At 44.5% G+C, this 71907-nt stretch overlaps 2 protein-coding genes across 3 annotated transcripts in view; one reads left to right on the top strand and one right to left on the bottom strand.

Moving 5' to 3' along the window:
* The window catches only part of ENDOD1 (endonuclease domain containing 1), a 7865-nt gene extending 3779 nt beyond the window's left edge, over positions 1 to 4086 (top strand). Inside the window, exon 2 of the mRNA XM_054807957.1 lies at positions 2661 to 4086. Coding sequence (XP_054663932.1) covers positions 2661 to 3794 — 1134 coding nt within the window. The 3' untranslated portion in view covers positions 3795 to 4086. The remainder of the gene's footprint in view (positions 1 to 2660) is intronic.
* Positions 4087 to 15001: 10915 nt separating this feature from the next.
* On the bottom strand, positions 15002 to 60768 carry SESN3 (sestrin 3). Of its 2 annotated transcripts, none has more exons than XM_054842045.1 (10): positions 60535 to 60768; positions 35806 to 35871; positions 32519 to 32716; positions 31620 to 31802; positions 30992 to 31228; positions 29284 to 29452; positions 26938 to 27053; positions 24325 to 24515; positions 23762 to 23906; positions 15002 to 22952 (listed from the first exon to the last, which is right to left on the bottom strand). In XM_054842045.1, exons 1-10 carry the CDS (start codon positions 60631 to 60633, stop codon positions 22866 to 22868), a joined length of 1491 nt encoding a protein of 496 aa, XP_054698020.1. In that variant the 5' UTR covers positions 60634 to 60768; the 3' UTR covers positions 15002 to 22865. The 2 variants fall into 2 exon arrangements, with proteins under 2 accessions (XP_054698020.1, XP_054698028.1); XM_054842053.1 differs by having other exon boundaries at positions 29284 to 29431; positions 60535 to 60762.
* Positions 60769 to 71907: the final 11139 nt, after the last annotated feature.

Genomic DNA, 71907 nt, shown 5'->3' with positions numbered 1-71907 from the left:
AGGTGTTCAGATGCATAATTTATTTTTAAATCCCCATCCCATGAATGAGGTGTTTACCTGTCTGCTTGGATCTTGCCCTTAGCTATTCCAGGTTGCTTGGGCAGGTGGCTTCATGGCTGACTCCACGAATGCAGATATGCTCTGGCAGTGACACAAACCAAAAACTTTTTTGAAGCAGTGAGGAAAGGTAGCTTGCAATGCAGATTAGATGCAGTGCTGGAGACAGCATGCCTTTGGGGCTGAGCTGGAGGAGACGTGAAAACCTTAGTTACGCATGAGTTATTACAAATCATAATATGAGTTATTATGTGATGTCAGAGCTGTACACATGAACAGCACACGGCTGCATTTTTATCATGTTCTTTTTTAATTGCACCTAAACAATCCCGATGGTATGTGCAAAAGCCTGCAGCTGAATGGGTAACCGGAGACATATTTTCTTGATAGGCACCTCAAGGTTTGCATGCATCAGCTCATAAGCAGAGAAAATTAAGTTTATACCATCTACTTCATGTAGGCTGGGAATCTCTGCCAGGAGGCAGAGCTGACACATCACGGGTCTACATGTCCTTGTGGTACGGCACCACAGGCCCCCCCCCCTGCTGTTTCCCTTCATTTGTCAAGAAGGTGGTAGGGTCCTGGAGTAGGAAAGGGGCTGCAGAGCTGCTGTGGAGCGAGAAGAGATGAGTGTCTCTGCTCAACAGGGCCATAGCATGGGGGGCAGTTCCCAGGCACAGTCTTGCACCCATGATCTGTCCTCCATCACCGTGAGATTAAACACACTGGGTGCACCCCTTGTCCCATGGGAAGCACCATCATCTCATCAGAATGGGGAGAATGGGTTTGGGGAGGCAGGAAGGGACGGTGATTTTGTGGAACGCAAGATGTCTGGCCTCGTCAGCCAGCTGCAGCCTGTGAATTTGGGGTGTCTGAGCAAGAGGAGCAGAATAAGGCAGAAGAAGCACAGAGTAAGTCTTTTTTTCTTAAGTGGTGTATTTAGAAAAAGCTACGACTTGTGCATCAGCATGTAGGACTTGCTGTGATCCTTCCAGTCCTGAAGCAATAAGCATCAGATACATCAAAATGAAGTGCAAGAAACCTCCTAGCAGGAGATGGGGGTAATGCAGCCCTCTGCAATGGCTAGTGTTGGCACTGTGACCAGCCTTGGTGCAGAAGGAGCCCTGGACAGGGGGGGCTTGGCTGATGGAGGAGGCCAGCCAGAGCTCAGTCCTCTTGTGAGGGTGATGGATCCTGCTGGCGCTGGCCCTTTTGCCCTCACTCTCAGCACAGGCTGGCGCAGAGCTGCGAGGAGGTGATGCAGCACTAGGAGGATGCAAACTCTGGGTAAGGTTGCAAGGATGTAATTGGACATCTGTCCAAGTGCATTGCAGGATGGTCAGGGGACAAGGAAGGATGACTGCAGAGTGATTCAAGGTAGAAAATTAGTTGTCTGCCATAGATGGCTCCAAAATGCGTGTTAAATAGTGCAGTAAACAATCTGTAGGCCAGGAGCAAAGACAGCATGTTTAACTGGGCCAGCGCAATGCTGGGACCTGAGGGCCATGGCCTCTGAAACAGTGACCACAGGGGCCGTGACTGCAAGAGACCGTCTGCCACCCCTGAGCTTCCACCAACATGCTCACCCTCTAATTTGGGGAAGACAATGACAATCTGTCTGGCACACCTCCCTGGAGCAGCTGCAGGCAGTGTCACTAGAAGTGACTAAGGAGCAGACAGAGCTGTGGCCGCCCCAGAAAGACCTGAGCACTCCCTGGCATTCAGTGCTCCTGCTCCCACTGCTCGTTACCTTCCCGCACACGGCTCTGGGAGGGATGCCCGCTGCGGCAATTGCTGCCTCTGGCTCTGCGGCGTGGGAATGGCAGGCATGAGCAGGTAGCACAGATTCCATCGAGGACCTGTGGTGATGCCATCCTCACCCATGTTATGCTAGGAGCTGTGTGGTCATTAAGGATGAGATTCAGACTATTAATGATGTGAGGTTCAGATTATTAATGACATGAGGTTCAGACTACTAATGACAAGCCCTGAGAGAACCCTAGGAGCTCACTGCTGTGTCTGTGTTCAAGACAGGGAAGTTCAGGTTACCTGTCATGGCGCCTGCCTGCATTCGGGCTCCTTACACAATCAGTGGTGAGAGGTAGATGCCTTCTCTAGGCGTCTTATATGCCATATTTTTTTTTTCTTCATGGCTTGGATTTGATAGCTCAGAGGGACTGAATTGAAGTGTCATGGCAGGTGCTTAAAGGAACTGGAGATACCACCACTGTAGGAGGTAAGAACATGGCCATCAAGCCAGCTATTGGCCTTAAAAAAATCTCTTCTAGAAAAAAAAGAAACACAAGTTAGAGGCTTGGTGCAGGGTGGCTGGTGAGATTCTGGAGGCTGCGTTGTGCTGCAGACCAGACTGGAGAGCTGCAAGCATCCCTTGCAGCCTGAACTGATAGGTTTGGCAGGGCAGCTAAGTAGAGCATACACTCCTCTGAAGTGCTGCAAGGAAAATAAGGAGGGAGCACAGGATGTGATCTGAAGCACAGCGTGTAGTAGCAGTTGTAACGGAAAATATACTTCAAGGACCATTTTACATGTTGCTTTCTAGAAAGGCAAATTGCATCCGGTAACTCTCCTCTCTACTATTTCAGATAGACGATCCAGAAAATGACCTGCATGAGATGGTGCACGAAGCTGATATCATTGGCACTGTGACCAACCTTGGTGAAAATCAAGCCTTGACCTCAGACTACGTGGGCTCTGATTATGAGAGAGGGCTGCTCAATCCCAGCTTGCTCAATGAGGAGGATTTCCAGATGGCCACTTACACGCTCACGAATGCCGTCCCTCTGAGTCCATCTCTGAGCAAAAGCTGGCACAGAGATGTCGGGAGGGTAGTGGAGCAAGCTCTGGTCCCTCACTGCTCCAAGAAGGATCATCTGTATCTCCTTGCAGGTGCAATTCCTTCCAATATCCGAGTTAAAGGCAAGGTGTCAGTGCCAGAGACCCTCTGGCTGGCAGCCTGCTGTGATGCTCCGGAGGGATGGTCCCTGGGACTAGTGAAAAAAACGAATGATGAAAACAGCTTGGAGGACCTCACGGTGGGAGAGCTGGAGAAGCAGCTTCTAGCAGGAGTTCACTTGTTCAAGGGCAGCTGTGGGGAAGACAACAAAAGCCAGGAGAAAACAGAAGCAATACTGCAAGCTGTCAGTCAGATCCGCTCTGGAGAGCAAGTAGGAACAAGTGACAACCAGGAGGCCAAAGGCAGCGGCTTGGTGAGAAGAGTGGCTGGCATCATTGCTACTCCTTTCATCAAACTTCTGGAACTCCTCATCTACGTGTTTGTGGAGCTGGTGAAATTTGTGTTTTATATTCTGTGGCTTGTTATCAAGCAGGTTGGTGGTACAGTTCTGGATGGAGTCTACAGCCTATGGACTGGGGTGGTGTCCTACCTTAAAGCCATCAGCATGGTGCTCATCAGAATCCCCTATGATGTGGGGAGGGTCATCATCAACATCTTCCTGGGCTTTGTGCAGATTGTTCAAGATGTGGCATTCCTCACCTACAGGATCCTGCGCATCCCCGTGGGATTTGTCCTTCATCTTGCTGCTTTCCCTTACCACGCCATCTGTGCCATTCCCTCTGTCCTCAAAGACGTGGCCACCGGGATTGGGGGCACCTTCTCGCTGGTCATCGATGCCACAGCTGCCCTTCTGCATGGCTTTTATTACCTGGCTGGTCACATAGTCAAACGGTTTGTCCCTAAAGGCTCCTCTGATGACTGATAGGGATGGAAACAAAGGCTGAAAAGACACGGAGTGAAGGAGGAGTGGGACAGTGCTTTAAGATATGTGGCCAAACGCTGTCAATTTTGTTCTGGTATTTATTGTAGTGACGTTAATAATAATGAACTGAGTGGGGAGTAACAGGGAGGGCTGAGGTAATGTCACTGGGGGATGCCACCATTGTAACTCAAGTTCTGTCTATTATAAAGTATTCGGGTTTTATCGGTGCGGGCCACAACGTTTCTGTGATTTGCAGATGTCAAGATGCTTCCTCTGGGAGATGCGTGCTAAATGTGGTATGAGGTTATTTCTTTCCGGCTATGACAGCACTGACACTTATGCACTGGCAGTGGGCTCTGCAGAATTCCATCCCTACCAGGGAGGAGGTGGTGGTCAGGGGAGGATTTTAGTTATGGAGGGTTTTCTGGGACCTGGAGAAAGGAGGAGGCGAAGAGTGCAAGGATTTGGGGCTGGGAAACAGCGGGGAGCAGGGTGGAATGGGGACAAAGTCCTGCTCTTGGTTGCACTGCTCATTGCACTGGATTCCCACTGGTGGAGGGGATGTGACCGGGTGTATCTCATAGTCCTCAGGCTGTTCCAGGCAGCTGAAATCCCATGGATCTTGCTGTGAGGAAAGACCCGCTGCCTGTCCTTTCGCATGGTGGGAAAACATTTTCCCTTAGCCATACCAAGGTCATCTTCCCCCAACCCTTCCTTGCTCGCTGGTGGCCACTGAAGGTCTAAGCCCTGAAGCTTCAAGGCGTGGCGTTCCCTGAAGGTCTAAGCCCCTGAATGTCTCAGGCCTCTATGCTCCAAAGCCCAGCAGCACTCAGGAGTCACACTTTTGGCTTTGAATCAGTTGCCACCTGCCCTGCCTCCCTTGAGAGCTGACAGCTCCCCTAGCACGCAGCGGTATTTATGTGCCTGAGGTCTCTGTGACACAATGCCCAGGCTGGCGATGGGTAAGACCACAGCTGTCCTTCTGAGGCTTGTTTTGAAAGCACACCTCACTGGGGAAAAATGATCCTGCTGGATTTTCCTCTAGGGCAAAAGAAAAGCAGCTCTGCCCTTCCCACCAGTCTGGGTTGTTGGCAGGGGCATCCTTAGAGAAAGGGGACATGGGAGAGGTGGTCCATGGGGGGCACGGTGGGGGGCAATTGCTGCTTTTGTGAGGGGTCATTTGCTGTTTTCATAGCCCCTACCCAGAAGCAGAGTCAGAGCGGGGCAGGAGCCAGCCCCGGGCAGGGCAGGTGGGTCCCCTGGGTGCTGTGCTGGGAGTGAAGCTGGCCTGAGGGACGTCAAGGAAGGTAGTCCTACAATCGGGAGAGAAAAGGCACAGGGATTAGGATACTCGTGGTGAGTTGCTTGCACTTGGATGTCCTGGCAGCACTCATGGAAGAGGCCTCTGCCACCCACCAGAGGAAGAGAGGTCTGCGTGGCTGTGGCAGCTGCAGGAACCAGCATGGCCAAGCTCAACCTGAGCCCTAACACCAAAGCTTTTTGCTGGGCATTTCCCCTCCTTAGCCGATTTTGGAAACCTGGAGGAGGGAAGAAGAGGTTATGTTGCCTCTGTCTCCCGTGGGGACTATGGATTGCCAGGTGGGAGGAGAGGCAGGAGGGGGATCTGGGGTGCAGTGCTCGTTTTGCTGTGTAAATACCCACCTGGTGAGCTCATGCACAAGCAGACATGTTTATGCCTCAGGGGGACCTGACCTCTCTTCTGCACTGCTCATCCTCTCTGCTTGCTCTTCACCCCTTCTTCCCCCCCAGCCTGAGCCAGGACCCCCCGCATCTGGGACACCGGAGCCAGGGCACATGTGGGGGGCTTTGCAAGGGACCATCAGAGGTATGCAGCTGGACGAGGGGCACAGGGACACCCACTGCTGCTGGAGGAGGGCACAGGGGTGCTGCCCCACCCCAGGGCTTGGCTCAGTGAGGGGCTTTGGATGTCTTGGTGCAGCTGCCTGCAGGAGGGAGGCTCTCGGTCTCAGCAGTGTTTGCTCTGGCTGGACTCCCAGAGGCATTTGGAAGTCCTACATGCACAGACCCTGCCCTTCCCCCCAACTCTGTCCCTCCCTCCAGCTCCAGGTTGATTGTGGACCTCTGATGTGCCGTAGCTTCCCGTCAGGAGTCCCAGGGGTGTGCAAGCCAGTGCTGCCGTCCCCATGGTGCTGTGTTGGTGGTGGCCAGTCCTGAGTTGAAGAAAGCCTGATTACTCAACAGCAGCTTTGCTTCTCTGTCTCACGCTGCCTGTGGCAAGGCTGAGCTGGGGGAGGGATGGATTCAGAGGGTAAAGGAGGTTTGGCTGGTTCATGGCGGCAACAGAGGGTTGTTTCCTTTGCTCGGGGGCTGCGTTCAATGCAACCAGCTGATGATGCTTATGGTGTCGTTGGGGATGTCATCGATGGGGATGAAGTGGGAAGGCAGTGGGATGAGGGGGGAGAGAGGGTGACTCCTTGTCTCACCTTTTGCGGGCCAGGCTGGTTTGTGGAGAGAGGCCGCCTGCAAGCAACGCTGGCTTTGTTCAAAAGGAAAGGCAGCTTTTGGTTGCGAATGTGGGTATAGTTGGGTGAAGTCAGCAGTGTTTTATGAGTCCCTCCTTTGCCTTGGAGCTGTTGGTTCAGGGATTTTGGGTGCAAGGGGCAAGGTCCAGATTGCTGCTCCTAGCAGGCAGACAGCAGCCTGCAGATGCTCTCCAAACCAAACTTTACATCTCTGCCTACTTGAACGTGCCTTCCCTGCTGCAGAGCCAGATGTGGGGCTGGTTTCCCACTCCTTCACGAGACTCTGTCCCAACCCCAGCACTCCTCTCGAGCTACATGGTAGCCGTCAAGGCAGGAAAGCAGTCAGCTCAGGTCCCAGGAGATGCCGGGGTGAGGTGAGAGTGGCACCAGCCTGGGAGACCTGAGGTCCCCAGCATCCCCTGAAGGCAGCATCTCTCAAGTGCAGCCCAAGTATTGGGGAGGAGGTATCTGCCCCCCACAGCTGCCTGTCTCATGCCTTCTGTGCAGCCTTATCTCTGACCCACCTTAGCTCTGCGGTGCTGCACAATGGCTGGTGAGGCACTTCTTGGGGGTCCTGCACCCAGAGCAGCTTCCCCACACCTTAACCCACCAGCCCCCATATCCCAGCTCCACCAGCATCTCCAGTGCACCCTCTGGTGACAGTGACGTGGGAGCTCATGTGCTGAGAGGCAGCAAAGCTGAGACACCTTGGGAGGTCTGTGTTGCCATGTCTTCATCACCATCGCTACCCAGCGTAGCTCGGGTCAGGCCAGCAGGTCTCCATGCTGCCCGTGCTCATGGGCAGACAGTCCTTGATATCTAAGGAGCTGCAGCACTGTAGGATTTGGGCAGATGTGGAACAGTACTATTAAAAATTGTCTTAACATGCTCAGGTTTCAAACACTGAGAACAGCAGCCAGCACAGGGCATTTTTTCTTCTGTGTTGCATGTCTGAGCAGGCGATGGGAAATCTGCCTCGAATGCTGAGCGATTATCACAGAACAAGCAACATCCTGCTACAAACTAACTATTGTTTGAGATTATTGTTATCTGGGCATGATTTATGGCTTGTGAGCTTTACTCTATCCTTGGAAACGTATGGCTTCAACAAAATAAAAGTTACTTTTCCAAAGAGGGGCTGGCATCACATTTCTGTCACGGTTGCAAACAAGATAATGCAACCTGGGGTGCTCTGACTAATCAAGAAAGCACCAGCAGCACAGTTGTTCTTTGTTATAGTTTGACATCTGATATTAATGGCCCTTTTCTGCTTTTAAAACACCTTTCCTCTCTCAAAGTGCTTTAGAAGAGTCAATTCATTAAGCTGCAGAATACATAGGTAAAAGCTGGGGGACTGCAGGTGAATTTAGCTCTGTGTGTGCCAGAAGAGAGGGAGAGAGGACGTTTTATTCTTCTGAGATGCAGTTACACCTGGGGTGCAGCACGATGAACGGTTTTGATACAGAAAAATCACATCACGGCAGGGTGATTCTTTGCAGTTGACAGGGAGAAACTCCCTCTTGTGCGATGCTGTTCCCTGGGCTGCTTTTTTCTTCTTTAGAAGGAGAACAAGCACTCCCTAAAAACGGCCATGTTCCTTCACTGACAGTATAGAGATCCCGGGATGAGTAAACCAGATGTTGGCACCTGCAGGTACCTCTGTTTGGGCAAATGGACCTGTCCAGCAGAGTCTGTGTTCCTCTCAGGTTTGCAGGAACTGCTGAGGCACTGGAACAGGTTGCCCAGAGAAGCTGTGGATGCCCCGCCATTGGAAGTGTTCAAGGCCAGATTGGATGGCGCTTTGGGCAACCTAATCTAGTGGAAGATGTCCCTGTCTCATGAAGATCACCCAACACTTCAACACAGGGGTCTCTGTGCACCTCAAGATGATCCTCATTTCTGTTGCATCCACCCTGGGGCTGGGCACTGATAATGGCAGAGGGACTCGGCAACCCCGGCAGCATGGACCCTCGGTCACAGCCCTGGGCTCAGGTCCTCTGGGTCACACCTCTGCTGCCATTGCACATTTTGGAGCTGCTCACCTCTGCGTGCAGCTCTGTCACTGGCTCGGTACCTCCCTCCATCCAGGGAGCTGCTCCAGGTCGGCAGGGAACCAAGCCGTGCGTGTTCACAGATTATCTCTCCAGTGTAGTCAGTGCCAGAAAATGGAAAAAGTATTGGAAAATAAACACCAGCGTAACTTGTTTGGCCAGGAAGGACTGCCCAGGAGTGAGGAACGTGAGGTGTGTCTGGGGTGTGCGTGTTAGCGAGGTTGCAAGCCCGCCGGTTCGGCACAGGACGATTTCTGTTTGCTGCAGAGTCTCCCAGGCTGTTGGACTTACTTGGATTTGGGAATGGATCTTACACTGGGTAACATCTGCCATTGATTTCCGCAGAACTGGTGTTTCCAGCCAAGCAGAAAGGCCTACTACAGACTTTCCAGCGGTGTTACTGTTACAGCTGGTTGGAAAATCTCCAAGGAAATATATCCTGTCAGAACAGGGTGATTTATCAAACAGGGCTCTTTTCATGGCAATTTGCCATTTTTAGTGTAAAAGATTTTTCAGGTCCAGGCTGGAACAAGGACCAGTATCATCCAAAAGCAGCCCAGGGTCTGGGTTAGACGTTTAGACGTGGACGTTCAGCACCCGCTCCAGCCTAAAGCCAGGCCTGGCATGTGAACGTGCTGTCTCCCTCTCAGAGGAGATGGCTCATCTTAGCTTACGTCTCATTTTCTCCCATTTGTAAGGGTGAAAAAACCTGTTTCTTCTCCAGAAACACTGAAATTGTGACCATATTCCTGGGAGGCTGAAGCCATTTTCCAGTGATCCAGCAGCAAAGTTGCCTGCAAAGCTGAAGCAGTGGCTTCAAATTCCTCTGCAGTATCATCTTTATTAATAACTTGATGTTTTAAACTAACTTAATGTGGTGGAGAATGGGCATTTGGAGCAGATGTCACTGTGTGTTTGCTGCTGTGATATCGCAGATTTTGCCAAACCTCCCAGAGTCTGCTGGTAGAAGATGGTTATGGACCAAAGCCAGGACCTGCAGCAGGCGGGCAGGGCGATGCTGGTGGGCAGGAGAGGAACCGTGGGAGCTCCTTGCTGGTGGGAGAAGAGCAGAAGATGGATGGGATGTTTCAAACCAAGTGGCTGGTAGCTAGTGAACAGTAATGGCTGAGAAGGTCTCTGCTTGCTCCTGACACCAACAAGCTGCTGAGGTGAGTGGAGCAGATCCAGAGGGATGATACAATGCACTCAGGGAGACATTGCTATCTTGGATTTATGCCACCTAAGTGTGGACATTTAAAATCTCTGCAGGCATTGGACTCCCTCCATTCTGTATAAATATCTCACTAGGCTTTCAGCTGGGCACCTCACCTGGATGCCTAAAGCTGGGGCCAATGAAGCTTCATTGGGGTTGGTGGCTGATGGGACTTGTCCCACCCATGGAGACCTTTGAGGTGTCCATTGGCATGGGTCACCCAGATGATTGTACAGGTGGGATGGTCTTTTTCACAGCCCGTTGGAAGGCTCTTGGGTCACTAAGTCCTTCCATGTGAGTAGGAATGATACCAGGGCTGATGCCTCCTGAGCGCTGCCGGAAACAATCCCCAGCACTCACAGCCACATTCGGGCTGCAACAGATGGGATTAACCACCGTGTGTGTCTCAAGCCCTACACGTTGGCCTGGCCTGTGTGGAGTGATCCCATCCCACAAAGAACTTGGCCCACAAGTTTCTGAGTTCATGGAAAACATGCATATTTGTGGGGTGGCTGAAATCATCCTTCACCCTCAGGCATCTGCGAGATGTAACTGTACACCTCTGCACTGTAGGTGATAGCCTGCATTCAAGAAAAACACTGCACAACTGAGATGAGTTATTTGATGTGGAGCCAAGGGCCTGCCTTCTCACGGATCTGTGAGACCATGGAGCCCAGTGGTTGCAGAAGAGATTTGAATGGTAACCATCAGTGTCCCAGTGTCAGAGAGGGGCAAATGATCTCTGAGGCTCATCATCCCACCAGTAGACAGTTAAGCAGAAAGAGTGGCAACTCAGATGTCAGGTGCCATCAAGGACTAGGGAACAGGTGCTGGGGCTCCAGCGATGGAGGATAGTCTTGTCCATCCCCAGATCCTGTAGTGCCGCAGATCATCCCCCCCAAGACCAATCAGGGGGAGGTTTGTTGGAGTGGGATATATCTGGGAACCTGGTACTTCTTCTTTATTTCTCTCAGGAGTGTATTCAGAGTCTCACTCTTTCTCCGTCACCCATTCCCAGCTGTGAGCAGATGCAGGTGCTCAGCACTGAGCACATCCCTGCGATGTGCCCTGCTGGCACTGCTGGGACTCCCGGGGACACAGCACTGAGGTTCTGGATCTCTGCGGTGGTGGGGATTTGCACTCAGGTCTACTAATTAGAGCTGGTAAGGACGTCTCCAGCTGAGCTTCTTCTGTTCCTGTTTTCTGCAAAAATTGCATTTTTCTTGGTTTGCTTTTATTTTTCAGTGGGAAAACTGAAAGAAAAAACCCAGGAGTTAGCTTAAATCTAGTAAAAAATGTCTTCAGCTGAACTTCTCAGTATCACTGTGCTGTATTGCAGTCGTGAGCTGGAGTTTAATCTTCTGCGAGCTGAATGCTGCAACCCAACCGTGGAAGGTGGAGGTAGAGCAGACTTCCCCAGGAGGTGATTCAGGGCAGATGCCACCCTCTGGTGGAGTTTCTCCATCTCTCCACTGGTTGCAGAGGATGCCAAGAGAGATGAGCTAGGTAATTTAGCAAGACAAATTAAAAGTCTGTATTCAGGCAGCATCATCTATCTCCCCAGCCCAGCTCTTCTCCTCCTGGAGCTTTTGGTGCATCACGAGACGCACCAGGCCATGAGGACAACATGGGAGAGGTGTGCTGGGCTGAAGCTAAACCCTCGTCTGTGGGGTTGCCCACTGCGGCAGAAAGCTGCTGGGGAACCCATTCATGGGCAGGTCAACACTGAATGTTGCAGGTCATGACTGCTAAAACACTTTGGTTTTGGCTGAAATCACATGTTTTGTTGTATTTTCTGTAGCCAGTTTTTGGCAACATTTTATTCCCTGGACATGTTGTGCTCTAAACACCAGCCCCAGGCAGGAGGAGGAGGAGGAGGACTTCTCTTCTGCAAAAGCACTTTCCTGCAGGTTGGAAACTTTTGAGTTTTGCTCCAAGGGCCTGAAGAAAGGCAGAGGGCAAAACCCACATGTGGCGGCTGCAGAGGGTAGGTTTTAATTAAGCAGGAAATACAAATCCTGTGATTGTCTTCTTTTATATGTTGAAGAGCTTACAAAAAAATCCATGATATCTACATGAGCTCATTAGTGTGATGAGTGATGTTATTTATAACATCTATGATTCTAGCTTGGATTTGTAGCTCTGCTCTGCTGTCTAGGTGCCATACCAGATTGCTCCGTCACGATCAAATTAAAAGTTATCGGGGGGAGTTTGCATGCTCCCACATGGCCTATAATTTGGGCTAATTTAGTGTGCAGCATTGAAATCAAGTCTTGTGCTGGTGGGTGCCCTTGAGCAGCAGCAATTACTGTAAACGCTTGGTAGAGAAGATCCACTGGTTGCCCTATATGGGGGTCCGGGGCTGGTCACCATTTCCTGCACCATGAACCTGCGGTGGTGCAGGGAAGAGGCCAAGGAGACCCCAGTACAAGCTGAAATCCCACCCTGCGCATGTGGGCTTGCTGGAGCCAGGAGTGGGCACCTGGTCTCCGTTTGTGGTGGCACACCGCCGCTGCCTGCCACCTTGCTGCTGCTTGTGGCTTTTTGGCTCCGTCCGGGAGGCCGGGGGTGGCCATGCTCCAGCTGATGTCGGGCATGGGGCATACTAGGGAGGGACCGGGGAGGGGCTCGGGACCAGCCCAGATGGGTCTCCCCAAGGACATGTCACCCATGTGGGGCTGCCCACCCTTACCCTGGGCACAGCCCCTCCCTGGATCCCAGGCAGCAGCATCCCATGGGGGTCACCTATGGGGTGCAGGGAGACTGTCCCACGGACACCCGGCGTGGGCACAGGACCATCCCTGCGGCACCGTCCCTGGTCGCCCACCACCATGAGGTGTCTGGGTTTCTCCAGCCACGGGCCGGGTTTCAGGGCGAGCGGGAGCGGGAGCAGGCGGCCGCGGGCGTGCAGCTAGATGGCGGCAGAGCCGTGGCGGCCGGGGAGGACGGTCAAGGTGAAGGTCTGGAGAACCACCAACACACACAGAAGTTTTTGGCTTTGGCTTTCCTGGAGGGAACTGGCCTGAGAGGTGAGGATGGGGTGTAGGGCAAGCCCAGGGTCTCTGGGGAGCGGGGCCATCCTCTGCCCACGTTGGGTGCCCCCGTCTCAGCACTCACACCATGCGCTGGATGAAGGTGCAGGGACTAAAATCAGGGCTGGGCTCGCTTGAGGAGGTCACCGTCATGCCCTGCTGCTCACCTGTTCTGTGGGACCTTTAGGGAGTGAGGCAGGAACTGCACAGCAGCTCTTGGCTTTGAGAAATACTGCAAGTTTTGATCTTTTTTCACAATGATGCTGGCAACAGTTGCCCTCCCTCCAATCTGGAGCTGCACCGGTGCCCGGAGGTGACAGCCGCAGCATCCGTAAGGGGACAGGAAGCTGCCTGGACACAAGATGATAGATATTTTCAGTATTTTGAAACTCCCACTGAAAGCAAGTAAATAAGCACTTTGTATAAAATATAAATAAGCACTTTACAGATCTACTTGTTTTTATAGTGATGTGTATTTTTCAGGGCAGGAGGAAGCTGAACCAGCTGAAGATGCCAGTAGGTAATGGCTGCGCTGTTGACAGCCCTTGGCCACAGCCCTCCTCAGGGCACACGCTACCTCTAACGGAACTGAAAATGGGCTTTTAGGTCTTTTTTGGGGGGTTATTTCCATTGCAGGGTGAGGCGAGGACAGGCCAGCCAAGCATCCAGCACCCGGAGGGTAAGATACACCCAACACCCCAGGTCCACGTAGTTCTGTCTCTGGAGGGGGACGAGCGGCTCTTCCAGGACAAAGCCCCTCGGTGCCCCCTCAGCACTTCCCTGGGGGCTGGATGGGGCAGATGGCAGCATTGCGGGGCCCGCGGGCAATTCGGCTCTAGATAAGCTTGGTCTTGCCCCCAGCCAGCACCCTCGGCGCACATCACTACCTCTCTCCTTCGCGTTTCCTTCATGGTTTTATCGCTCTTGCCCACTTCTGCTCTGGGGCTCAGTCTGGGCTCCCTGGGAGAGGGAGCAGCTCCTGGCGCGTCCCACTGCCTGTGGCTTTCACCAAATTTCTACGGGGAAGGTGCCTAGTCCCGTACCATCATGATGCCCATCGCCCACCCCTCATCACTGACAACTGCCTGTGTAGAAGACATCCCCTTCAGCAAGCGCTATACCTTTTTCAGGACCTATAGTCACATAGATTAAATAGAAGTATTATCTAGATCTATGTATAAATTAAATAATCTATATATTAAATAATACAGGGATTTGTCGTAGCTGGGTGCCACGCGGCCGCTCACTCACCCCTCCCCCAGCGGGATGGGAGAGAAGTCTAACAAAAGGCTTGGGTCGAGATAAGGACAGGGGGAGATCACTCACTAATTACCGTCACGAGCAAAACAGGCTGAATGTAGAGAGGAGATTCATCTAATTTATTACTAGGCAAAACAGAGTAGAGCAATGAGAAAATACAATCAAGTCTTAAAACACCTCCCCCCACCCCTCCCATCTTCCCGGGCTCAACTTCACTCCCGGCTTCAACCTCCTCCCCCCTCAGCGGCACAGGGGGGCAGGGAATGGGGGTTGCGGTCAGTTCAGCACACATTGTCTCTGCCGCTTCTTCATCCTCAGGGGGAGGACTCCTCTCAACATTCCCCTGCTCCAACATGGAGTCTCTCCCCCGGGCTACAGTCCTTCACGAACTGCTCCAGCGTAGTCTCTCCCACAGGGTGCAGACCTTCAGGAGCAAACTGCTCCAGCGTGGGGTCCCTCCCACAGGGTCACAAGTCCTGCCAGCAAACCTGCCCTGGCGTGGGCTCCCCTCTTCACGGGTCTACCGGTCCGGCCCGGACTTCCTCCAACGTGGGCTTCCCACGGGCCACAGCCTCCTTCAGGTGCCTCCACCTGCTCCAGCGTGGGGTCCTCCACGGGCTGCAGGTGGAATCTCTACACCCCCTCCTCCTTCCTCCATGGGCTGCAGGGGACAGCCTGCCTCACCATGGTTTTCACCACGGGCTGCAGGGGGATCTTTGCTCTGGTGTCTGGAGCACCTCCTGCCCCTCCTTCTGCACTGACCTTGGTGTCTGCAGAGTTTCTTACATCTTCTCACTCCTCTCTCTGGTTGCAAAAGCTTTTTTTAACTCTTGTTTTCCTTCTTAAATATGTTATCACAGAGGCGCTGATTGGCTTGGCCCTGGCCAGGGGCGGATCCATCTTGGAGCCGGCTGGCATTGGCTCTGTCAGACACAGGGGGAGCTTCTAGCAACTTCTCACAGAAGCCACCCCTGTAGCCCCTCCCGCTACCAAAACCTTGCCACACAAAACCCAACACAGGATTAAAAACCAGGACAAGGGCATGGAGGGGAAGGACACTTCCAGGACAGGATCGCATCCCGAAACACAGGGTGCTCTCAGAGACGTGTTCCCCAGCATGCGGCAAATGACAACTCAAACAGGAGACAGGTTTTAACCATTTTATTTAACCAATGAAATTCCTACTGATAACAATGAAAGTAATTTCAGCAAGTATAAATGCGATACAGTTTTAAACAAACCCCATTGTTCCGTACCTATAAATAGATTTTTCAAAACCTCATAAAAAGTGCAGATTTATGAATTGCTGTTAAAATGTTAATACATGACTCCTTTGTTTAAAAATGTGTTTTTGTCTCTTAACTCACAAAAAAAAAAAGTTCCTTCTGCATCTGTTCAGATAAATTCAAGTCGGGTAACTTAAAAACTAACAAAAGTCACACACAAAATAAAATCCATCCCACTAGGTCAGTCTGTCCTCTGGAAAAGAAAACAACAAAACCCAACCTAAAAAAAAACCCCAACCAGCAACAACAGAAAAAAATAAATGATAAAAGCTGCTGTGGACACCCACAGTGAGCTCCTAGCAGCTGCCTCACCTTGCAGGCAAACCTGCGAAAGCACGGAGCCCGTGGCACCTCTCCAGACTCAGGGCAGGTGGAGGCAGGACAGGTGATGTGCCACCCTGCCGCGGGATGCCGTAGGGACTGTGGGACCCACAGAGCTACCGTGGCAGTGGGAGAGAGCAGCAGGATCAGAGCTTTGTCCTTAATCCTCCATCCCAAAACACCCATGTGGCCGTGGCAGGAGGAGGCAAGAAGCCACCAGCTGCTGGGCTGGGGCTGGGTACAATTTACCCCCTGTGCAGAGGGTGAAAGGTGGGAGATGCAATGAAACGCCACCCCCCCGGGCACTGCCCTGCCCTGCCTGCTGCCCCAGCCTGCGGGCAAGGGGGCTCAGACCCACCGCCGCCAACGTGGAGCCAACGCTGCTTCTTACCCTGACACGCTGGGCTCTGCAGACAGCAAATCAAGGGCTAATTTTTGCACTCAAGAGAGGCTTGGAAGCTTTTTGGCTGCAGAAACACTGTGCCCATGTTTTCGGTCCCGCAGCTGGTCCGTCCATCCCTCCCATGCTGACAAGGCTCACGTTTCCCCCCATGCACTGGCGAGCGGATGGCGGGGGGCAGCCAGTGGCGGGTTTAAGGGCATGGGGGGGCTGAAACACACACCAGACCTCGGCCTTCCCGGTGTTTGGGTCCAAATGTGGCCAAACGTGGGGCGGCCATGCAGCTGGGACCGTGCTTTTCACAGAGAGGGGCTCAGCTCACCCATGGCCAAGAGAGGTCTGCTGGTGCACCTCCCTGTATCTACAGTGGTATTTTATCTACAGCAGGGTCTGTTTAGCAAGAGCAGTTTAAAGTGGCTATGTTTATCAAGTTTGCTACTTTATGAATGAAAAAAACCCAACAAAACAAAAAAACCAAACCCCAACAACTATAAATACAAAGACTCTCACACACCAGACACTTGCAGCCTGCGTGACTCATAAACCGCATCAATATTCTGTTAAAAAGCTTATTCTACTTAAAACTATACATAGTACAAGAGACTGAAAAGTGGCAGTCGTGTCCAGGCACGCTGCCTGCCCCAGGGTGGCCCACAGTCAGGTGCTTCCTAAAAAATCAAGGAGTTACAGTAACACGGCACAGGACTGCAAAGCCGATCACAGCTTCTGCTTACACTGCGTACGAAGTACCAAGGGGAACACAAAAAAGAACTGGTGTTAATACTGATGGATTAAAGAGTAACTATAAAGATCAAAACAGACGTTCACAGCATGCTACATATATTGCTCACAAACTTTTCTTTTTTTTAAAAAAAAAGCTAATACAAAACAAGGAGTTGGCAGTCTGATTTTCAGTTATGTCGGATAGAAAGATAAAGCATATACATTCATCGTGTGGCTTTCCAGCAAAAGGAGAAAAGGGTAAAACCAAGATATTTCAAGTTTACAAAATTCCTATTTTTTTAAGCTACAGTTTATATCCAGTTCCGGTCACAGTCGTGAAAAGATTTCTGACTGCGTCGCCTCGCAGAGTCCAAGGGCTGTAGCCTAATTATTGTTATTTTTCCCCTAAAAGCGGCTGCATCTCCCAGCGCCCCAAGTGGGCACGTGGCAGCTGGGCTGGAGGGTCTGGTGGCACGACATGAGCGTGAAGTGGGGAATGAGGAGCGGTTTTGGGCCGTGCGTGTTTGGACCTGCTGCTGGAGACACAATGCTTGGTGATTCACCCATTTTGTCTGAAAACTCCCTTCAAAAGGCTGATGGGGGCAAGAAAATGTAATTCAACAGTGGCACGTTATTCTTGGACAGAAGTGGACGGTTCCCTTCCCCTGCTCCATCCGTGAAGTAAGGGAAGGGTCCCAGCCCTTGTCCTACAGAAGCCCTCTGGACACCTCAGAAGGAGGCACCTCCCACCACCTCCCCTATGCACAGACATACACAAGAATCTCTTGGACGCAGCTGTGAAATTTCTTCAACTGACCAACACGTCAACTCCTCCTGCACTGGTTGTGTCCCCTCGAGAGCGCCTGTGGTCTGTACCTTCTGATGCTGACAGCGTGGCTTGCTCCCCACAATTAGCGTATCAATTGGCATCTTCAATGCCACCTCTAACTACTGTCAGGAACGAGAGCAGAAATCACATTTCTGTTTTCCACGAGCCCTGATGATACTCAGTGCCCGCAGAACACCCAACCCTGCCTATGTCTCCAGCAGCCACTCCATGGTATGCATATGGATTTAACCTGTACAGAAGCGAAAAGCCCAAATCCACTTGTTCCAGCGGCCGGCCGCAGTCTGCCCAGCTGCAAGGCACCCGGGGAGCTGCCGACTCAACGGCCCTGTAAGTCTGCCTGGCACAAGAGGACCTCAAACCCCCCATTAGATGTCCCTCAAAGAAACCTGCATGGCTGAACAGCTCAAGCACTGGGAGTTTTGCCAACGAAAGCGTTTCCTTAGTGGATCCACTGGATTATTCCTGTAACTCCAGAGATGGGATCTGACACACTACTGGCAAATGCTACCTAAATCTTGTAAGCACGTACTGAGTGTCATCCTTTCGAACCACATTTAGAATTTTCCCGTCCAGTTAAGTGTTTCTGAACATGATAAAGACCCTCTGAACTCAATAGCAAGTGGTGGTACCTAGCATTGTTTACGAGGTTAAGGCTAGGAGGTTGTCCCTGCATGACTGCTAGGGGCTCTGAGTTGGGAAGATAGGAAGAACTCAATGCAGCGTGGTGGTGGTGGCAGGTTGACAATTTTTGCCCCTGGTGAGCAGCAGAAGGATTAAATGTCTACAAGAGAGACCCGATGTGTGCTGGGGGAGCAGCAGCATGACTGCGTGCCAGGAAACGTGCTCTAAGGGACAAATTAACACTGATCAAGATGCTCCTAAAGTTTCCTCATACAACTGTGCTCTTTCCATCTCCTGCACCTGTGATCTATGCAGTAGGTATGAAATGCTAACTTAATTTTCATTTGGAGATAAAAATTTTCACTTAGAATTCCCAAATGTGGAAAAGGTGGTGGATGCATCTCTTCAGGTAAAGACAGTGCTGGGGGACATTAGGGAGAATAAATCTGAAGTTCAGATGGTGGAAACTGACATTTTTGTCCAGCTCTTCGAATGATCGGTCGCTAACGGCAAACCAATTCTTACAGCTTCATATTCAGATCAGCTCTGGGAAAGTTCATTTACAGTGAATCCACTCCCCTCTCCCTCTATTTTGTGCAACATCACCACTTATTTATGGTAGAAGGAACCGAACCTCTAAGGAAAGTAACCGAAAGAACATCACTTGAAATCAAGAAGATTTGGAGTACTTCCTTCTGGCCAAAACTTTTAAGTCTGGGCACAAGCTATCCACTTGCTATTGCAAATAAATCCTTTCTGCAAGCAGAGGTTAAATAATCCATCTCCTGTAAAAGGGAGTCGAAACTCTGGAACATGAGCCTGAAATGCATGCCTATGTTCATGGAATACACACATGCATGAGAAACATCGAGAACCTGTTCTGCAAGAGCAGCAGCTTACAGTTTAACTGCTTTTGGAAAGATTTCTCTAAGCCTATATTAAGTCCCCAAAACAACCCATTTCATTAACAACTGCTGCAAATCACATGGATCTGCTACACATTATTCCTTTAATCTCTATGGAAACCAATTTTATTCTATTGAATTTAGGTGATTAAGCATCTTCAAAAATCTGACTCAAAAATGCAAGCAGGCACCTTGTAGGATTTTGTTGAGTGCCTAGGTGCTTAAATTCCTATTGAAATTTAAGCAACTAGCTGCTTTTTCCAAATCCCATGAAAACATGTATCAGCATCACTATGAACAAAAATACTTCTAAAGAATCTGGTGCTTTGACCTTCTGCACTCAAGTAAAAGAAAAGCAAAATGTTTTCCTTTTTGTTCTGTTCTGATCTGTTCTAAATTTATAGAGACACCTACATTTATCATTGTTTACAATCACTGATTTTCCTGTCCTTAAAGTTTGTTTTTAATACATAGGAAGAGCTGATAGTGGCAATTCTTTAACTCTTAAAGCTGAAAGTACATCCTTTAATTTATAATGAAGGCTTTAGGACAAAGAATATATGTTTCTCTTCAGTCTTGATGAAAAGGTCCATCTACAGCTCACCAAAATTCTCAACACTAGCTCTAGCAGCTATCTGCACAAACTGTACCCTAGTTTAAAACGGTTTCTGTTCCTGTATGACGGCACTTTTGTGATGTTCGGCTGCGGGCAGAGTGTTCTGGGAAATGCAAATGCTTTCTCCAATCGGCACCTTATTCACTTCTTTTCATTACAAACAAAAAAAACCAACAGAGCAATTTCAGCAAGAATGTACTCTATCGCAACGCACATTGAAGCGATTCTGCAATGGTAAGAAGCTGTCCATGCTCAAAAGCTCTGCTCCCTACTTACACCGTTCCCTGTCCTAGCTGGTTAATTTGTACCCGACAAGCTCTCTCTTTAGCAGCCGGGAGTCTGTAGACTTTGTTTTTATGTTGGTCACGGCTGGGATTTGGTGGACTAACGTTAATGCTGGTAAGTATCAATTCCAATAAAGGAACACAGAGGGAGAGTATCTACACTTCCAACAATTATGGTACTCTTAAGAATAATAATAATGAATAAAGTGTGAAGATTCACATTCACGAGTGCTTTAAAAATGCAAAAAATCCAAGAACACTTGCACATTAAAATTTGGCACAGTGTGAGCCTAAAGCATGCGTAAAGCGTATGGTAGAGTTGTCTGACTTTAAACACCTATTCTGAACAAACGTTGATTAAAAATCATAAATTTGAGTATAAAAACTAGGCTATAAATTGTTACACTGTAAATGCAATACTTTGAAAACAAATGCCACATGGAAAACATTTCCAGAAGTTTCAAGTTTGCATTTAATATTAAAAAAAAAGGAATAGCAAACTACTTGTACAATGACATTTCCTATGGTGGAATGTCTTGCAGGCCATATGTGACTCGATATGGCACCTTTAAAAAAAAGAAAAGAAATCACTGTTTTACTACAAATTTTATGAAGCAATCCATTTACGGTTTTTAGTATTTCAAATCTGCTCCTGTACTTTGCTCCGAAGGCATTTGAGCTGGCAAATATATTTCATAAGGAAAGAAGTAAAGGCACTCATGTTTCCAAGTGTAAAACTCAACCTACTCTAAGAGTCTTTGCATTTCTGAAGGGAAACTAAGCAGTCATATTAGTTACCCCAATCTAGATTCACCTCCTTTCCAGAGCTCAGCTGTGCTTCTTCAGAACTACTTGACTTTTCAAAGCAAAGAAATTTAAAGTAGTACTATACAGTTCCCATAACGTGAAAAAAAGCAAAAGTATTGCATGAAAAACTTCTCTCAGCAGAACTGTTTTATGCACAAAAGCCATTAGGTATGGCCACTACAGTCACAAGAGGGAGCAAAAAGGATCATAATAACTTAGAAAGTTAATCTAAGTTCATACGTACGAGCATCTCAACACTTCTGAGAAATCTTTGCAGTTAGCTATACAAGATAAATAACCCAATGCTCTCTCTAGAAGAGAGTCCGATGGGTCTATTGGGTAGTTTTCCAAATAGCCAACGTTACATTTAAAAAAAAATAAATTACTGATTTCTTCCTCAAAAGGTTTTCACATGCAGAGTCTGCAGTCTGAAAGTGCAGAAAAGTGTACAATCATTTAGCTTTCCAATCTGGAACAGACAGATAAAGCGAAAAAACCAACAAGCGAAGTCACAGCGAAGTATCAGGAAAAGGGAAGAACAGAGAAAACTACCTTTAGTAGCGTACTGGTCCATGATTTTGTCAATGAAAAGTGTTAAGATATGACTGATAACATTTTTTAAAACTATTCTGCAATCACCAATGGAAAAAAATCCTATATAAACTTCTACAATCCAATGGAACATTAAAAATAAACCTATCCAGTTAGTTTTGAATGTATGTAACAGAAATAAAGGTCACCCTCCTCAAAGTAACATGAAAAGTCCAAACCAACAGACAAAAGTTGAAGCAGTGACAACTTGCATCCTACTGGGTAAGTTTAAGCATCTCTTTAGGCACTTCACTGGTTCATTAAATGCAATACAAAATAAAGCTATAAATATCAACATTTTGTGCTCTTAAAAATTAGTCAAAAGCAACAGAAACCAGCACAAAAGTGTGACATTTTTGGCAGCTTATTTCTTCCCTTCCCCAATATTACTGGTTGTCCAAGAATGCTTTGTTTTGGGGATGCTTTGGCATCTCAGTATCAGGTTGTCTTAAGCCGTAAAAGCTAAAACAAAACTGCTAGGCCTTAGACAATAAAGAAATTTGGTTTTAAAATTTCTTTATGGCTATATAAGAAGGACACTTTAGCAGTGGCATGATAGGGAAAAAAGCTTGCTTTCTTTTTAAATATTGCACTTTTCTTTTGTTCACTCACACTAATGCATAGAAATTTTTTAATCTTTGAATATTAAAATTCCATGCTATGAAAAAGTTATGGGAAATCAATTTCTATACATCCAATATGAAAGAACAGATATGCTAGCCTTCCTTTACTTTCCTTAGTTAAAACATTGAGAAAGAAGAGAGTGCAAAAAAAACCCACAACCCTATTTTTGGTCAGCCTGTGTATTAACTTTGTAGGTGCCAACTAAACAAATTGCAACATGTGATGAGCATGGATATTGTAAGGACAACTGAGGGTGACTGTCAGTAAAACAAGATTATGCATGACTGAAACACAGTAAGTGTGGCTGAAATGGCAAATTGTGAGGCCTCTTCTCTTGGGAAGGGGCACAACAAAGCAGATGAATTTCGCACTTCAGTAGCATGCTGTAGGATTTATCATGATTCATTTCACATTAAAGCGTGCTCAATGTTTGCATCCACATCTCGCATCACCTTCAATTGCTGTAGTAAGACAGTGACTGGCAAGCAGTCTCCAGGAGACACAGAAGAATCCAGTGGGCAATTCAATGCAACGCAGCCTGCGCGTCTCTGTCACGAGTCATGACGTGGTGGTACGTTCTCAGGACAGGCAGAACTGATCTTCTGCTGGACTCCACTAATCTGAAAAATGATTGCTTGGAAAAAGAAGTCTCTAAGCACTTCACTCTGGTGCTTAAAGAACAAAGCGCTAGGATTGGATATAATAAAAACAGTTTCGGGATCCTGACCACTGTGCAGAAATCCATCCGGAAACAATGCAGAGTAGTGCTCCTCAGTGTTACTTTTGTTATCATTAGTAATGTTAAGCATCAAGAAAATAAAACACGTCATTGCACATTACAGCCGTCAAGAAGCACGGCTAAACTTTGACACTAGAGAATTGAATAACCTGATGCTACATCACAAACAGCTTCTGGTGTGTATCTATTTCAAAAGGTCTTTACATACTCAGTAAATCTCCTTTACTCCTGCCCAGCGAACGCTTCAGGTTAAGTGACGAGTTATGGCACGAAGGGCATACAGAAGTTCGGCTTGCATACGAGCTTCCATTAGAAGTAGATTGACATGAACCTGTTAAAAATTCAGTCAGCCATTTAGTTCACCTCTGAATACAACACCATGGCATTTAGGCTAAAGTTTCTAACCTTTAGTAAAGTATCGCTGCAAGAAACTATGTCCTTTCTCCCTGTACCCTGCTGCAGGACTCCAGTTCCTCTTGAGACAGCTGTGCAGTGTGCCAATGCTAGACAACATCCCAGGACTGCAAGGAACTAGCCTCAACTGCTGCCTTAAGCAACCTTCCATCTGAGAAGTCCCAATAAAACCATTTTTGTATCCTAAGGGTACTAATTCTTTATGAATTATATTTTGTTTTCTTTATTACCACCTTTGACCACTATATATGAGCACAGAATAAGGAATAGTTTACGTGCTGGATACGCTAGCAGGTACACAAGCACTGAACCCTTGTTAGGAAGCATTTAACTTGGATATCTGAAGACACATTGACATTTTTATTGATGAAAAACAGCATGAAGATTGTATATATATATGCATTAAGGTCTTTTTTGATTCCCAAATCCCAAGTATTGGCATAGCTGACCACTTCTGCATTCCCAAGTTTATCCACTTCTCTTTACAGTTGTCATTTCAATTTTATGGACAAGTCACTCAAAATAATAATAATAAAATCAGTATTTCCAGTACTTAGAAGTACTTTTGTAAAATTGATATCTAACACTCACAATGAATTAATCTCATTTATTTATCTCTGGTTAAAAACAGTTTGATAGACACTGCCACTTTTAGGTGTCACCATATTTTCATTTTTAAACAGCACAGCGGTCTCTGTGAAGCCAGTTTGGCTTTGAAATACGTACCTTCTCCGAGTGCTTGAACTGACGCCAGTAACTATCGTACATGCGCTTGGTAGTTCTCTCTGGGTAGCAGGTCACTGTCTTTATGTAAACCTTCAGGCTGCGTTCAAGTAACTGATTAACTTCTCCATAATCATAGTCATCATACCTAAATGACACAGGCAATCACTCTGTTGGATGTAAGTTTTTAAAAGCATGGTCTTTTGCAGCTTTATGTTCTCAAGTTTGGGAATTGGAGCATTTATTATACAGGCTAGAAAACCACCTGCTAACAGAGGATCTGAAAGGCTTAGTACTAGGATGTTGTCTTTCCTGAACAAAGGATACAGGCTGGCTTCAGGGAAGATATTTCTGTAATAATTTCCATCCTGATTCATAATAATTTTCTCCACTGGAAGCAAAAGTTATACTGATATGCCAGCAAAACCACTCTAACTTCCAGACTGAGGTACCATCTCCACTTTAACACCCGGAGTCTAAAATCATGCTTTTCACATGGTTCATTTTTCATTCTATTTACACAGTTTAAAATGCGCTCCCCTAAGCCAGGGGATTTTCGTCCATACCTGATTCCATACATACAGTGGACATAGTTAAATAAAGCTCTTCTTAGCGTAGTTGTATCAACATCTTCATGCGTTGCCATAGTGTTATACGTGAGGTTATACACCATCCGAAACTTTTCATCAAGGAGATGCCCAATATCAGAATAAAGCCTGTTTACAAGGGAAAAGCCATGATTTTCCCAAGTATAGTCCTGCAGGAAGAGAAGGAAATATATAAATGTACAAGTGAAGTGAAGTCCCTACCTCATCCTCTCTACAGCTCAATAGTTTTTGTTGTCTGCTAGTTATAACTTTGTTCTCTTCCAAAAATTTGCATTTTGAATGCTTCATCCATATCACCTGCTCCATTCCCCCAGGCTTCCTGGCAAGGAACATTGTATCGCAACACCCCACCTCCAGCTGGATATCATTAGCCTACAGGAGAAAAAAACCCCAAGCTTCTCTTGAAGTGTCGAGGCAATTTTCCACTGTCTGCTGTGCCACTCTGACCAATGTCATTGTACATGAAATAGGGCTGTAAGTTTAAAAACTTATTCCACTTGGAGGCTTTGATGCTTAGCTCTGAGCAGAGATGGAGTATTTACTTCCAGTCAGGATGTACAATCATAAGGTAAAGTGCTGAACCATCCTTGAACGAACTAATAAAATCCAGGCTGCTTTGGTCTTAGACAAGCACCTAGATTGCAAGGATAAAAGCTTGCCTGCTCATATCAGGAGTGGGAAATCTTTGCAGAGCGGTGGCACGGCATCAGCAGCGGAGAATGACCCTGCTTCAGAGCAGTGTGCAACCACTCTCAACGCTGCAGTTATACAGAACATGTTAGTTTGCCCACATCCTTGGCAAGTGTTCAATCATTCAATCACTGATGCCTTCTTTGCAATTGAGGGCATCATCTCGGCGTCTGTCCTGTGTCTGGCTGTTTTCAAAAGGTATTGCTGGGCAAGGGTCCTCACCCCGGCACTTTAGAGCACGTCTCCTGGACTGGCCCCCTGATTAGGCTAGTGGGGAAGAGCATGTAGGACAATATTCAGCTGCCTAACGGAGGCATTCGGTGACATCTGAAACATGCCACAACATCACATTTGGCCTCCAGCTGCCAGTCCGAAAGACCGTAAGGCTCGTGAGACATGTGCCGTACCTACCAGCCCTGTAAAGGTGTCCAGGACACTGGGGGCATCACAAAAGCCTCTGAAAACCAGAAGCCCCAGGAGGGGGCAAGTGCTGTTTGCTAACAGCAGTTGATCCATACTAACAATGAAAAAGGAAAAAAAAAGTTTTAAAGACATTCTGCTATGTATGGAATACCTTTTTCTATTACTAAATTTAAACCCACAGAGATAAAGGCAGTCTTGTTTCATCAGGATAAGGATTAGATTTATTGCAGGGTTTTGAGATGCTACTGCAATATAAATAGCATTAATAGCAGAGCATTTGGGAGGCTGTGGATATATACATCTAACTGCTTAAGAGAAGGACGTACTAATAAAGTTAAATTATCAAGGTGACTCCTCTGGATGTAGGCCAGAAGCTGTCCTGTTTATTTAAGAGCAGAGATGTTTTAGTTCCAATTTCAACTTCTGTAGAGCTTTTTTCCATGGGAGCCTGCTGCTCCTAAAGTAGTTAAGCAGAATGTTGGATTTACAGGCACTGACTCTGCCTTATTCTTTTTGGCAATATCTACCCACTTTAGGCTCATATAAAGACCGCAGAGTAAATTACCCAGATCAGCAGAGACTGCTATATAGCTAAATATATTTCCTGACAGTGATCATGGATTCTTTATTTTACAGACTTAGATACATCTTCTGACCATGGAGTTTCCCTGCATCCACTGTTTTTTTTAATTGAAGTTTTCTGATTTGATTTAAGATTTCTTCCATTGCTTACAATTTTTTACTAGACTGCTGATTAATGTATTCTATAAGCTGGAACAGAACCACCTAGAATGTCCCTCCTGTTACATATATTATGAAGTTCATGGGTCTGGTCACGGAAAAAGATGCCAATATGTAAGACAATGTACAGGCAAAATGTACATGCTGGTCATTCAACAGCACTAAAAAAATATATTCAAATATAGCCAAAAACTTCAGTAATCAAATTTAGGAACTCCTTTTCTTTCCTGACGTTCAAAGTCCACCGATTTGGTGCATGTATAAGAATGATACTCACCAAATCGCTCTCATAAACATATATATATCTAGGAATTGATAACCACTGGACAGAGAATACTTGATAAAATGACAGGAATAAAGGGTTCTTCCAGTGGATTTTTTTCTACATCATCTGGAGTGATGGAAAAGAAATTATTTTCTTTCTTTTCTACCCTTCACTTTTATTCCAGATTTAGTGATATGCCTTACAATTTTCGAACATTAATTCTGGTAATAATTAGAGTAAGACTGAAAGCTAAGTATTCTCTTGTCTGAGATTTACAAATAGTAAAAGACTCATCTCAGGTAGATTTATGGAAGCTTGTGAGTTATTTAATGGAGCAGGACAAGAACAGGAGAATGCAACAAACATGCCTCACTACAACCTCTTTACACTATTTGCCCTGTAACGAGATATACGAACATCCTTTGAGTGAATGTACTTTAACGAGATGGTACCTGAGCTCGGAATGTTGGCAGATGGTCTTCTCCTCTCCTTGCAAAGTCTTTGTACCCAAACCCAGGATCTTCAATATAGCGGGAGACATCTGTAGAAACTATTTCATCATCAAATGCTGTGAATAAAACAGCAAAATGCTTTGCTTCAGGCAAGCACGTGAGTTAGCGCCAACTTCCAACTACCACTCTACTACAGGACTAGAGAACCATTTTGAAAGTTGTGCAAAGGAAGAGAGCGGTACAAAGGAAAGAAACGTCTCAATCCCAACCTGCTTGTCTGGGATCCATCCCTTTCATCGAGCCAACTAAATGTCAGTCTACACCAGACATCTAACGTACTTCTACAAAACGGGAAGAGGTGGGCTAAACTTCTGCCTGGAGGTGTGCTTTTCTCTCTGTTGACTTCTGAGGGAGGCTAGGTATCTTAAATCAGGAAGGTGAATCCTGTTAGTGCAGTCATTGTGCTAGGATAAGAAACAGAAAACTGTACCCCTTCCAACAGGATTGCTGTGCTGAGCAGGTATGGTGTCAGGAATTGCACCAGCTCTGTTCTATAGCCCCGAGTATGAGCAACCAGAAAGCAACGTGACACTCCACTTGTAAATATCAGTTGAAGATTATATGAAAGCAAAGAGCTTTACAGTACATCAGGCTGAAATTCTGCCAGAAGCTCTAGTAACTAAGCATCTTCAAAGAGCTCCAAAACATGTCACTAAGCAAGCACAGGTTCTCTACCTGGAATCAATCTTTCCCTCCCGAATAAACAGGTGGTTTGATTGTGTAACTACCTCTGCAGAAGTTGACTACTGCATAGCTGACTGCATTTGACCCTGATGTTAAAATCCTGGCTCACTTCCACATGCATTGACAGAACAGTTGCCATATGTCCACTGTTAGCACCTTGAGAAGTCAGTTAATCTAAGAATTGCAGAAGTGCTTTATCTCCTCTTTGCCTCATTAGACAATCAAAACATAACTGCGTAGGAAGAAGCTCTCACAGCATCTGCTACAGCAAATCCTCAGCGAAGAATAAAAACCTGCACACATGCACTCCACTTCCCTGACAAGGACTGAATTTCATGAAAGCGTAAAGGCCCAACACATACAGACTCCTCAACTCCAAATAGCAAAAGGTAAAGAGGGAGGAAAGTCAACAAAATTCTCAGCATCCCCATCAAAAATCCCTTCTGTTCCAAATGACACCTCTTCCTTAAACACCTGAAGTTGCAGAGAGACCCACAGAAGTCCCAATTTGATAATGAAACCACAATGGGTGTCACTTTATCTGCACTGTTGATACTGTCTGACCAAAGAAAAACAGGAGGAGAATGGACAAGGTCCATTGCTAAAAATTCAGACATGACGTTGCTGGATGTATCTTCTTTCAGAGATTTTGCATGTTCCTACAGAGTCACAAAACAATCTCTCTGCTGATCCATAATATGTTCTTCCTCCCTTTTGGGCTCAGTGCACAAAATCTTAGATACCTTCAAACAGAGATCTAAATTCACAAAAATCAGTGTCAGTAAAATGTGAAGTATTTTATGGATCACTTCTTAAAAAACCACAAGCTTCCATCTTCAAGTAGCCTCTACTATGAGGATATGGTTGCAGATTCTGATTATCTTAATAGTACTATTTCTTCAAACACTTTCTTTGGAAAAAAAACTCTTGCTGTCTATAGGAAACAGACTTTGTTGTATGGTTTGTTAGAGATGAAGGCCTTCAGAGCATATGAAAAATACTGGAAAAGAAGGTTTCAGCTCAGAATTTTGAACTCCATTTAAGAATAAAACAAATGCTAAGAAATCTCTGTCACAACACAGGCAGTGGAACAGCACAGCAGTATGATCACCCAAAAAAGCAAGTTAGAGATGTCCTTTCCAGGTGGGAAGCTATTCATATGATAAAAAACTGAGTCTCATCCCAGTCTATTTCCTGAACTAAATGCCTACCTGAAGGCTACTTACGAGTGTCACTGAAATTCTAAGCATTGTAGAACCTAAACCTGTGAAATATTACTGAGTATTTACATGAATTAATTAATTTGAAGGTATAGAGCATATAAAGAAAGAGAAATTTACACCCAACTTTTTAAAGAATCCTACAGGGATTTTTTTTTAATATATAAAAGCTAAATTTCCAGTAGTGAAAAGGATAGTGTTATCTGCCAATCAAGAAATATTAAGCAGATTAACCAAGTGACAGGACCACCCTTACTACACTCCTACTAGACCAAGAGCCAGAATAAAGAAATGGACAGAAAAAGTTGTAGGCATTGAACTGGCCTCAAGTGTTTAGTTCTTACGAAGCACAAACAAAATGGAACTGGAAAAGCACAAATACCTCCACTAATTACTAGCAGACTCTCCTTCTTCTCCTTTTCAAAGCGAGTTGCCATTTCTTCCTGAGAGGCTTCTTCATCCTCTTTATCTTCTTGTAGCCTCTTCATCCTTTCCATTAAGGCCTCCAGCTCACTTAAAGAATCTGCAATCTGCAAAAACACCATGACATTCTGCAAAATTAGAAGATAGACAACGTGTGTCATCTTCAGATTTCATGCTTGACAATAAACGTTCTCAAAAAACAGATAGCAGCAGCAAACATGAAAACTCAAGCCAGAATGCATTTTGTCACACACAGCGCAAACAGCTTTCAGACAGTTGCGGAGAAGGGACCAGGGAAGAGTTACTCTAACCTATGGCAGCAATCTACTGCAGTGGGATTAGCGGTGGAAGAGGTGGTGTTTGAATGTGGAAACCATGGTTGCTTATAGTATATATTCCATCATGTAGATGGCTCACGAAAAGCCATCTGTGCGCCCTACATGTATCAGAAAACAACTTTTAATATTAACGTAATTTATCTCACTCTATTGGTAATGCAGAATATGTTTCTGAAGAGATACAGTGCAACACAACCTGAGACAGCAAATCAGTGTTTTCTTTTTCATTTTTTTTCATTACACATTATCAAAATAACCATAAAGTTGACCCTTTTTCTTGGTTTTGTTGAGGAAAACAGGTGTGTCTACTAGAAATATATCAAAGTTTGGGGTTCTGTGATCTGCACTTATAATTCAAATTTTTCATAGGATAAACTGTTTTTTCTTTCCCATCTTTTTGTTTTAATTCTGATCTTCTGCCCAGTGTTTTCTAGTATGCTACTCACTGCTTAACAAGCAGCACACAGTCAGCAGCAGCCTTTTGCCCACTACAAATGCAGAATAAGACACCCTGGTGATTTGAGCTAGCATTGTCTTACAGCCCAGAAACTTAAGATACAGCAACTGAACTGACTGATCACATGCTCCCATTGCACTGCTAATTTAAATAATATATCTATCTAGTGACTCTGCTCATAATCCTGATCTTCCATCAAAGGCGATGAGGCTATTCAGCAACTGGCATTAATTCAAGGACAAAGCATCTCAAGTCACTTTCAGAAAAAAATCCTCATTTAAGTTAATTAACTAGTAATCAAAGCTCTCTGTTGGTTGATTCAAGACTGGAACACCACCATAAAGAATGAAGTCATTTTATTTCAGACATTTCCTCCCATCTACATGGAAGTGTTTCAGAATTGACCTGTTTTGTGATCATAGGCCTTGAAATCAAAATTATTATGATCTCTGTTTTTCCCATTGCTTATTTTTATTTTTCTCTTTTTTTTTCTCTCCTTTTTTCTCCTTTTTCTCCCCCCCCCGCCCCGCACCGCCCCATATCAGGAACATGCATGAACAGAATGCTCCAGTCAGCGACACACTACCTGAACTGAGACTTTAAGTTTTCAACTGAAAGCAAACTTTGTCTTGCCCAGTGGGTTGTGACATGAACTATCACAATCACATTACTCTGACTACAATCTGCCCTTCCAATGTGGTTTTCAATCAATTACACTGCAAACTGCTAGAGCTAACCTAAGAGTTACCAGACCCAAGCATTAAAATAGACAAAAACTTTCAAACTACCCGGAAATTTAAACAGGAAAGAACAGAAGAAAGCTTTCGAACACAAAACAGAGGCAAGCAAAAGAATCTTCTTGCAACACTAACCCCAAAGTTGCTACTTGTGAGGGATGCATTTTCTATGTTGTTGTCATTGGCAAGATCACAGACACAGAAGTTGTTGACTGCTATAAGTCTGACTCCATTAGATGTATCCGGATCTCTCTCTGGATTAATGCCACTACCAAATACAAAACTTGCCAAGGCATGATAATGTGCCAACAGGACAACAGCATGCACCAGTTCAGGAAGAGACCAATTATTTTCCCCAGTCTTGACAAGTTTCTGAAATGAGAATAAAAAAAGTGTAAACATAAAATTTCTTTTGGCCCCCAGCTTTTCTATAAAACACTACATATTTTAAAAAGAGATCAATTCCTTTCTTCCAATAATACCATATCCCTCTTGCACACAAACTCTTACCAGATTAAAAAAAAAAGAGACACTTAATATACCACCTCTTTTCTTTTGGGGTTATTTTAGCCAGTGCTATTCATAAAAAATAAATTTTGCTGGCTTTGTCACACAGAGCAATTTATTCGCTTATCTGAAGCTCTAGTACTTCCCTAAATTTTTTAACTCAACGTTAGGAAGCCTAACCAGACTCCTGTGTAGTTCTTAGCAGTTCTTATTACTGGACACTTAGTGCTACTACAGGGCACAGCTTAACAGGTACCTGAATGTGCTCTTTCGTGATTAGCCAGGGCCGGTGTGCAAGGAGTTTGTTTATTTCATTCAGATTTTTCAGTCTTTGGGGAATGTATTCTAAACCATTCAACCATTCTGCAATCCCGCCAGTCTTCAAAAACTCATCAACGTGCATATTTATTAGGTAGGAACACTGATGTCTGGCAGCAGCCTGGAATATTTAAACACAGAGGGGAAAGGGCAGCATGTTAGCATGTAATCTGATTTTGCTGTAGGTGGAAGACAGGTTACTAACACAAAAAAAAATACAATTTTGTTCCAAAGGGCCATGTTTTATATTGCAAAGCATTTCTATACAGTATGGAGGTTTCTCCAATAAAAATAAGTTTGATTACTTTACTCTGAATCACAGAATCTAATGTAGGTGGGAAGAACTCTATAGAGATCTGGTCCAACCCTCTGCTCACAGTAGGGCTGACTTAGATCAGGTTGCTCGGAGCCTTCTTCAGACAAGATCTCCATCCCTGGAGAACACACAACCTCTCTTGGGGCCTGTTGCATTGTCTGAACATCCTCATGGTAAAAACTGTTTTCCTAGTGTCCACCTGGAATTTGTTGTGGCTTCAGTCCACTGCATCTCATCCTACTGCTCTGCACTGATGGTTAAATATCCAGAAATAAGGTTACACAGTTTTAACTGCTCTCTGTAAAACCTCACTCTTGTGGGCATGTGAGAAGTGTATTGCTGTGGGAAATAGGGAAACGTGTATGTTGTCAATTCTCCCTTCTTGCTGAAAACCTTTTGGCTAGACATGCTTTATTCTGATGAAAATCAACTACAAAAATTAGCCCCGTGATAAAGTTGGTTTTTTTTTAAATACCAAAATGAAGGTTGCAAAAGAAAATATATTCTCTGTTGTTACATACCATTATAGCAATGTAGTGCCTATAGGGCAAAGGAAGGGGCCCATCCATGCGTAACATATAGAACTGGCTGCGGAGGAAAGACTCCAGGTACTGAGTATGGATACTCATGACCTGCGTGATGTTGTCCAGGCGACCAGACGTAGAATATTCTTCCACAAGAAGATTAGTACGTTCATCCAAACCATTTGCTTGCATAACCTTAAAAATAAGATGGACAAACTTAACAGAGAAAGCAATTTTCTCCAGCTTTAGCCCTGGAGAGAAACATATCGTGGTATGAAAGGTTTGCTTGTGCACAAACTTAAAGGCAATGCTGGAGATCCGGATGTATATTTGTAAATATACACGCTTGCATGCGTGTGAATACGCACATACAGATGCTGCTTGTATACTGAGAACTGAAGAGCACTTTACAGTTTACGTCTGTTATTTTAATATATTTCTACAAAAACCAGAAACATTTTTCTGTAGATCTTTCCAAAACGGCTAAACTCGCAGATGCTTAAAGTCAAATCTGTCCAGAGAGCTGGAAGTAAGCAAGAGCTAAATGGAAAGTAAAGTCTTTATAGAAGTCAGCCTGTATAGACACACACCACCCGAGCATTCAACCCTAAAACCAATTTCAAAATTAATGGAGAGGAACTGGGTTATGTAACCAAATTATAGAAACAGCCTGGCAATCTACCCCTTCTGTGCTTGTATAACTGAAGAGGAGATCAAATGCTAATTTGTCCATAACATTCAAGTATTATTTAGAATAGGAATTTAATGCTTTCTTTAAACAAAAGCTGTTCTTTAATTATTCCAACCAATACAAACCTTGGGCACAAGATGAAATGGAACAGCAAAAGAATAAGTAGCTCTCGCATTGCAAGCCCTGACACAGTATTAGTGCTATTACTCAGTGTTTATCACCAAGAACAGCCATTCTCAACATGTTCACCACTGAAGTTCAAGCACAAGACTAGAATACCCAGTATTTATTCTGAAACTGCACAGTATTAAACCAGCCAGCTTACTATCACAGACATCAATAAATGAGAAAACATTTTAGCTGGTTTACTGTACATGAAGATAGAAAGTGCCTGAAACCAAGACAACACAATGCTTTTGCTGAAATATTCTATTTAAAACACGTTTTCCTTCTTTGTGATGGCCCAATGAATGGACCATGTCTCAAACATTTTTCCATCAAATCTTATATAGAAGTCATGTACAAAGAAACACTAACAACATACCACATTTTCATGTCTCACCACTGTGCTTCCCTGTTTTAATTTGTGGGCCCAGAAAGAAAGGGAAGAAGCAGCTACGCAGTTAGGCAGCTCCATCATTTTTACATGTGTAGCTCTTCACTACGACAGCTTTTCTGTATTTTGTACCCAAAATGATGCCTCCTCCGTTTTCCTTAAGAACGTTTTTACCATTGGAAGTTTATTCACATGTTAGAGATCATTTTATCTCACTTATTATGGTATATCCCTCACTCCACTCCAAGGAGTCCCCCTTATTCTTCAGCAAGTGTGTCTCCCATGTATTTAGAGATCTTTGTCTCATTTAGAACTTTCTTGGGGAAATCATACTTTTCCTGTCTCTGGCGAGGTTTCTAATCTTCTCCAGCTTGTCAGGAGTTTTCCTTGTAGCAGTGAAAGTTATGGAGAAGAAACTATGCTGACAAAATTGAAATATAATCCTGTAGGACCGCACTGTTGCTATGTTAGGCATAGCAATATGCAGCATTATTGCTTCTGAGATTTATCTCCACCTATATTACTATCCTCTTCATACTGTATATGTACTTCCTCCTGATTTAGTACCATCCATGGATTCACAAACATGTTTTTTATTCTGCTTATAAAGCCTTACGGCACTTTAACAGGAACCTTTACAATTAAGTTGTTATTGCTCTGTCCATATTCCTTCCATTACGACAATAAAGCAGGCTTTGACACGAGTACTGTTATTATCAAGATTTGTGAGACATTCAATGTGTTACTAATCTCTAACTACATCCTTCCTATCCACTGTATTATTTCATGCCAAGAAACGGGGGAGAAAGGTAGTCATTTGCTAAACAAACAATATTTAACATTTGTTTGCGATACTGAATAGCTGTTTTATCCATACAGGTGGAAGTTCCCTTCTTCTGCTAGGGAACCGCTGGGTTTACTCCTTTCTGAGAGCTACTCAGGTGATTCCTCCTGCACTTCTGGCTAGCATCTTTACTAAGTGCATCAGCTGTGAAATAAATCCATTAACAATTTTCTCAAAACACATCATCATTTTAACTACATTTATTTTTTTCTATTTTTTGTAAAATTATAGACTTTAGGAGAAAAATTAAGTCATGAAGTTTGGCATCTCAATTTCATCTCATATTTCATACAAAAGGGAAGTGCTCGTCACAAGTTTGGCTGGCTGGAACTCATTCTGCTGCCCTCTTCCCAAGTCTAAAACACTCTTTTTGACCTCTCTCCCTTTTTGCTTCATTATGTTTTCTTGTTGCCAAGCTTTACACTTTCTTTGTTTTTAGATTCAAACCTTGCCAGTGTATAAATGGAGAGAGACTCAGAGAACAGCAGCTATCTCGTCTTTCAAAATATCTTTTTGGCCCTTCTAGCATGCAAATTATCTGCCTTTAGCAACTACTTAAAACAAAACAAAAAAAAGGTCCTAGTTTTATAGTTGGCCATGCCAAATAATTAATTGATCAATAAATAATACTCTGTGAAGATCAAGATCACAAGAGAACACCACCATAGCAGTGTTTCTACTTAACTGCAGCAAGCTGCAAATCAAGGCTTAAGTTGAACATTAAATCATGGGTAGAAATCTTGAGTTTGAAGTCAAACCATACCTGTCAACTATAAATTCTCTCAAGAGCCACAGTTACAGTCTAAGGAGTTAGTCATATTTCCAGGTTCTCTCAAACTGAAGGTCAGACACTGCCCTGAGCGCTATGTAATCACATCGCTGCAACACTGCACAGGTCTCCCCTTAGGCCTGGCATTATGAGCAGTAAGTGGTCATCCCCCAAGAGCACAGCAGAGCCAGCACTCGTGGCCATCTCCAGGGGTGCTGGCAACTGAACAGATGTCAAACAGCATCACTTGTGTGACAGGGCAGGGAGGTTCTTATCCGCTAGAGCCTGCTCTGCAGGAATCATCGCTTTTCCTCGCAAAGGGGCTCAGCTGGGTACCACTGGGTAAGCAGGACTGTAAAACCTTCCTTCAGTATTTCCACTTTAAAAGCTACCACCTGCCCAGCCCAGCTAACTGCAAACTTACTTCGTTCTCTGGTATAAAGGCACTTGGTCCTCTTGTCAACGGTGGGGAGACTTGTACTCTTTTTTCCTGCAAAACAGTCACGTAATTCGGTCAGCATCACGAACAACATATTAACTTGCGTTATCTCGTAAGGTGAGGTCTTCAAGGCCTGGATTCGGTTCTCATCCCAAGGCCACCTGGGTGTTTTACAGCCCGCTGAGGAGGTGAAGCCATCACACCACATTGGTTAGATCAGCTTTGCATCCCCTGTACTTTGTGCGAATGAACAGCACTGATTTTGGCAAGGGATAAGACAGAAAAAAACCAAAAATATAATCCCAATTGGTTTATAGACTGGCCAGAAGATACATGAAGAGCAATAAAACATTTGGTAGGATGCTAAAATTAGCCATTTACTGGATTGAATGGAAGTTCGGAAAGCAGAGGGGGAAAAAAGCCACACTCAGGAAATTACAAGTCACTGGTTTCTTCAATATCAGCGCCTAATGAGATTCTCAGCATTGAGAACAGTGTAACCACTTTGTGTAACAAATATTGGCATGAAAAGCCCAGTCCACGCTAACCAGCAAGACCCATTAAAGACTTGTTCTAGAAACCCTAGTAAACGGCCACCAGGCTCAGCTGCCGAGCCCAGAGGAGACCACCATAGAAGATACAAGCTTTGGTGCACAAATCTCAGCTAGAAGTCATGAAATGCCCTTTGAGGACGATATATTTAGTACAGAACAGGCTGAGCACATAACAAGAGCCAGAGGACTTTTTGTATTTATTTATCAGGGATAAGAAATTGAACTAAGGTAAACTGTGGAGGCTTTCACAGCGTGGCCGCTGACAGCCAGAGGGGTGAAGGGGACCTGGGGAGACTGTCGGCTCCTCTGGTTCACCAGGGGAAGGACCAGCACTGTCCATGTCATTCCTGACCAGCATTGGTCCAACCTCCTCTTAAAGATGCTCCTGGATGATCCGCTGACTCCTTGGGTCATTTATTTCAGTGATTAATTCCTCAGATTGCTAGTAAGTTTTCCTAATGTCTAAGCTGAATTTCCCTTGCAGTAATTTAAAGCTGTTGCTTCTTGTCTTTTCTTTTTTTCCTCTTTATGGTTATATTCCACCTCTCTGGAAACTATGGCCGCACACTTTCTCAAATCCCTAACTGCACCACAGTGTTGGTGACTCTTAATAAGTTATCCATCAACAGCAGTATCAGATTTGCATACTAAATATTTTGTGTCCCTAACATAAAAGTCCGAGGTTTTCCATAACAAACGACCCTCAAACACTTCTACCAGGGGGGCTTAAGCTTAACCGCCATATGCACGAGCAGCGCTGGTCCCAGAAGGAGCGTGTCACCAATTTCCACACAGGAAAATAAAGCCACTGGAGCTGCATAACTACAGTCCTGTTGCTTAAAGACATCCTGTCCTTTCTAAATTAATTATGAAAAAACATGCAAAAATCAGCAGTGATTATTCAGGAAAGATGTTCCAAAGCAAATTCTCACAGCACAATTAAATTGGTGACTTTGGAATGATTAGTTGTTACATGATGCAGCGCTAAGTTGAATCTACTGTGTGAAGCCTAGCAGCCAGGAGACAACTTACTGCAACCACTGCCTGCTGTCACAGACCCAAAATCCCATAAAATATTTATGAATCAAATGTACTTGGTCTAAAGTAAGAAAAAAGGGTGTAGACAGACTGGGTACCTGCACATGCAAGTCCGTCCTTGCACAGCTACACAAGGCACAGGAAGATGTCTTCTAGCTTTAAATACACGATCTCGCTAGCAGCCAGCCATTTCCCCAACATTCAAAAAAGGAATGCTTTCCAAGATTACTGTTAAGGTTGCATTTTACTTGCTTTATGAAGGTTATCTGGATATTAGAGTTTAAAACCTTCATTTCATACTGAATAATCTGGAGGAAACAGCTTGTGTGAGTGAGACAACTTGGATAGCTGCGAACTGTCAGCTCTGGCTGGAGCATGGCTCTAAACCAGAGCTGAACCACTGCCTTCTCCATCTCACTCTCTGACCTATACCCTGCTGCTTCAAGCTCTGCAAGGCCGGTCCTCAAGGCCAGACTAGGACAAAAAACTGCATACGCTGCTTCTAGCAGCATCTGGGCTCCGTTCCCCTGTTTCCCCATTCAGTGTGACTGCTATTACTCCTTTGACCCTGCAGATAAGCTACTGCTGAGAAGGAAAGGAGGAAACGGTACTTGGGTGGATGAATGTAGGCAAGAATCTCCAATTAGTTCCTGTGAATGATGACAGAAAGCCAAGGAGATAATAAGGCATGAAAAATGAGGTGTGTTAAATACTCTACTTAAAGGACAAAACCCAGCTCCTTTGGGGTGGTGGTAGTTTAGAAAGACACAAGCCTGGAAAAAACAACCAAAACAACCAGAACAAAACCCCAAAACCTCAAACACGGTAATTCAAGTTCATGAGTCTAATCACAGCACACTTTCAGGGAGCTGGGTTTTTTTCTGTATTAGAAGTGTATACTCTTCCCTTCCATCAACACAAAAGATTATTTTGCCTTCACGCCAAAGCTTTTATTTTATTAAAACTGGTTAAAACAAGCTTGTCAGAAGAAAAGGAGCAAACATCATCTGGTTGCACAAGTTCTCAGGATGCTATTAATAAAAACATGGGAAGTTTACAAGCATTAAGAAAGATAACGTTGGCTTTGTCGAACTGTAGATAAGAACTACTGCTTCTGGGCACGCTTTATCTAGAGCAGTGATTTAAGGTCTACCCAAGAACCCAAATATGAAAAACTATGCATGGGAATTACAAAGCAGCATTGCAGATACATGGTCCTTTATGGTGAAAGTTTTTGCAAAGCTTCTCATTTCCCAAGAAAGCAGGTTCGTTTTCCTGTCCAACTAGTCTTTGCAGGTTACGCTTGCTATTGCTATGTCAGCTGGGGTCCCTACTATCTTATTTGAAACTAGATTCTTACGCTAAGTGGCTGAAGCAAGGAACAGGTTGCTCAGCAACCAAAATGCCATATGCATGTATACCAGCCATTTTCTGCTTCACGTTCCTCCAGAGGTGCACTGCCGGAGTATGAATATGTTATCTTAAAAGGTTTGCAACCAATTCCACTTACATTAAAACTAGAGCCTTTTTAAGGGGTGCTTCTTCAGAAGGAGAAAGATGAAGAGCTTCAAAGATAAGCAGAGAGAACTGAGCCTGGGCAGGTTACTGGGAGAGGGGCCACAGCAAGCCAGAGCCTAGAAGCAGGTTTTGCAGTAACATGCTGTGGCATCAAGCAGAATGAGACCTCTGCAGACCACAGGACAGCTGCTGCAGGAATTCATGAAAAAACAGGCCTGAGCAAATTTTATCTGTGACTTGCTTTCTCTCAAGCTGCACTTGGGAACAGTGTTGGGGGACAAATATCTGGAATTTTAACAGTGATGAAGTGGAACCATTTCCCATTTGCACGTCTATAATTTGGAAGAAGCACCTTCATCCTTGGGCAAGCTCGGCCCAAAGCCCCTAGAGCCAAAAGCTGCAACTTGCCATCTCAGGGGTTTATTTTTAGTTGTGGCAGTGACTGCGCACCTTCCCTACAGAGCCAAGAGACCGTGGTCACTGGGACATGGCACCTGCATCTCAAACAGCTGCCGGGCTGCCGCAGCAAAGGAAGGGATGCCAGAGCCACTCAGCTGGCAACACAGCCATGAAGCCCAAGCAGGAGCAAGCATGAGCCTGGCTGGTGCTGAGGCAGCATGGCAGCTTTCCTCCCAAATTCTAAAGCAAAAGAAATAACCTTTCTTCCTCTTTGCTATCACATGAGTCACTGCGTTCTCAGGCTTTAAAGAAAACGACTATTTTTAGCAAGCTGCAAAAGGAGGCTGTTTTATTTGAGAATGGAGCCGCTAGCTGGCGGGGCTGATCAAAGCTGATTTGAGAAGTACTTCCGAATACCCATGAATGCAGAAAGCACAGGCAAGAAGCAAGTGGTTGCACTGATGCGGGTGTACGGGTGCTTCTTACACACGTGGCGCATAAAAGCTAATTCATCCTTAACTCGACGTCAAGGTGGTCATGCTGTGACCGGGAAAAACCAAAAATGACCAGAAAGAAATATTTTGCACCTCAAGAGGGAATTTTGCAAGCCATGGCAACGCTGCCACTCATGTCCCTGTGAAGTCCTAGAGCCGTGGAAGGGGCTCGGAAACATCCACCAAGGGGCTCAGAGCCTTCACTCTGACAAAAACTGCCACCACTATAAAGACAAGAGGATAATAAACAGCATTAGATCAAATATAAATCCTAAGGGCATCCCGAAATTAGCCTCTCCTGAGGAACAAAGTCTTTTTCTTAAACAAGTGGGATTTTTTTTGGGGGGGGAAAGGTGATGTGTATGTGTTTCTTATTTATTACACCTTTTTTTATTTATTACACCTGTGTGGTGTGGTTGACACACTGGAGGGAAGGGATGCCATCCAGAGGGACCTTGACAGGCTGGAGAGGTGGGCCCCTGTGAACCGCTTGAAGTTCAACAAGGCCAAGTGCAAGGTCCTGCACATGGATCGGTGCAATCCCAAGCATGACTATAGGCTGGGCGAGGAATGGATTGAAAGCAGCCCCGAGGAGAAGGACTTGGGGGTATTCATTGATGAGAAGCTCAACATGAGCCGGCAGTGTGCGCTTGCAGCCCAGAAAGCCAACCGTGTCCTGGGCTGCATCAAAAGAGGCGTGACCAGCAGGTCGAGGGAGGTGATCCTCCCCCTCTACTCCACGCTTGTGAGACCCCACCTGGAGTACTGCGTCCAGCTCTGGGGGCCCCAGGACAAGAAAGACATGGAGCTGTTGGAGTGAGTCGAGAGGAGGCCACAAAGCTGATCAGAGGGCTGGAGCACCTCTCCTGTGAGGACAGGCTGAGAGAGTTGGGGTTGTTCAGCCTGGAGAAGAGAAGGCTTCAGGAAGACCTTACAGCAGCCTTCCAGTACCTGAAGGGGCCTACAGGAAAGCTGGTGAGGGACTGTTTATGAGGGAGTGTAGTGACAGGACAAGGGGTAATGGGTTTAAGCTGAAGGAGGGTCGATTTAGATTAGATGTTAGAAAGAAATTCTTTACTGTGAGAGTGGTGAGGCACTGGAACAGGTTGCCCAGAGAGGTTGTGGAGGCCCCATCCCTGGAAGTGTTCAAGGCCAGGTTGGATGAGGCTTTGGGCAACCTGGTCTAGTGGAGGGTGTCCCTGCCCACAGCAGGGGGGTTGGAACTAGATGATCTTTAAGGTCCCTTCCAACCCAAACGATTCTATGATTCTATGATTCTTCTATTATAATCTACAAGCAATTTTGCTACCATCTAGCATTTCGAAGGATCTTTGCTATTAAATTCAGTGATCTATCTCTTTGTAACACACATTATCAGCTGTGGCAATAATCTGGAGTCAAGTCCGTCATTGGGACACCTACATGGAGATGTCTCCTTTTCTACAAGGTGCCTAAACTTTTCCAGCAGAAAGCGAAACCAAGGTGCAGTGTCATTCAAAACAGGAGCTGAGTGCCCTTCAAGACTCCCTGGAGTCTCCCGCTTGGCATCCAACCACTGCCCCAGACGGGAATGGGCTTCCCATAGGTATGTATAGTGTCTGCCAGTCCCTATGGACGCCCTGGATACCCTTAAGCATCCTAAGTGGTATTTAATGCAGGTGTTGGGCTCTGTGGCACTGGTCACAGCACCTGGAGTGCAGTTTGGGTTACCGTCAAACCTAGTGACTGACTGGTGAGCCAAGTTACTTGCTGGGCTTTGCTGGGTGCACTGGGTGTTTGGACACTGAGGGTGGGAGTGGAGAACGTTTAGGACTCCCTGTCTGGGTCTGAATTTCCCCAGAGGGATCGATTTTGTCCCCGTCTCAGATTTACCTTACAGTTCTCCAAAATACACCAGTTCAATCTCATGGACTTGATGCTACTGAGCCCACTTTTGGTTTTCAGCACACACAAATGCCTTGGATTTTAGTTCACATGGCACAGGCAGTATTACTGGCTGCTGCTAGTTAAAACCCTACCTACAAACTGGCTTCTCCTACCCCTGTTATCCTACCCTTACTGAACACATTTCCACTCTTGGTTCTTGGATCCCGGAGCAGAGCCCACCTCCATTTGCTCTGATCACAACCAAATGCTCTGGGCTTCATTAATGCGTAACACAATTTTATAATTACACTGGACCGTCTGCTCATTCTATCCTTGCTGAAGACAGAAGAAAGCATGAAAAAAAATTACCTGAACACTGATTGTATCTTAGCTTCTGCTATTATTCAAATCTTTCCTTAGGATGCGAGAGGGACTTTGTTTATTTCTACGTATGCCAAGTTGCATTTTAATTTACTCCCCTAACTTTGTTAGAGGAAGAGCAGTTTAGAAACATGGCAGAAGTTTAGGATGCATCCAATTAATTTTAGGTGGAAACTTTAATACTTTTCATAAATTAGAGAGGATTAATATAATATTTAAAGCTACACATAGAGTTGCTGACTAAAAGGAAAACCAGTTTACTTGCCTTCACATGTCAGTACTCATGGGAAGTTCTGACTGACAAGAACAAAAAAGTATATTCATCAAAGCTGTGAAATTCTGAAATTTATTGACATTTATTGATGTATCATTTTTTTAAAGAAAAAATCTGTTTATGGCATCTAATGTAATAAAATAAGGAGCTTTATAGTTTCAGAATATATCTGCAATTCATCTCAAATTAAGTTTGTGTTGCAACTGCAAAAATCAGAAGGATAAACTTTGGTGTCCTGTTTTTCAAAACAATTTCCATAGAGAAAGAAAAGCTGAAAGACAGGAGAGAAAATGTGAAGAGGAATGATTTGAATGGTGCACAACACTTTATCTGCTGACAGTGCAGAACCCCTCTTTATGACTGACCCATTCCTATAATTAAACCCAGGACATACATCTCCAGAAGCAATAAAAGAGATGTTCAGAACAAACAATGTCAAATGTTAAGAGTTCACAAAGTAAAAGTCCTAGCCTACAGTCATTCGTTAAGGGTACTACAAGTGATTTTGCAACGGTTTCTTCCTCTTAATAGACTGTACAACTCCAAAAATGCAAACTAAGCAATAAAGATGAAAATTAGCAGAGGAAGTCAAACAGTAGGAAACAATTTTTATGGAATAGGATTTCAAAATACTTAAAACAGTCACTTTTAACATTAAGAATTTGGCATCTTTATGCCTAACAGCTGATGAAGTGGTGCAAGGAGCTGGGAAGAGAGCCAGTGCAGTACAATTGATGGGGAGCTTTTGCTTTGGTAACAGGTTACAGCCCTTTTGGATTTCACACAATAAAAGGAAGCCTATCCCAAGTTCCCATCCCTTCACCAGCTATTAAGAACACAATCCACACTAATTAGAAACCAAAGGGCAGCAATTTCTACCTAACCCAAGATGGATGGCCAGGCAGCAGAAGTCCAACAGCGGTTCCTCAGTCTTTGAAAGATATCCAGTACATTCAACCTACGGGAGAAAAACTCAGAAGTGAAAACATATTTACTAGTAGAAAAGCCTGTCTTCTTTTTCATAAAAAAAAGCCTACATCTACATCCTCTTTTAGTCCTACTTCTGCTCTGTATCGCTCTCCCTGTTCTGGAGATAATTTCCCTTAATCAAACCCAACCTTCAACTGCAACTGGGAGCAGACAGGGATGGACTGCAAATCAAATGCCAGAGTAATGGGTATGTTGCAAAACACTTCTTTATTTAAGAAGCCCGAATTGTGTTTTGCATTTTTGTCAGAATAGACCTGAATATATCAAGTAAAAGACACACCTGTAACTTGATGCTGATGTAACTGAAGTACAGAATATGTCTAAATGAGAACGTAAGGCTGAGGTTCCTGACCGGAAAGATGGAAAGATCTTCACGAGAAGATTTGCTTAACTGAAGGTGCCGACAGTCAAACCTAAACATTGATTATTAACACATGAAAGGACAAGAGACAAACAGCCACCTCTACTTCCATGTTGCTAGAAATTCACTTCCATCTAATTTAAGCCAAACCTCAAAATCTGAGTTCTTATCCATGCCTCAATTCTTAACAGATACCGAGGATGAAACTCAACTGACCAAACACAGATACTCAAAGCAGAGTTAGCCGCCTGGACCCTGGTTACAACCAAAAAAGAAAGCTGATGTCTAACTCGGGATGAGATCAATTGTACCAAGCAAAGGCCTGGTTTTTCTCCATAGACTAACAGGAATCCATGCCTAACAAAGTCAAATTTAGTAGTCTGAAGCTAGGCAAGACATGTACCACCGGCAGACAACAAATCTTCTTCTGGTCTACTTCAGTCTTCAAAAAAAGAAAAAAAAATTGAAAAAAGAGAGAAACAAAGCTTCCCTCTTATCAGTCCGTGGAGAACCTCGGCTCCTTCCCTCCCTGCACATCCAACAGTAACACTGGAGTTTGTATGCTCCCCAAGAAATGCCCTCAGGACATTAGATCTTGTGATTGTCAAGATGACTCAAAATCCTACGAGCATGGCAGAAGAGCATTTTTTATGTTTCAACAGCATCAGATATCAAGGGCAAAAGTTACAGTGGAAAACTTCAGCGGTTTAAGCTGGGACTTGTTTCATCTGTACCTTGGCCCACTTCCACCTTCAGATTTAGTCCAACTCTGACATACTGAGACAGACCATTATTATCTCGTTTGGGGAACATAGCCTTTAGCCACTAAATTGGCAAAATTGCATTGAGTTAATCTGCCTCATCATCAGCCAGGACAGCAATGCTGCTTGCTAACGAAGAGTCTCTGAAGCAGCACGGCATATCCTTTAATCCGTTGCCTGCCATGCAGAGGGCTGCCTCGTCCTGCCCGAGCACAGCCCATCTAACCAAGCCTGGTTTTGCTCTGCCGGCAGGGTCCCACATGCCTGGGAGACTGCACGCTCAGCGTGGGTAAGGGCAGCAGCTGTGGTCACGCATGTGGTCTCTGTCCTCCCACAGAGAGACCGTATCGACTTCTCTGTTCGATCCACGTAGCAAACCACTGCCAACAGGTAGAACAAACTTTCGATAGAAAGTACAGATAAAACAGCAGTTGCTTTGACAGGCCTGAATTAATACCTAAATTAACTGTTGATAGCACAGCCTCTTTACAATACAGTAAATGAATGGTTAAATACTTCAATTCATAAATACACAGACACATTTGATTTATTGGGAATACTGCCAATCAGAGAGGCATAACTGGTGGATATTTAAAAAAAAAGAGAAAAACCCCTAGGGTTCTGTAAATTTGCCATGCATCTCTGGCAGAACTGCCTCCCAAGAATGCTCTACCAAATTTTTAATAGAAGTATTGTCTGAAAATACATGCCTTGTAAGCAAGCAAAATTGAATGGTATTCATCCATACAGTAAATGCATAATGGCATCTTTCTACTGTGAAGAAAGTGGCTTAGTTTAAAAAAAATACTATTTCAAAGATGCTAAATGTTCAAAATATTAGATTAATATAAGAACAGTACACAGTAAAGTACTCCAACAATGTATTTTAAATAAAAGTTTTTACAGACTCCATTGCAATTCATGCTGGAACATCCTCAAGTGCTACAGTATTCCAGCAGAGATCATGCTCACCAAGGGTTTATAGGAAGGAAGATGCACTTAACTGCAGGTTACTATAAAAGCAGACTGGGAGAATTGTTTAACCAGGGACCGGCATCAAGGCTGCATTCTCTCACCTCTCCGCTTTGGCACTGCTGTCACATTCATTATGACAAAGAGCACAGAGACATAATTCAGGTGCAGTGTGCCTTAAAACATTAAGATTGAGATTTTTACCAAGGGTAAGACTCTTAAGGTTATGTCTGCACTGCAGTCGCTAGTTCAACTGCTGCTGTTCTAGAAATACTTAAAGCTAGCTTTAAAGAAGTCCTTGGCTAACAGTTCCTAAGTCAGGCGGGTGCACGGAGCTCAGCTTCACAACCTGCTTGAGAAACCAGACAAACGTTAATTCAGCCACCACTGAGTTTTCAGTTGAAATGATGAAGCTAGAAGCTCAGGCTGAATAGCATCATAAAGAGATCTACTCACAGCAAGTATAGAGCACTACCTTTGCACTTTAATGGAAACAAAAATAATAATATCCTCCTCTGATTAGCATCTCAATCCCCCCGCAGCTGCAGGGGAGGAAGATGGGCTCTGACCTCTGCACCAGCTCGCTAAAATTGTTTCCTTCCCAGTTTCAACTACTTGCACAACAGGCTATCAAAAGCAACAAGGCTGCACCGGTGTCCTGGCCACACATGGTATTTTGCTGGCTGAGGTGTGAGTCAAGCAATGTTCGTGACTATTATCAAAATACTACATGTTTACTAACTACCAAACACTGAAAAATCTTTACTAGCAAAGTGTGGAAATCCACCAGAGTTTAACTCAAGAAGGCAAAGGCTGAGGATGCTTCCAATGTGAAAAGCTGTTTGACTTGTAGCTATGAGATCTCGGACCATCCAGTCCTGCTTCCCAGGCACTTCCACTACTTCTCACCAAATATTGCACCACATAATGTCACTGCTTGGTTACAGCTCTTGCTTCTCGTAGCTGTTCTCTTAAAATGCAGGAGGCAATGCACTCTGCCTGCCCCCCCTGTTCAGCCAACTGGTGAGAACCATTGAACCAGGATGTTTAAATGGAAAGTTTGAATTTTAGCAGAAAAGCAGCGCACCTGCTGCACTGGAGCATTTTGTTACCTGGAGCATATCACAGATGCTTCTTCGCTGCATCTCAAAGAAATCGCAGAAGCCTCACACTCCAGAAATAAACTCACCACGTGTCCCTGCTGACACTCCCTCTTGATAAGTCTGTGTCCTTGTAGTGTTTTCAGCTCGATAAAAACTACTACTGAGCAAATAAATAGCGTCCCAGAATACGCTGCTACAGAAATATGCTCCCAAGCACCTTTCACTTCCCAGGAACTATATAAAACCAAATTCTATTCTAAGACATAGGAAAGTCAAGCAGATGGCAGAAGCATGGGTTTTCAAACTGCTTTTCCCACACGTTTTATGTACAAAATGATCATAGCAGTTATTTTAAATTTGTGTGCAGGAACTATCTTAAGAGTCATGGAAGTAACTTGCCAAAATTCAGAAAAGCAAATCCTCTCACACAGATAAATGAGGGAAACTGGAGGAAACTCTCAGGACTGGAGCCCCCCCAGCTAGCTTTTTGCAATCTTTAACTCCGAACTGCTGAGCTTGCTGTCACGAGCATGTCAAGATAGTTTAATTGATTGCCTCCTGGCTGTCACAGTCCATGCATAGTGTGCTTTTACCACCTCCAATAAAAGGATTAGGAACCAACCAGCAGGTGACAAGCTCAAGCAGAGGTACTTAACCTTTCCCACAATGTGAAACTAAGCTGTGGAAATCCTTGCTGTAAGATGCTGCGGACACCTGAAGCTGGCGTGTGTTTAAAAGTGAATTGTTCAAGCTCATGGAAGAGAAATGCAAAACAGTTATTAAATATGGAGAAATCACCTCCAGCTCAGGAAGCTCCTTTCTCCCAGTGGAGACTGGGAGACAGTGCCATGGGAGCGTCATGATGAACTTGCTCCATTTTGTGTCCTTTTCCCTTGGCCACTGTCAGAGACAGGAGACGGAGTTATGATCTCACCCGCTGTACCTGCTCTAATGCTGTTATATATCTGCAGCAGATTGGTTCAAGAATACTACTTATTCGTTAAATGCTATTAAAAAAATGAAACCTATTTTCTAATACCAATAGGAATTGGCATTACCCAAACAAGAAGACATTTTAGCTAAACTGGACTGTTGTAGAAACAAGCATTGTGCTAATCCAGTCTAAAAGATGCAGCTCACATTATGGAGCTCCTTAGTGCCTGGGTGAACACATCCCTACACTGTCCGTTCAACACAGGTGGTATCGTAACATTTACTTCATAATCTTGACTACATTACACTTCAGTCATTTACGGTTTTTAGGGAGCAAATGTTGTTTTTCGCCTTTTCTGAATGTGCCTCATCAGAAGTTACATCAATTTGATTCTGAAAAAAGTGAAGAACAAAAACCCTGAGGAGTTAAAACACGAAGACAATATAAATATGTACCCTCCCTACTCACTTGATGGGCAGATGATGTTTGTTTAGATTGATGGTATCTACCTGGAAGACTATAAGCAGACGTTGGCTATGCTACCTCACCATGAAGAACTTTAGCTAAGCTGTTCACGTTAACATTCAAGCTGACACAAAAATATTAAAACATGAGGCTGACGTAAGGTTTCTAGTTTACAGCAAAAAGAACTTGTGGTCGACGTTCCTTAAAATTTTAAAAGTTAATCCACTGAAAAGCTTTTTAAAAAATTAGAAGCCCCCTTGGCACAAGTTTCTCAGATGAATGCTCATGTACAATTGATGACCACTGAGCATCTTTGTTACAGTCCAAATAACATAAGGAACGCTGATGCTGTTCTCATAGCTCTGCCCAGAAAGGGACAGTCTCTCTGGACATCCAAAAGGAGCAATGTCCTCCTGCTTTAAGAGAAGCACCTTTTTTTGCCATCTTTCTTTGGTCGATGACTCAAACAGAAAGAACTTGCCAGACGAAAAATAAAATCTCCCTGACTAACACGCTTTACCTCTAGCCTAAAGGTACAATTTCCAAGAGCAAGCGCCTTGCTGTCTAAGCCAGGAGTTTAAGCCTTTTTTGATTAGTTGACTTGTAAGCATTTTTCAGAAGGAGGTGGCATCTACACCATGCCTCTGAGCTTACTGAATTAAGTTTTCTTACATAGTTTCTTTCAAAGAAGCCCAGAGAAATCTTATACGTGCCAGGGCCACAGATGGAAAGCCATGGATGAGCCCTTTTGATTCTTCACCTGATGATAGGAAATCCTAAAATAGTCACCAATTAGAGCAAATTAGTCCTCCAAGGGGTCTTGTTTGCAAAGGCTGGAGACTGTTTTACAATGAGCAAGGAGCTGACAGGCTAACTGTTTTACGACTGATTAGTCTGGGAGAAGTTTGGGCAAGAGACCGACAGAAAAGGCTTCATCTCAGAAGCACGTTCGAAAGCCACTGACTTGCTGGAATGACCCTAACAATACTTGCAGTCAGGCAGTTTCTTCCTCTTTCTTCTGCTTTTTTTTTTAAAGCACATTTTGCATCTTAAGTTACATCTTACCAAACTGAGTCATTACCGAGATACAATCTCCAAAACACACTGACTTAATGCAGCTGAGCTGGTGGCAGCAAAGACCTAAGGTACAAATGTATTTTCCTAACAGAGCTTAAAAGCAATGCTGATTTTCAAAAATGAAGACTCATAACTGTTACAGAAGATTTTTTGCATGTAAATAGAGACACTTGTCCAGAGACACATCAGCTATTCCTGCTCTCTTCAGCCATCCAGGCCAGCAAGATCAGCAGAACTTCAGATTTACCTCCAACCTCAGAGCTGACAGGTGCTCCCGTCTCCTCAGATTACTGCCTACACTTTTACTAAGAGGACTTTTGGCTACATTTTAGTGACTTAATGACTCTACAAAAAAATCACCAGCAAGTACTACAGAAATAATAAACCCACTTATTTTATACCCTGCTTGAATAAAGAATTCTGTAGCTACGTAAGGGTGATTAACACGCATTGCCTAATGAGACCCTGCACTGTGTTCCAGTCTACTGGCCCTTTTTCTGAATGAAGTCACCAAACCCAAATGGAGACCTTTGCATCAGAGCAAGCCCAGCTCCTGAGACATGTTCACAGCCTTTATCTTCAGCCAGCTCAGCTCTGTACAGACAGAAGTTAGACCATGCAATGGGTATTCAAACTTCTCTGGGAAACAAGAACCGACGCCATAGACCTACCTTCTCAAACAAGACTAATTACTCATGTTGGATGCTGCCTCTAAGTATTCATGAGGCAGAGCATAACTCAAAGGAGTGTCCCATACAAAACAGCAACAGTGCTGGAGAGTCAAACTGCTTTTGCTTGTACTGCAAGTTTCTGTTGGATAAATAGGTCAAGTAACTACAGCTTTATCTAATACCTTTTGCATAAGTGACCTAAAGAGCAGGGGCATTGAACGAGACCTTCCTTCCAACTCCATTCCCATTTTGCTTTTCCAAGCCACGTGTGAAACACAGCTCCAGCATACCCTCCCTTGGTGCAAACTACTCTCTTTCCACTCCTCCTCTGCTCAGGTGTAACAAGCACCAAGCTCCGTCTCCCCTGAAGAACTACAACACTGGCTCCAGGCTCCTTCAGCCTTTAATTACGCTACAGTTGACCTTTTCGACCAACACACCTTTTCTTTTACCTACTTGTGAAGCAGCAGCATTGAAGCGAAACAACAAGTTTTAAATTGCTGGAATAAAAGTCACTTATCTTAAAGCATGTTCTACCTGCACGATCCCTGATGATACTGCCTCATCGATCTTTCCCCAGTAATGTAAAACTTAAAACTACTGATGTAATTGAACAGTTTGGGTTTTCTGGAAGGAATAGAAGAATTTCTGAAGCCTCCTGAAGCATTAATACAGCATAAACTAGTCAGAGTTCTTCTGGTTCAATACTTCTACTGCATTTGTTTGAATGTGGAGACTGCAAAATGTAAAAATATTAAACATAGTAGAGAAACAGAATTAAAAAAAAACCTACAAGGAAGGAGACAAAAGGCTCTGTCTGATTCTAGTTCAGATGCATCAGAGCTTATCTTCTTTATTTCAGAGGGAGAAGCTAATCAGTCAAAATGAACTGTTGACTAATGAACATCATACACCTCAAGTAGTGTTTTAATGCATTTCCTACCACTAGGCACTGGAAGTTTCCACTGCAGGATGCTAACGAAGTGTCCCGATACAGTTTTCTCTAGCAGTAGTGCCCTTGAGCAAGAACTGCTACAACTGAGTTAAAGAGGACTTAAAACATGGGTGCTAGAACAGCTGCCATGGCACCCAATGGGTGCTTCAGTCAGCCTTTGGAGGGAACAGAACGGGGAGAGAAATGTGGTGCTTTAACTTTTATTTTTCATTTATAGTGTGTTGTTATCAACTTATTACTACACAAGAAGAGTGACACCTTGTGAACTTCAACAGCGTGCTTCTACCTCATATACACTTCATACAACATATAATGTATGCGTGCAGCCACTCTAAAGTCCAGTTTATGGAGTCAGTAGTATGGGTGCTTCCACATAAACAGTGGCCTTAATTTTCTAACTCCAAGCTAGCTATTGCAGTAAAGCAAGGAGTGCTCAGCAGAATAATCAAATCCCGATGCCGATTTCCAGGGAGGGTCAAGGTTCACTCTGCCTGCTGAACAGCGAGTGGGTATTTGCATGCAGGCAGCACAGTTGATTTCAAGACACAAAACATATTGTAGTAAAGCAACATTTCAAGTGTTCTTCCATGCTGGATGAGATCCAACTGGTGTCAGGTAGAATATTTAGACAGCGTGTAGGCGCTCCATTTCATTAGAGGTCTAATCAAATTTCTAAATGCTGGAACAAATTATTATTTCCACACCTCTAATCAGCAACGAGGGTGCTTTACTGAGAAGAATGCCAATCAACTCAGAGGGAATATTTTTTATTTTTTTAGTTAATAGGGATAATTACATTAAAACAGATTTAGAACCATATGGCCAAAACCCCTCCAGATACATTTAGCCAATAATGTAACTATATTCCTTCACCACATGCTAAAGTAGGAGATATTAAACATATTTACAAGCACATGCTATTAAATTAGGTTCATCGCTGTTAAGATACTGTCTTATTAAATAGTTTTTAACTGCACAATTCATACAGAGGAGAGAACATATGCTGGCTTTCAATTGTTTTGTTGGTATCAGCCAGAGCAAATCCAATGCAGTAATAAACAGCCCAGAGACAGATAACAAATGATTTTTAGTAAGCAGCTCTGTACTGCTCTAAGAATGGCTTACACCAAGACAGCTAGTACTTCTTTGCTATCATCAACATAACTCTGTTTTACATAGGTTATGTGGAATTGCTCAGAAGCACAAATTCTTTATTTCCAAGTAACCTCCAAGTCACATTAACGTTTATTTTTGTGTGAAGATGTTAAGTGAAGAGTCATCCTTGCAACCATTCCTCCCCTTCTAAGGAAGAATTTAATTGATCCTTTAAAGTATCAATTAACTCGAAAGAATTTACAATTCTCTCTAGTTTCATGTCAAAACTAAATTCAAAATTAATACACTTTAAAACAGATACACAATTATGCATTTTAATTCCAAACCGCAGCAACTGAGACATACTAGTTGTATTTACAGTTTATTGTTCATTCTGAATAGATGAAAATCTGACTTTAAAGTCATCTTTTACTTTTCTTCCAAATATCTTCTGTGCTTGAAGAGATAATAGATACCTATGGTTCCACATAATTCTCAAGAATGTGATTTCTTCTGAAACACAATATGGAGCAAGTCCATAAGGAACTTTTCTTGTGTGATGCAGGCTTATCCCTTCAGCTCCAACCTACTCACAACACATGAAGCCAGGAATACTTCATATTCCTCACCATTATTATTTTTCTCACCTGATCCCCTGAGGAAGGGGACTGCAGGTAGCTTCATGCTGTTACCAAGTTCACTAGGTTGGCTGCTGAGCTCAGAATCCATTAGAAATCTATCGCTGGTCTAACAAAACAAGATGCTTACCTTGAGAGAAATATGAGAGAGTCATTAACAAGAAAAAAAAAGTGTTTATAATCAGGTGGTTGTATCTGTTTATTTAGCTTACTCTAATTTGGGAAACCAGGGACGTTCAGAAAAGATTTAAGACGTCTTTCTAGATTAAGAGCACCGACTTCCATCTCTTACCCTAAGCACCATCACTTACAACCTGTTCAGCCTCTCCCTAACTTAAGTCCCCAATTGTCACACACACTGTGCCATAGAAGAAAAAAGCCTGTGCTTCAAAACATCTTACTTTCAATTTAAATAAGATGCAAGAATTAAGATATTTGAATGAATCGATGGTTGATACAATCTATACCAAGAACAGAATAGTTAGTTTCTCAGCATCCTAAGCATGCAATATTAACTATCATCTACACTGGTATTTTGCCCCAACTGATAGTTATCCAATATCTGATATGTAAGAAGCATCCTGTAATAAAAATTTGAAACTAGTGCTTAAGAGAGACATTTAAAATGAATACCCGTTGATCATGGCCTCCCCTATTATCAGTAACACTAGTTTGCCCAGGGTGGCATACTGAAAACCCCATAAAATTTCTTGAACTATCCCTAACACATTGAATGGACTGACTGACAGATAAACAGTCAGAAAAAGTTGTTTGCGGAGAATATTCCTACCTCCCTGTAATGGAATTTCACAAGATATTTGAGTCATCTGCATTATGCTCCCTATAGCTTGTACTTAAAGCTCACAGACTACCAAGCTGGGTTGCAGAGACAATGGGAAGGACCTCTGCATACAAACAGGAACACCTGCAAAGAACAGAGAAATTAAACAGCATAAGTTATTTCCATACAGGTTTTTCCAAAGCTGATGAGGTGCAATTTCTCATTAACTGAGGTCTTCCTCCTGACAATTCAAATTTCTTTTCTACTGAAAACGCCTCTTTCCCCCCCAGTCTATCCTGACCCACTTAGACAAAAGCCAATATTCAGCCTGGACAAGCAAATTATGCTTGCGACCCCTTCTTATTCTCCAGTCCTGGAAATAGAAATCTGATAATAAAATCTCCAGACCAACTCCCCTAGCTTCACAAAGGCAGAGGAGAAATATACCACTATCTTCTCTTGCTCAAATCTCCCTAGCCAGAAAAAAAAGATTCAAATAAATACTCAAGCGAGTATTAACAGCTCCCTCGCCAATGTGGGAGAGAAGAAAAACCAAGGATGCTTAACAAACCATATTATTTTTTTCAGATTTCAAAACACCGCCATTTAAAGAGATGTGAAATTTGAAGCACTAATTAAGTAATATGCATAAATTTAAAGCAAATGCTCACAGAGTCCACATCTCCAAACCACAGCCAGTGATTTGGCTAATGCAACGCACCACTCCTACCAGCAGCAGTTAAGTCTTAACAGAGGACAACCTCCACGCTTGGCTAACCCACTCCCAACACTAAACCTCAAAGTTTCTTTTGAAGAAAATCCTCCTCCCCACTTTCTTTCCTTTCCTGCCTCCACTCACTCCCTGTAATTCAGGGAAGATTGTTTGGGTTTTTTTTTTTTTTTTTTTTTTTTTTTTTTTAAAGTGACTATTCTAAATGAGCATGGTTCCTACGAGGCCATCTCTTACAGCTCTTCATTGCAAAACAGCGTCCTTCACCAGAGGGTCATTTCACTCATTTCACTCTCATCAGAGGTCTAATGAAAATTTAATAGTTCTGCCTTCTCATTTTCAGCACATAAGACTAGAAAGGTAAAAGGAAAATTTTTTATACTAGCTTTTAAGGCAAAAGTGGAAGAACTCAGGCACCCTCAAGACTAGCATACACGTGCAAAGAGCAATAGTGCGCTCTGATTCCAGGCAACGAAGCCAATACTTAACACAGGGTGGTGGGAGAACAATTATTAAAAAGGGTCAGACTCTGAAAAGATACAGATTACTGCAAGACTTGTGAGGATGGGGAAGGAGAGAAACCACAGTCATCTCCGGATTTTCACTGCATTTATTTCACAGAGAAGAATCGTGTTCTGTAAGGTTTTGGGTTTTTTTAACCAATTATCTCCAGAAAAAGTAAGAAGAAATGATGTGGGTAAGGGCCCTCTTGCTGACAATCTTAAAAGCCCTGTAAGGTTGGGATTGTTGCTCTTGGTTTATAGCATGACATTCTGGACCCTCAAAGGCCCATCTTCTCCCCCTAGCATGCAGGATTAGTGGATGAGTGACCCAAGCTGGTTTCACCACGGTAGTGCTCCAGGGGACTGGAAGATGCAAACGGCGAAGGCAGACACCATGTTTTACACAACAGAAAGTTGCTAAAATTAGAACCAATAAAACCAGAGGCAGGTTTTCATGATAGACTTTGCAAATCACTTTCAGAACTCCTTTAGAAAGAGGCACATCAGAGATTTAAAGCCATCTAGGCAACCATAAATTATGGCAACTATAGTGTGACGAGACTATTACTGAGAGTGGTCAAACTATGGAAGACATCACTTGATTTTACAAAATAAGATTCCCTGTGACAGTCAGGTTTTTTGATCAGATTTCCAAAGCCAATTATACTATGCAACTCAATGACAAAGATGCTGCACTGTGGAACACCCGAGGTGTTTTCCAAGCAAAGGCATAGCAAATTTCATTTGCCTATGTTCAGAATAGATTGAAACTCAAAACAGTTGAGATGCCCTTGAAAGGCCTCTTGATTTATACAGAGCAGGTAACAGCATCTCCATGCACCTTCATGACTCATGGTGACACATATTTTAGCTTACACGGGCTTATGAGACCTGACATTAGACTATTTTTGGTTCACTTTTGGGCTACTTTCTTGCTCACCCACACAGAACAATAAAGTGAATGAAAGCGTTTCTTTTTTTTTTTTTTTTTTTGTTTTGCATATGACCTCAGCTCCCTGAGTCTAGGCTAGGGCTATTGTAAGCACTGCATCATTTAATGACGTTCACACATTTTTCTATCTTAAAAGTAGGTGCTTTTTTTGATAGCACCAGACCTAGAACAAATTCTTCCAGAACCTCACACCTCTGGACACTTTAATTTTCCAGCTTAAACGTATTTATTCCCATTTTACATCCATCTGCTCTTGAGCTAATTTCTCCTCACTGGCTCTTACCATCAGGTGTATTTATAGACACAGATCATATCCCCTCTCAGCCTCTGTTTCTGTTGGATTAAAAAAGTAAACTCTCATCGTTTTCTCCTGCAAAATCAGTACTCAGTTTCTCCCAGCAACGAACCAGCTCACCTCTGCGCCTGTTTAATCAGGGTCTATCCTTCCCAGCTTCCCTCCTCCCCAACGACACTGCCCTGCAGGGCGACAGTAAGCTGCTGGTCCTCCTGCACACTGACATCCTTCTCCCTGCTCCTTCCAAGGAGCTGCTCTTATTAAAAGTTACGAGTAACAAATAGCCAAACCTATAACTCTCGCATTTCATACCACTGGATTTCACCCCAACTCTTAACTACACCAGTGCGCAACATCTCCCAGCTTTCTGTGAAATGTTCTGCTCTTTCCCTGAACCAACATTTCCCATGTCTGCTGTGTGTTCATCTTTAAGAAACAGTCACGCTCTCATTGCCATTCAGGACAGTATTAAACCAGATTAGTTTCATAAGTGATCCTTTGAAAACCCACTGGTAGTCTCTCAGCGCAGTGACTTCTCCTTTCAGCACAGCCCACCACCAGTTCCCAATCACTCCTCTATAATTATCAGGAACAGAAAAATAGACAAAATGTGTCAGATCAAAGGTCTCTGTTGCCCCGTAACCCATCACTGCCACAGGGCAATAGCAGACATGTAACAGCCAGGAAAGCATACAGAAACCATACCGGAAAGTGTTGCTATTTCCTATTTACAGGCCCTGTTTAATTTTTCTGTTATGAATTTGCCCGAATACTTTTTGAACCCACTTAAATGTTTTGGTATTTAGAACATTTTGTGTTAGTAAATCCCAAAGTTTAATTTGAGCTGACTTACTAGTGCAGGGAGGAGTTCCATCTTTTACGTTACTTCAGATGTTTAATGAATGAAGTCTAGTTTTAGTCCATCCAAAGCTTTCAGAAGAGGACATGCTAGCAGATGTCTTATCAACAGAAGACTACTACATTAGTCTAGCATGACCGACCTACTTTTGGTGGTATCACACCATACATATTTTTTCATATATCTGTATGCTTTTCCATCTAAATTTGCTTTAGTAACTTGTACAGTATTGAAACTTGTGCTAAAGTAGGAGACTGGCATGGGGGGGAGAGGGGGATGAGGAGCACTGAAAATTATGTCTATCATACTGATGGCTATTTCCCTCTCACAGGATCACCCTGATTGGGTGGGTCTATGAAAAACAGGAACAGATCCTGGATTTCATATACATTTATCCAGGATTCCAGCACAGAGACTGGCTCAAGACAGGAGGGTCAGCTAAGCCAGGTTCACTTCCACCTTGGCAACAGCGACGGATGTTTATAAACCTCACTCCCCCATCACCCATTTTGCCGTTGCCCTTCTATCTCCCTCACTGAAATCTAACACAAAACAAATATTTAATCCTGGAACCACATTTATACTCATTTTCTTTTCTATCCTACTGACTTGTATGTACATGTAAAAGAACCTTTCACTTCACATGCTTTGCAATTTGCAACTAAGCTTGAACAGTTGGCAAACTCTCCCTATTCCTACATTTCCTGACGTATCAGGATTTTTCTACCCCCTGAAGACTTTTTGCTTATTCCTAAAAGCCTTCCTGAAGCAGTTATTTGTCCAAAGAACTACTGAGTCCTTCCTATATATTCTCCTCTTGCTTGCTTGGGCTATTGATTTGGTTTAGGCAGGAAAACCTTGGGTTTCCACCAGGCTCCAGACCCTCTCCAGATTTATACCCCAGAGTTCCCCCACATGGATTTTCAACCATGAGAGCTGGAGGCTGTCCTGGTTACTGCAATGACAGCAGCTCTCAGCCATCTCTAGGAAAGACTTGGCTACAGTACTCGTAAGCCATTTTAAGCACTTTTCCATTCTGATATGCCACAGTTTTGTTACAAAGCCTGCCCATCAATCCCACAAACCGGAGCTATTCATCTCGTTTTGCTCATTCTTCCATTTATTTTAAGCTGAGTCAAAGCATTAGCCTTGGTTGTCTGTTCAACAAGCTCACTTGCCAAATCCAAACCAGCATCGCCTATTACTGGTTGTCTTTTTTTTTTTTTTTTCTAAATCAAATAATGACATAGCTGTTGTATCTATGACTCTCTAAGCCCTTCTGATTAGCACCAATTGTTCTGCAAGTAGATCTGGTTATTTAAAGGGTCCCATAACAATAAACCCAACCGGAAATTGTATCTTTTTAATATGAAAAACCTTCCTCATAGGCAAATTTAACCCATGGATCCTTAGCAAGTTTCTAGCACTACCCTAATAGAAACTTCCCATAATAAAACATAACTTTGATTAATTTGAAACCAGCTGAAACCTAAAGTGCTGCATCGAGCTTTTCCTGTTTCCCTGTTGAAAAAGAAACTTACCTTCACCCGTGAAAATCCAAAACCTGCTAGACTATGTCAAATTTCACTGTAGGCCACCAAGCAGAAAGCTTGCTTTGCCCTTTATAATTTTGACAACAGCACTACCTAAATTGTGAGCATTCAAGTGGCTTCAAATAAAGACTTAAGACTGAGGAGGGCAGAAGAGATTCAACATGTCTTAAGGCCAATCATTTTTTCAGTATATTATCACATGAGCATTAAAAAAAAAAAAACGAACACCACCATCAAAAGAACAGATGAGGCAGCACTTATCTGAAGATTATTACACTGAGACTCAGCTCAAATTTGCATCTCACTTCCACCAAGTCTTTTTTTTCCTGTTTTCTACTTGCATGCTTGCCAATGAAGTGCAAAAGGTTAAAATTTACAGTGATTTTTATTACACCAACTTTTAAATAATTACAGATGTAGTCAGAAGCTTTGTACTTTTATGTTTATTGTCCAGCCAAAAACACAGATGCAGCAATGTCCTAGTACAACCACTGCAAGCACAAAACACCTATATTTCAAGAGGGATTCATGGGCTGCTGCTCAGTTTCTTTTCTCTTTCCCCAATTTTGAAAAAAATAGTAGTTGAAATGACCACAGACAAAGCAGGACAGCACTGAGCTGCCTTCCTCAACAGACCCAACTGAGTACCTATGTTTTACCATCATCCTCCCTAAATTACTTAAAAGAAATAATAAAAATAAAAAATAAATCTAATCCGGCAAGTTTCTTGTTACCAGAAAAGTAACATCTAGTTCTGTCCCCCTGGCACCCCCACTGATATTAAAGAGGTATACAAAAAAAGTCCTACCCAGCAGGATGAGACTACAGCTTCAAAAAAATTCAATAATTTAAATTTAATTTTAGATCTACAAGTGCTGCCAAGCACCACTTTATTTGTCAACAAAACATTTTGATTATTTGGCAGAACAAAGCAAGCTCCCTCCCTGCTTTCTCCACAGACATATTTGGCACTGGTTAATTTGTATGTCTTTAGACATATGTCAAGTCTGAAGCTGTTTCAGGCTTTAACCCCGCAGAACTTCTCTTTTAAGTACTTGTTTTTCTTAAAGCAGTAACAGCAGCAAGTTAAAGCCAAGAAGGGATTCAATCCTGCAACGAAATGGTTAAAAATCAGACTCTGCTGATGTGCGCTTCTCTGATCCATTATATTTCTCGCAAGCTGAGCTAAGAGCTGAGCACCAAGTATCAACTGTAATATGATCCAAGAGTTTATGGAAAAAATAACTGCACATACCAAGCATGCACATTTAATAAGATTTTGTTTCCATTAAAATATTCGAGAAACATGATTTTTAAGATCTGCTTCTCTCTCTGACCGATTTTTAACATTTCTCCTCCCTGCTCCCCTAAATACACACCTCCTTTCTAAAAACCAAACCCTTAAAAAAAAAAAAAGACCAAAGAAAAAAAGCAGTCCTACTGCAGGGAAGAGAGGCTTGAAAAACAACTTTGATTGGCACTTGGCCTGACCCACAGAGGAAGAAAAACAGTTTTTGGACAAAGAGCGCAAATATTTGAGCTCATTGACTTACGGGCTTTCTTAGCATTTGCAAGAACCAACCTGGTGCAAAATGTATCGGGAGAGATTAAATTGAAATAAAACCAAAACCAGCATCGCGTTCATTTTGGGCGCTCGGACTCCGCGCATTTGCACAGCTCAGCAATTTTAATTCATTTGCACTGGACAAACAAAAAGCACCTCAACTAATGCTCCCCGTTAAGCAGATGTCGAGAGGAGGTGGTAAAGCGATTACACTCCTCCTGAGGCACAGAGGGTCCGTGCAAGGGAGCTGCTGATAACTGCAGGGATGGGGTTTAGGGGATTGGGGGTGGGCGGGGGGCTTTTTGGGTGGGTTTTTTTATTTCTTTTTTTAAAGCTCTGATTTCAGATACCCCTGCACAAAAGCTCGCCGGAGATCACGGTGATGAATTTTGCCAGTGAAATACGTGGTTAAACTTTCTAAGCGTCGCTGGGCCCCAAGTCAATCCCCCCATGCCATCGATGAAGCCAGGAGCCCCCAAAACCCTCGAGGAAAGGGGGGGCCCTAGGGCAAGGGCAAGTGACAACCGTCCCGGTGGAGGCAGGCGATGGGGGTGCAGGACCTGGCAGCCCTCTTCACCCCCCAGCACACCTGGGGCCACACTGCCCTGCGCCCCTCCGCTGCCCCACACCCCCCACCCCCCAGGCACTCACCTTCTGGCAGGCCCCATCCACACCCCCACACCGTCCCAGGTGCCCCGCAGCGCCCACCCCACCGCCCCAGAGCCCCCTACTTGCCCCCCTCTCCATCCCACCGCCTCAGCCCCCCGCCCCACCGCTGCCCTACGGACCATTTCTCCTCACGCCACTGCCCACCTTCCCTCCAGTCTCTGCTTCACCGCCCCGGTCCCCCAATCCCCCTACAAGTCTCTACCTCACCGCCTCCCGCAGCCCTCTCAGCTCCCCCCGCCTCACAACGGGCCCCCCCCGGTACCTGTCTCGGCACCTTCCGGCAATTGCCGCACACCCGGTACTGGCCGGCGGCGGAGGCGGCGGTGGCGCTGCCCACGGTGCCGGAGCCGAGCCGGTTCATGCTGGCAGGGAGCGCGGCGCTGGCCGGGCGCGGAAGGGGGGAGGCGGCAGGGTTGCTCCGCGCCGCTCAGCAGCCCGCGCCGCCGGCCGCCCCCATCCTCCAGCCGCGGCCCCAGCACTCCGCTCCGGGCCGCTGCCCCCTGCGCACACCCCTGCGCGCTCCGCCAATCCGCGCTGGCCGCCCCGCCCGCCGCCGCCGCATTCCGCCAATCCCGAAGGTCGGCCGCCGCCAACCAATGGGCAGAGCTTTCGCCGGCTCCCATCTCCAGGCAGCCTCCGAGAGGGGGCGGGGTAAGGGGCGTGGTTACCGCCCGCGGAGGGGCGGAGCCGGTCGCGTCTCTGGGCAGCGTTGGGGAGAGAGGCGGGGTCGGCGCCTCGGCGCGTGCCTTCCCGTGGCCAATAGGGTGGGTCAACGGGCGCTATGCAAACGAGGCGCGAGAGGCTCCGCCCTCGGAGCGGGGGGGGGCCGCGGCCCGGTGGGGGCTGTGAGGGAGCGGCGGGCCAGGGAGGGGGGTGGCCGGGCCGCGGGGCGCTTCGGCTTCCCCCAGCCGCCCCGGCCTGTTCCCCCGCCTCTGCTCCGGGGCGCTCCCCTCCGGAATGGTTCCCGAGGGGCCCACGTTTGGGGCCTGGGGCAGGGCGAGGTGTGACCGGTGTGATGAGGTGCGGATCTCGGCCTCCCGCTCCGCCTGGCTGCCGGTCCCGGGGCCAGGCCTCTGCCCAGGCCCAGGCCCAGGCCGTCCTCCCGGGGTTTCCTCTCCCCAAAGCCGCGGATCCGTTAATCGTGGTGAGGGTGCTCGCTGCTGCCGGCCGAAGGCATCCAGGGCGGGGGGCTGCCAGTGCGGAGGATGAACTGCTTTCTGCAAAAGTGCCCACTCTGAGGCGGCGGCTTGCACATGTAGGGACAAGACTGCTCTGCTGCCAGGCAGAATAGGATTAGGTATTTGCTTTAGGGGAAGTTGGGAACGTTTGGAGCGCGCATGCGAGCGTGTGTGTGTGTTTGCCTCGGGTCGCCGGGATTGTTAGAAATGATGAGTCAGGTTTTCTAGGCTCCATGCTAATGCACAGAGATGGAGTGTATAATTAGGACAGAAAGAAATCTATAATCTGCAACCTAGGATAACTGGGGTATAAACCTCTTTTTTCATCATAGCATCACTGTAGTTTTCCTTGTTTGTATGCTCTTTAGCTTCAGATTTTAAATATGCATGTCTGAGCTTTAACATGAGTAGTCCCACAGACGTCAATAAAAGTTTGTGTATTAAATGATGAGCATTATATAATTCCTATCGTGAAAGATGACGGACTTGTTTTCGTTACGGAAACAATATTATAACTCTCTGAAATTTCTAAGAAGATTTGCGGTATTACATACGTTGTTTTCAAGGTTTCTGCTGTCAAAACAATTGTAAATCAGCTGCTTGAGAACTGTGATCTGCTTTATATACTTTTATCCATGGGAATACTTTCTATTTTTGCGAAATGAAGTGTTGTGTAATTTAGTCAACTGACTGACTAAAAAGGGCACAATGCAATTAGTAATTTATATCTCTTAAAGAAGACTAATTGAACGTAGATCTGACTGTCTTTGAGAACTACTGTATAGTTTCTCAGATCAGACTTTGCCACAGCAACATCCTCCTCCATCCTTCCCCCTCCATCCATTTCCAAAGGGTTCCTTTCCAGAGACAGAACCACCTTCAACATACGGGTGCACTGTGGACTCCACTATTGCCAGTCAAGTCAATGTGGAATGCATCCAAATGTTACAGTTGCAGGCAGCCATACAAAATGCTTGGAGCGAAAAAAATGGAAGAGGTTTTTTGTTTGTTTTTTTTTCCAAGCAGTATGGTAGAAATGGCATACCAATGTGAGAAAACAGTTTGCTGGAGTGCGGGTACTTCTGTGCCGTGTCTGCATCCCACATACTACAGCATTACAACTGAAGTGACAAAGGAAAGCCAAGCTGCTAAGTTCCATTGTCTAAACTGAATATGATGCTAAAGTGTAAGTAAGCAACATGAATTATGTAAATGGCTTTTTATTTATTGCTAAACTCCATAATAATGTTATCTGAAATGAGAAGTTTTAAAGCATGCAGAAGAGGATCAGAGTTGTTACAACCACAAGCAATGGAGAGTTGACTCTTCAGCTCAAGCAAGATCACTTTGAGTCAATTGCTGTCGAAGTGCCTGGTTCAAAACTCAAACCCATTGGCAAGAATGGTAGCAGGCAAGTTTCAAACACAGCTAAGAGAATGATTTTGACTGAGTTAATATTTAACATTGGAACAGTGGCAAATACTCAGATTTCAATAATAGCATCCATTCATTTATTTCATTTCCACAGTGGCAAGTACACACAACTGGACATCCTCAGAAATGTGGTTGGGTTCCATTCCTCTCCACTTAAATTATTTCTACCTCAAGTGACAACTCCAGGCCTTTAGTAAAGCCCTTTAAAACCAGGAAAATTTTCCATTAGCCAAGTGTGAAAGTTAGGCTGACTTGTATGGCAGTTTAAAATTTGAGAAATTTGATATCCAGTCTCTGTTCTACCACAAACTTCTTGTGAAAGGGGGTGGGGCATGTATGCCCAGATGCTTGAAGTATTTGGTTGACTAACTCTCACTTAAGCCATGAGCACTTAAGTACCTTTGTGGCTCCCAGTCTTGCATTTCAGTACTTTAGTATCTGAGAAATGTCAAGAGAAGCATAAACTTTGAAAGTGTTTCATTGTTTTTGGAAACAATACAGCAAATGGAAGTTGCCTAAAATCCTTTCCTGCACCCAACAAAAATTCTCTTGGATATCATTTCTGAAGCTAATTTTTTTCTCTGCATTTTCTTTTTATAAGGAGTTTTAATGCCTAATAGAGATCAGAAGTGTACCTAACAGTGTACTTACATAGCACTTATCCAGTATCACTATTAGATAGTCAATGTATAGATGAGATGTGGTATCAGAATTTTCAAAACACCTGAACTCTATCTAGATGCAATGTTTGGAAATGAACTTCTGGGATCCCTCTGGCACTAATCCTGTAAAATGCCATGTATGCGCCCAGCTTACGCCATCTGCGCAGTCCTGCTTCCTGCGAAGACTTGTGCATGTGTACCTCATTTTAAGCTCTTGGCTTGTTCCATTTTGAGTTAAATGTGTGCATAAGTTCTGCAGAGTGAAAGCCTCTCTTTGTACAAGCTGGCTTCTTGGTGAACATATTCATGTTCTTGAAAGTTCTCTTTGGAAACTTATTTCTCAAAAGAAGTACTGCAAAAAATACTCAGGGCTCCCTTCTCAATTGTCTGACAGCTTTTATGATCAAACTGTACCTCACCTGCCATCCGCTGCTGTGGGTTTCCTTCAGGTTTTGCTCAATTACTGAGTCGTAAAGGAAAGCAGAATCCTGAAATTAAGAAGTAATTGAGTTACAAGCAGCCTGGCATCTTGGCCTGCCTGGAAGTTTTAAGCCGATGGTCAATTCTATAAACCCAACCAGTCCTGCCTGCTGAGGTCATCTAAAGAGGCTGCGAGTTATTGGTGTGTATGGGAAAGGTGGAGATTTATTTTTCTTTTCTTGATGATAGGGAGCATACTGGCTTGAGACCATTGCATCCTTTCAGAGAGATTACTGACCTGCTGAGATAGAGTTGCACAAGTGGTTACTGGTTTAAACAGATTTTCATCATCAATGATTGTAACTTTTGCAAAGTTTAAAAAACAAACACTATGATGAAACGACAGGGCAGGAACAAACTTCCAAAGGAAGTAGGGTTTTCTCTGCCTCCTGAAATCATCAGATGTATTTTTGGCAGGCACGTTGCAGCCAGGCACGGACTGCTGTCCTCAGCGTAGGATTGAATGAGATGTGATGGCCTTTGCTAGAAGGTCAAAGTTCTCCCAATGCTTTAGGCAGCCTTCAAGCTAACATGGTTCAAACGGATCAGCTGAGACACATAGCCCATCCAAACATCCAGCTGCTTTCATCCCCCAGAACGAGCACTTACACCACGGTTTAGCAGTGTTATACCAGCTTTGAACAACTGCTGGGGCTGCAATATTTCTGCCTGGAATTTCCTGAGGAGAAGGTTGAGAGCTGGACACATTGCATCACTACTGCCTTTCCAGAACACATCACACCCAACAACCATCCACTGTATAACCAATCTATGAGAGAGTGCAGAGCAATAAGCATCTTCTTGCAAGAAGATCCTGTAGATAACTGTATTGTCCATGCTGTGTGTCCTGGAAAAGTCAGCCTAGCTGCAACATGCTGTGCAGGTGCTATGGGAGTGCTCAGTCAGTCCACGCGATGCTTCCCCAAGCTGTGCACCTACTGTACAAGCATGCAGTGCTTTTGTTGTTCATACATTAATGCAACAGCTTGATGCTTCCTGAAAAGGTTGGATTGACAAGATCAGTGCTGTAAAATCGAGCTTGTTACGCAGTGAATGTTTGTGATTTATAGACCTCCAGCAGCGTAGAGAGAGAGGAAGGGAGGGGGCAGCTGCTGTGCAATAGCTCTGACTGGATTGCTGCAAGACTAGAAATCCTGCATGAAATTAAAAGATCCTCAGATTTTGCTCAGGAGCAGGAAAAGAGGGCATGCCTGAGCACCCAGCTCTGGAGCCTTACCTGCTCTGCCCATGTGACAGCCACAATAAAGTTCTGTGTGCCTGGTTAGGTGAAGTGATTGACACATGTCACATGCCTTACATTTCATGAGTCCATGAATCATTTAGTCAAGGCATACCGAACATGGATACATAGGAAAATGGATGTGGTTTCTCAAGGCCAAAAATCCAGCCCATTGCCATTATGTCAAACAAGTGATAGTCCTGCCTTCATTATCATGATTTTTGTTGCACCATTTTAATATCACTTGCACAGGATTTATATTATGTTGTTAGGGGAAGGAAGAGCAGCAGATAAAGTTTGTGCCCTGAGTGCTGTTACACACACTTTGACACTACAAAATGACTTCCCATCCTTACGATTACAAATCCTAATTTGCAAATGAGTGTTCAGATAATTATATGAGACAGTGAGATGTGATAGTTTGTGGAATTCTTCCTTGAGGGTGGGGGTACATGCCTTTTCATTTGCAGTGTTTAAACCCTGACTAGATAAAGCACTTGAAATTAAGTTTATCATAAGAAACAATTACAGCCTGACCCAAGAGAGGTGAGCTCACTGATCTAGTAGGCCTTTTTAATATCTAATTTCTTTGACAGTTAAATAACTCTAAAAAGCATTAAATCACTACCCAACCAAGAAACCTCTTCTCCTCTTTCTGTGTTCTGTGGTTTGCATGATAATTCACTAAATATATTTCAACATGTTGTTTACTTCAGTTCAGCCTTCTGAGACCACACTGGCCAATGCTGCGAGCCTGTAAATAGGGATCATCTGGAAAAACCAGGTTATGATTCAAGTTAACTTTGGAAGTATTTTGGCATGTACAATTTTTGGGAGTGATACAGCAGGGAAATGCGTTAATTGAAAAAAAATCTGAGAGGCAGGACAAAGGTAGCCTGGTCCTACTGCCTGCAAAAGGAGACTTACAAGTAATCCCTTGCAATGTATTCATATTAATATTGAAGATAGTCCTACCGAGCAGATTTAACAACAGCAGCAGGACTATCTTTGGTAACAGAAATGACTCTCCCCTCCAGGACTGGAGGTAGAGTTCATGGGGTGGACATGGACACATGGTGTTGTATGTGTGGAGCGGGGACAAGTCTGGGTCTCAGCACCGGCTGCACAACTGCGACGTGAGGCACCAGCAGCAGCACCGGGAAGGATGCACCCAAAGTTTCATCCCTCTCCTAAACACGGGTGCCTGCATCAGAGCTGTGATTATGACATCTCTGTGAGATGTAGATGCCCACCAGTGCCTTGGGCCTGGGGTCCAGGTGGCAAGATTTCTTTGAGAAGACAGAGAAGTGCTGCTGGCCATTGGCTGGGCAGTGGGAGCTCCTGCCTCAGTTCACAGCTACATTGCGTGTCACTGGAGAGTACAACCTAACCATGACATTGTAGGTCAGGCTGGGTAAAAGCACCTCGAGCCCTCCTTTTGCAGCCAGGCCACTGTGAAGCCAAGAGTTCAAAAGCCAAGGAGCCAAAAGAGGGCAAGCAGGAGGCAGCTGGCTCAGATACCTGCCGGTTGAGGAGGTGAACTGGAAGGTCTTGCTGCCTGTTTCCTTCCACTGCTTTGGCTCAGTTCTGTGCCCAGCCAGTGCAAAGCACACAAATGTCTTTGGCTGAAAAAAACTAAGATTTCCTAAGGAGCAGAACTTGTCTGTTCCTATTTTGCGAATGAAACACATGGTACGGCATGATGCCACATTAAGGATGGAGCTGATCAGTGAAATTAGCTTCCTGTATTCACTGGCAATGTTATGACTTTCATTATTTTCACAACAAATACAAAACTCAGCAGCTTTGGGGATATGGCACATAATTTAGGTCCGTTTCCTATTGAAGCCCTGGAGATACGAACATAAGTATGTTGGAAGATCAGGCTGAATTATGACAGAGTTTTGTTCTTTGTTTCTAGACAAAGAAGAGCTGAAGTGCTGAAAGATTTGCATCTGTTATGGACTTGGCTTATTTTAATTTAAAAATGTTTTTACCCTGTTTCATTATTTTTCTGATGGTTACACCCTGAAAAACCCGAGCATCAGTGCAAGCAGGATTTTCTCAGAAGGTACCACGCTTAGAAGCAATTAGGCATGTGAGTGAAGGCAGTTAGTACAAGGGATCTTCCCCAGCAAAATCGGCTAAGTGCTGAAGGCTTGTTTGCATGGCATGTTTCTTCTTTCCTCAATCACCATCTGGATGCCAGGGACATCCTTGGACAGGAGAAGTCCTAAATTTTGAGATTCAGCCTTAAAGAAGGATGGTGACTGAATCAGCGGTGCAGCATGCCTGCACAGAGCCACAGAACCTGCTAACCTTGGCAGTTCAGCCTCCCTCCGTCCTGCGTGGCCAGGCGGTGCCTACTGCGATATACAAAAATACAGCAAGCAGGATGGGCCCAGCCATCTGGCACTGCAGAGCAAGAGAAAAGGAGCAGCAGCTTCCCTGGACCAACGTCAGCCAACTCCTTTCTGCTCCTGTCTCCTCTAGCCTGCCTGTTTGTCTGCCACCGGCTGGAAATGCACGACTCCTGCATGTAGATGTTCCTTTGAAGACTCTGACCTATTTCAGCCCAGCTTTGCAGTAGGCACGAGCTCTATTTATAATGCTGGGAGAGGGGAAAGGGAGGGTCAGTCTGGAAGGGAAAAAAAGGGTGCAAGTAATGCACCTTGCTCTGCTGGTAAAGCCCTGGCAGTCACAGCTTCAGTGCTGGAGCCCCCGAGCTGGGAACGGCAGAACTCGACTCCTGTTTGGCCAAATAAATGAATTATAACAGGGGTCGTTGCATCTTGCTCTGCTAACTGCCAGATCCATCTCATATAATTGAACCTCAGGCACACAGACCTGACTATTTTCTATTGCCACTGAAGCATTTATATTGATGAAGATTCAGGAGAATGCTGGACAGCAGAAGCAGAGAAAAGACTGTTTTATAGGCAGAGCGATGCCTTTGTACAGAACAGGAGCATGATCTGAGATGGAAAACATAGAAGGATTGAATTTCCACAGCAAGGTCATGTCTTAAGAATTTTATTCATCCTTATTTCTATTAAAATGTCCTTTTACAGGGAGAATTAACTTCTTTCAGTCATGTTGTATTGCTCTTGAAACTTAACCTTCCTCTAGCTGGGTTCTATAAATCACTGGAAATCATGGATTTTCTTATAAACAGGCTACAGATCAGCTTACGTTGTTGTATTATTTGGCTCCCTCATTTCAGAAACAGTATGGGCCAGATTCTTCCCTGGCATAACTCCAGGCCTAATACTCTTATTTTGAGAATGCTGGGCCAAATTCCCGCTCCCTCTTTTGTCGATATATGTTCAGAGCCACTCTGCTGTAATCACTGGAGTCACATATCATTAACACTAATGTACTGCTGAGCAGAATGTAGCCCTCTCTATAAATATCACTTTGGTCAAGAGAAGTAAGGAAAATAATGCTGAATGTGGCCTTAAGCATATTACTTACTCTGTTGAAAGATCATTCACTCTTGACTTAACTTATTTCAAGCATGACAGTCTGGGAAAAAAGTGTATCTGTGAGTGAAATGAGACTCAATAAGAGTCAATAAGACCCGATGTATTGCGGTATTAATAACTGTATATTTGTGCTGAAGCATGCTAAACCTCAAAGGCTGGATATAAATATCAATGTCTATTGAATTTCAGGAAGAGTTGGCTGGTGGTAACCATGCTCAATGTTGTTCTGTAATATGTAATCTGTGTTTACACAGGGACTATTCATAGACACGTTCCTGTTGGTAGGCAGAGAATTTGTCTCTTCCTAGTCAGTCTATGAAAAGCGAATTTCTCCCCTTACTTCCCTGGCAGGGTAATTGGATTCCCTTTGAGTAAAGTAGCAGTGATGTGCTACTGTGCAAGTAACGTGTCAGCTGAAAGCACTGGAGAAAGAGTGCCTAGAAGCCTACCATGGGACGAGGGCACTACATGTTTAAAGGTAAAGGGGCTCCTGGTGCATCGAGCAAGCTCCTGCAGCTGGTGGGCAAAGCATCCTCCATGCAGACTGGGGATCCTCTGAACCTCCGCAATGACTTCTTCCCATGATAAAATATGGCATGCATGTATTTAATCAGAAAACGTGTCATAAGCAGTGGAGACAAGTCACACTGCAACAGAAGGATGTGGTTTATAAGCGGTGTCTGTAATATGACTAAGCTAGGGGAGGCAGAAGAAAGTGACTGGTAACTGTTTGTCAGTGTGGTGAACAACTTGCGACCATGCCAGGTAATTTCTGAGCTGCCACGTGCAGCTGTTGTTAAAGCATTGCCAACTTGTTTGGCTATGGGTGGGAGAGAGGGGCACAAATGAATAAATCATGTCTTTGGGTTTGCAGACCTCTAGCTATCTGCCCCAAAGCAGAGAAGCTGACATTTAATCTGAAAAATACTGGACAAAATGGTATCTGGTTAAAAAAATAATGGAGGCATGTCATTTCTGCAGCATGTTTTCCTTTTGCCCACTGGGATAGACATGAAAGATTACTGAGAAATGAGAAGGGGTGCTGACCAGTTGTTGTGGAGGCACCTGCCCTGGGTGGACATCTCGGCAGCAATGAAACTCCTCAGTGCTAAAAATACCGTAATCTTCCCAAGCTGCCTGGTACCCAAGCCCTAGTCTCCGCTGCCTCTATGTGCTAAGGCTCACTCTTAAAACAAGGTTCTGGGAGCCGGGACAGATGAATGCTGTCTTCTGGGGCTGCCACGGACTTCTTGTGTCTTCTATAACATGAGAGTTATTCTCTAGAGCTACACAATGCTTGCCAGCATCCAGCTTTATCATGAAAAACAGCCAGAAATTGCAATTCCGTCAAACTGGATTCTCCTTTCTCACACCTGGAATTGCTTTGGAGGTGTTAAAGCTTTATGTAGTTATTAAGGACAACATGAGACACTGGAGAATCAGACCGCATCTGCCTCCTGATATTCTTCTTCAGGGCTTCCTGAAGTATGTGGAGATCCACTTATGCAAGATGCTGAATGGTAAAAATAAAAGTCCAGAAAGAGCAGTTATCTGTGGAGTTATCAAAGAACAGTGTCTACACTGGATAAGCTGCAGAGAAAGTAAAACAGGAAAATACTCAAACTGAAGACAAACCTGATGTGGCTAATGAGCTCTCGATAATGGCATCAATGAGAGGAGCTCAACAGATCATGCACAGTGTATCTGAAGTTATCTGAGTGACGGACGGAAATGAATTTTGTTCTTCTCAGCAAGAAAGGCAGTGTGATAGTTTCAGTGTGATCTCATTTTCTTCTGCTATCAACACTTTCCTGCAGTTCATGCTAAAGTGATTAGCCAAGGCAGGGTTTCCTAGGAGAGCTACAAGGCCTGGTGGGACATTAGCCATCTAATTAGCTGCCACTGGTTAGCACAGGGGAAAGGCTGAGTGGCAGATTTTCCCTCCCCTTCAGTACTGTGGTTTCATCCATCCCCGAAAGCTGGTGTGTCAGAAGAGGAGAATACTTCTTGCCTTGGTATGGCCAAGGTATGGCCATAGCCTGTGCTGGAGCAAGGTGCCCAGACCTCCAAGCTGATGTTTCCTAGAGCTTGTACTGACAGTTGTGTGCTGGAGCTGGTCCGTGAGCAGAGCCAGTTAGTTTCCGTGGCACTGGATTGAATGGCTGTCCCACTTCCAGCCCCCAAGCAGAGCTGGTGAGCAGCAGCATGGGCCTCCAGCCCATGGCATGGTGCTGCTGTGCCATCAACCAGCCTCTCCCAGGAGGACAAAGAGCTGCCTGAGAAGAGCCTGTAGGAAGGCAGTCAGGTCCTGGGCCTCTGATTTATTTTAAATGTCTTGCCTAATTGCTGCAAATTTTCCAGGGGGCTTGGAGATAAGGTGATCTATTCTCATGCCAGGCTTCCCACAGGCACCGGCATTTGGGTGCTTTACTGATCTGCAAAGTTCACATTTGGACCCGAACACACCCACGGTGCAGCAATGGTGTGGCGGGGGTTTCCAGCCCAGACTCCCATGTGCTGCAGCTGAAGTGTGATAGCTGAAAGCAAAAATGGACCTACTCAGCGCAACAGCATTGCGGGCATGTGTCGGGCTTGCCTTTTTTCCACTCAATCTGTTGCGGAAGTATTAACACACTTTGCTCTTCATCTTTTAAGACGATGGTAGAAATGCATGCTGCAGGCTCCTTACACCACTGAAGGCATTGGCAAATGTGTGGGGTTTGCTGAAAAGCTATTAAAAGCTGCTGGCTGAAGTTAGACGGATGTTCACGGCATAATGAAAACCAAAGGTGATGTGCATCTAGCAGAATATCTTGAGCAGCACTGAGAGACTTGCATAAGCTCTTGCATAAATATGCATTGGAGGTGAGAAATCCCCAAATAGTTGTGTTTAACGCTTTCCTTTGCATTTCTGTTATGCCTCTTGCCTATGAAGATCCACGGGAGATTTGTAGTCTAGAGTGGCTAGCGACTTTTAGATTAAGAAGCCAAAAAGTAGAAAACAAGTAGACTCTCCAGAGGTGAGGACAGGCTCTCTGCCATCACAGGCGGTATACAAATGACACCGCAATCAAAACTGTACTTCACAGCAAGCGAGGTTGCAGCAGTGAATTTGAATGAAACTGCATCAAGAGCCGGACATTTTACACAAACTCT

Source organism: Grus americana, chromosome 1, assembly GCF_028858705.1.
Source record: "Grus americana isolate bGruAme1 chromosome 1, bGruAme1.mat, whole genome shotgun sequence".
Taxonomy (NCBI): Eukaryota; Metazoa; Chordata; class Aves; order Gruiformes; family Gruidae; genus Grus; species Grus americana.
This window is presented reverse-complemented; position numbering and strand designations above follow the sequence as displayed.

Excerpts from the sequence above, each read along its gene's own strand:
- SESN3 (XM_054842045.1), bottom strand. The coding sequence starts at position 60,633 with ATGAACCGGCTCGGCTCCGGCACCGTGGGCAGCGCCACCGCCGCCTCC. Across the intron at positions 27,054-29,283 it reads TCTGCTAGTAATTAGTGGAG|CATTTGATGATGAAATAGTT; the intron begins GTATTTGTGCTT and ends TTTTATTCACAG. Across the intron at positions 24,516-26,937 it reads TGCCAACATTCCGAGCTCAG|GACTATACTTGGGAAAATCA; the intron begins GTACCATCTCGT and ends CTCTTCCTGCAG.